The sequence below is a fragment of the Pempheris klunzingeri genome, chromosome 15, assembly GCF_042242105.1.
Source record: "Pempheris klunzingeri isolate RE-2024b chromosome 15, fPemKlu1.hap1, whole genome shotgun sequence".
Taxonomy (NCBI): Eukaryota; Metazoa; Chordata; class Actinopteri; order Acropomatiformes; family Pempheridae; genus Pempheris; species Pempheris klunzingeri.
In genome coordinates, this window is record NC_092026.1 from 24053638 (window position 1) to 24125726 (window position 72089).

Consider the following 72089-nt stretch of genomic DNA (forward strand, 5'->3'; position numbering starts at 1 on the left):
CTCAGTTCAAAAAGCATTATTTATCCCTATGGGACGATTCTGAGGCTGTAAAGTCATCTCTCAGATGAAGGAAGCAGGTTGTGGTTTAAAATAGGAGAAAGGGTTAGCAATATGACAGTGAGTCATGTTTTATCATAAATGTTGGTTAGTTTAATGAACATTGTCTTAGTATAATGTAGTAATAATCAGTATAACACCATCTTTAAGCTCTCTCACCTTGCCTATTAGGCTGTTACCTATAGGCTGACCATAGGCTACAATAGGTTTAACTACAGGCTATAATAGATTTTACCCACAGGCTACAATAGGTTTAACTACAGGCTATAATAGATTTTACCCACAGGCTGACTGTAGGCTATAACATCACCAAAAGGCTGCTGTGCTGGTCGATGTTGTGTCTGTTACAGGGGATTCTGTTCTCCCAGTGAAAACATGGATGCTGACTATGGAGGGCAGAGCCATCATCATCACAACATCAGCTGTGCAGTGTGAGGAAGAGGCCATGCTGGAGTTCACTTAGAGGTTTGAACATCATAAATTCATTCAAAAGCAAAAATAACTCTAAATGACAATATTGGTGTTTTTATGTTGAAGTTGATAACTCCAAATTGTGCACAGTGCCTTAACTAATCTTATCAATCTTATCAATAAGAATGAACACTTATCAGTGTACTTAATATCAGTAAAATCATTAATCAAATTATGTCGGGCACCACTTTAGGATCAGGGACTAATAACATGCATTCAGGCTATAAAATGTTGACATTTAAACACTATCGTCCATTTATAAAAGTGAACAGGAAGGCTTGAATCTGAGCACTGACCATCACAACCAGCTGTTACCACAACACGTGCACAATTACCACAAACAACTACTGTTTAAATGCATAACAGAGTTTATTTAACTCAGCACATTGATCGGTTATCAATAATACTTCATTCAATAAACATCTACTATTCAAGCAATCTAAAAGCAGCTATTGGTACAAATTATCAATAATTCAAATGAAGAGAACATATGCAGCGTGTGTGTGTGTGTGAGAGAGAAGGGGGGGTGAGGAGGAGACGACAGGATGGTGACGTATGCACATAAGTGGATACGTCACTCCAAGATGGCGGACGAGCCCGCGAGAGTTGAACAGAGGGAAGGAGGGTACAGTGGAGGCTGTAGTACTAGTCTAAGCACTAGGGGGTGCAGGACACTGTTGAGTGTGTAATTGAGGTGGAGGTGCGCGTAGATATGTGTGTGCATGTGTAATGTACATGTGTAGGTTGGTACAGAAAAAGAGAAGAGAGGAAAGCACTCACTATATTTTTATTATATCCGTTTAGTTCCACTGGTGTAACGTACATCCGCATTAACCCTTTATAATGTATCAGTTTACATTTATTGATTTGGTTTGAACTAGCTATTTCCCACTGTTCCTCTGAAATTTCAATTTGCAGGTCTTCTTTCCAGGCTTTCAGTCCCTTCTGTGAGTTTTCAGATGAGGAAAGTGTCAGAAAATTATAAAACTCTGAAATTATACCTTTTCTTATACTGTCCTTTATCACATTTTTTTCCAAAGATAAATAAATAGGTCTAGTGAGAGCATTGTTTGGATTTGATCTAATAAAATGTCTAAGCTTAAGGTATTTAAAAAAGTGTGTTCTATTAAGATTAAATTTAATCCTCAGCTCTTCAGAAGACATTATGGTATTTGAATGTGGCAGAAATGAATCTTGGATCTTTTGAATTCCTTTTGAGTTCCATAATTTAAATGCTGCGTCTGCTCTGCCTGGTGTAAAGTGGTCATTTCCCCATATTGGGCTAAATTGTGACTGTGACTGTGGCTCTTTAAAATGTTTTTTAGCATCACACCATATCTTGATCATGTGTTTTACAATTGGATTTTTAACTTGTTTCTGTTTTGTTTTTTTGTTTGTTTGTTCTTCTCTCAATCATTGACATTGGTAGTGACTTCCATCTTTTAAGTGACTCATTGACTCTCATTGAGGATTCATAATTGGCATTGGTGACATGTTCTAGCCTAGACAGAATTTGAATTCCTAAATATTTGAACTGTTCTACAACATTGAATTGGGTTACCTCCGGAGCTGGGTGTTTTCTCTGATTCTCATTTAGCAATAATATTGAAGATATTGTTTTGTTTATTTTATATCATGATACATCACTAACCTTCTTTATTAAAACTAACAAGGTCGGAATTGTTGTTTTGAGATTCGACAAGAATAGAATTATATCGTCAGCATAAAGGGAGATTCTGTGTTATGATTCCAAGTCTAGAACATTATCATCTTCAGTTTAGTTTGCCGCAGGGCGACATCATCTTCAGCATTGATATTCGAAGCTCCGCTCGCGACACTCGTTCTGTACAGTCGCTTATTTCCTTTCTCATACTTTCTATTGCTGTTATAATCCCATCACATTTTGATGAAAACTCCGTTCTCATGGAGTTTTTTGCCATGTCCACTCCAAGAAATTTAAAGTTATATGAGTAGAGCAGTGTGAAACACGTCTTACTATGTGGCTGCCATAACCGCAAACCCTTTTTAACATTTAATCTCTAACTAGTCTAACCTACTGGTAGAGTAGTTGTGAGTTAGTTTTCACAAGTGGAAATGACATGTTGACATGTCAATATATGTAATAATTACATTATAACTGTCAGGACTGATTTATTACAGATGTATTTAATTTAAGGCAAGATGCTAAGACATGTTTTAAGACAAGATTGGTGCTTCTCTGAACGTTCCTGTGTGTGAAGTGCTGCTTGTATTTCAGACTTTCAGTTTATGTAAAATGACACTTATTATTACATTTTGTGATCGTCTGCTGCAGCATCTAAGTCCATGAAAGAAATTGCTCAATAAGCAGAATAGCAAATGCTTGGGAAATGTATTAGATATCATTTAAGAACAGAGAAATCAACATTTTTAAACTAAATGTGTGTGATATGATGATTTGTCAGAAAACTCCAACACCTTTCCACCCCCATGCATTGTCAACACTGCAGTGGTTTTGCTCTGTCCTCTACCTTTCCATTAAAATGAGTGGCTCGCGCTTCATCTACTCCTCAATTAAGTCACCTGGGAAATAGATATTCCATTTTCAGCATGAATCCAAAGACATTAAACATCTCATGTATCAATCTTTTGCCATCCTGGCATGTTCTGAGTGGAACGGTCATACCTCAGCCCTAATTTACCTTCTAAATCAAAATGAGCCCAGGAGTGAATTGACCTCGTCTTGCCAAACTGAATGTTGTCCATTGTTGCAGTTGAAAAAAAAGGTAAAGTGAAGGTCATCCACACTGTCTGAGGCTATCTGTTACGCTGTAGCAATCAACAAAATCTATTTTCCATCACAGCAGCAGCAGAGGAGAAGATGGATTTGATGCACGTAGGCAGGTATTGATTTCGCAATTTCCAAAGGACAAACAAAATGGTCTCCCAACTGTTAAACTGTTTTTATATGCCTTAGAGTAATGCCTAGGCCTCGGAGGACTTCCATCACACTCCTCAAGCACAAATGAAGCCTCCTGACAGAATTTCTCTCAGTTTTGAGATCAATGACAGCATTTCAAGACTGTAGGCTGTAGTATTAGTGCAAGAAAGTAGAAGACATATTTTTCTGGAATTAGAATTCAAATAATTTCAATGAGAGATAATGTCAAGCCAATGGTCTACTAAGAGCTGTCCACATCTGATAACACTTTCATTATTACTGAAGTGCTGTTCATTTCTATTCTTCTTTAAATGTCAGTGTAATGCACCTCTTCATTTTGTTTACCATAATATCACAATGGATATAAAACAGTAGCAACTGTAGCTGACTGTATTTAGATGCGATGTTTAGCATTTAGACCATTTTTCATAAATATTACCTTCACATACATCTAATTCTTGTATGACCAAACACATTGAATGTATCCACAAAATGTTCATCAATCTACTTTTAAAGTTATATTTAGTTACTTCAAATGTTACCAATGAAAAGCATCGGAGGTAAGTGTGTGAGCAGGAACCTAGGAACTGTGAGATATCTACACCTTGCTGGTTGTTAATGTAAAGTGAAGGAGTCCAATGACGGGCTCCCTTCAGCAAGATGTCACACATCAATGTGTACCACAACGTCTCTCCGGCTGGGGAGAGATGTGTCAGCCTCAGTTCTTATGAGAGAAATAGGAAAATCCTCCATCACTCCACATAAAATGTCTTGAGCGGACAGTGCTGAAAGCACTGAAGCATCTCTTCCGCTTACCTTAACCGCCAGGGGGGTGTAAGCTCAGCAGCAGGAAATAGATGGGAGCTGCTGTGGTCACACAGGCACAACTCTCTATCAGAGTGGTGTACAGTCCATGAAGGGGTCCCTCCCACTACGAGCGAGACTGACACTCTGCTGAGTCCCACACTGGGCTGACATTATGTTAACCAGGTTACAGCCGGTACATCCCTACCTTATTATACTTTGGGTTGTAAATCTGCTAATGGACATGGTGTCACAGTGGGTATTGACTACATCCCTTAATTTAATAGTGATACCTCTTAGACGGTGAAGCCTATATAAAATAAAATGATAGTTGCATATTTACTCCAGAATATATAAGTATAGGTGCAGCCCACTCAGACTTAGGGCCTTACCCATTGAAGGTACTAACGTTTGGGAGCAGAGCTCAGGTTGTTATGTTATATATTTGCACTCAAAATGATTCAACCCCCATTGCATATCAGGTGTATTCGACAAATTTACAAACTTTCATCTGTGTTAAATAAACACCTCAAACAAGAACAATATGAATAGCTCAACATAATTAATATTACAAATAGTTTGTCCACATTCAACACAAAATGTCACTTTTAATGACTACTGCTGTCTCACAATTAATCAAGACCCTGAATAGAACCCCTCATAAGAGCACTCATTTGCAAATCAGATGTCTCAAGCACACCTGTAACTAATCAAGGACCTCATTAGTTGCATCAGGTGTTCTTTAGTTAGAACACATCAAACACCTGTGACATTTGGTTTCATGTTAGAAATATGGGTAAGCCAAGACAATTGACTAAAAAGTTAAGAGATAGCAAAAGCACTGAATGTTCCAAGGGATCCAAGGTTGGATGCATAGTTCACCAGTTCAAAGCTACTGGCTTCACTACCGGGACGTGGCAGAAAGAGGAAGCTATCAACGGCTGCCACCACATTTCTGAGGAGGCAGGTGGACAAAAACCCTCAAGAGATCTGCAGCAGGACTTGGTGGCAGCAGGCACTGAGGTTTCAGTTTCTACAGTAAAACGCATACTAAACACTGAAACCCTCCATGCCCAAACTCCAAGAGGTACACCACTACTGACCCAAAAGCACAAGACAAGTTGGCTCCAACACATAAATATATACATAGCTCATAGCCAAGTTTTGGGATTCTGTTCAGAGGAGCGATATAACAAAACTGGAACTTTTCAGGTCTGTGGATCAGCGGGATGTCTGGAGGAGGAAGAATGAGGCAGGCGCTGACAAGAACTCCCTGCCGAGAGTGAAGCGTGGCGGTGGCGGTGTTTCTTCTGGCACTGGAAACCTGCTTTTGGAGGGCAAGATGGATTCAATCAAGTATCAGGAAATCCTAGGAAAAAACATCATGCTGTCTGTGAGTAAGCTGAAGCTTTGGCATCATTAGACCTTCTAATAAGACAATGATCCCAAGTGTACCTCCAAGACCACAAAGGCTTGGCTTCAGAAAAAATCCTGGAAGATACTAAGGTGGCCATCTCAGTTGCTTTACTTGAATCACATAGAAAATCCCCGGTTGGATTTGAAGAAAGTGGTTACAGCACGCAAACCCAAGAATATTAGAAAGCTGGAGGCTATTGTCCATGAGGAATGGACTAAGATTCCTCAGGAACTCAGGTGCCAGGGTTTACATTTCCCATTTACCAAGAGCAAATGCATAGTGTGGTTCTCATATACACATATATACAGTTAATGTTCAGTAGGCTATGAAATCCAAACATGTTCAGACAACACTTTGTGTGGCACCTGTTTCATAAGAATAGAAAGTCAGGTGAAATTCTAAAAACGACCTAATTGATGTCATCCACTGGTATGATTGATTAATTAGATAATAATAATGATAATTAGAGCACTGAGAAAGTAAAGCTTATGGTTAATTTTTCGTTGGATCACTGTTTTGATGAGATGAAAGGATCTGATATTGACTATTAAGACAACAGTTACAGCTCTTTTATTAAGTTGCATGAATTAAAATACATGTAAACATATAGTACCTCAGGCACTTTGAGGAGCTATCAAGTTTACTTTAACCCGCAACTGTAGCCAGATTCTCTGTTCTCTAGCTAACCAGTCCACAACTCTACTTCACATGACCAGCTTTCTAAAAAGTCCTCACATCATTCTAGCCAGTGCCTGTCACAGTAAAAAAAAAAACATTTCTAGGAAAGAATTCTAATTCCAACTTGGTCGCCTACAGTCTTTCTGCTGTGCAACTTCCTCTCAGCTCTCCTCAGTCAGAGTAGGTGGCTGTCGGTTCAGGATACTGGCCAGAGTTTTGAAACGCTGTCCCCAGTCACCAAGGGAGCTAAAATCCCCTGAATCGTCAATTACCCATGACTCCTCTATGGAGCTGAGCGAGCCAGCCACCGAACCGTCGCCCTCATAGGCGTAGGTCGCCAGTGAATCGTAGGGCGTGGCGGCATAACCCTGCTGACTCTCTTCCAGCCGCTGTTCGATGAAGCCCCTGATCATTTCAGCGTCACCCTCTGTCACTCTGCCACGGGACAAGAGTGAGGCCTTGTTGTTTACAGCAGCGATGACACCGGCTGTTTGACAGTGGATGTCAGGTGACCTGACATTGTCAGGGCGACTGCTGAGGTGCAAGAGGACCCCATCTCCGTAGCCATTTTTCTCCTTCTTGGAGGTGCTGCTGTGAGTGCTGGTGCGCTGTGAGTGTGTGTTGCGCAAGGTGCCCATATCGAAGGCATGAGTGTCCTCCTCACCACCCCCCTCATCGTCATAGTGAATGACATTATCACGGATGTCCTCTTTTGATGTCATCAGAGTCTCTTTCTCTTTGTGGCGTCTCTGGCCCATGTACAATGCTGCCATAACTGCAAGACACAAAGAGAATAAAGTGATTGGTTAGGAAAATATATAGATTTATAATGATTTGGCCCAGTCTCTCTCTCTCTTTGGTACTGGATGAAGTGTTATATCCAGGGTTCCAGTGGTGGATTTTCAAGGTCGACAGCTGTCTCAGAAAATATCACCATTTGAGACTATTATTATTATTATTATTATTATTGGAATTACCCTTTAGTCTTTGGATCTTCAACACTTTGTTAATGACCATATGTAAATTGTGGCCCAAATGAGTGAGTCAGACACATTAAGGGAACTCTGAAAAGGCTTTCTTCATATTTGCTGCGTCATTTGTGGTAATTCCACACACTTTCCTTGTGTCTGGGTTTCCAATCCTGGAAATACAGATACCATTCTTAAAATGAATAATCCAACTCCAGTTTGATTGATGTGTGTGTGTCCACAATGCAAAAAAAACTGATGTTGGAAAATAAATAATTGTAATAAATGAAATGTTTTTGCAAATGCACCTTGATTCCACTGGCAGGTGTGAACAGAGCAGCCACACTGCTCCTGTCTGTACCTCTGAGTCACACATTCACTTAGATGTTTGTTTACATGGTCAGAACTGGGTCAGCGTGTGCACGTCTCTAAGTCAGACAGGTTACAGACAAGGAAGTGACAGACAATGCAGATGATGTGGAAGCAGGATGTGGAAAATGATTTTGATGCCGCAACACCTTTATCTGCACAGGGGGATGGTGTTCAAGATAAAGGATGAACATGTTTGAAGTGGCCCCTCCATGGTTGAGGCCAGTGTACAACTGCAACCCTAACTACGTTGGTGCTACGGTGACCCATGCTGGGTCAATTTATAACGCTGTTTAGTGTGCATGCAAAGGTTCATAGGTGTAAAAAAACAAAGTTCAAGTTTTTTTGTTATGCTTCCTTGGCAGTCTGAATACTTGACAACAAGTGAGTGCACTTCAATCAACTTTTAACAATTGTTAGTTAACAACCTCTGCTTTAAAAGGAAATACTCCAAAAATTAGATGTTGGATCAGTGGAAAAGCTGATGGATCACAGTATCCTGATGGCGCGGTTGAAAAAGATGACACTGCACTTCTGGGTCAGATCTTGGGTAATTTGCTCTGCACACAGTTGGAGTCATTGTGTGATGGGTACAAACTAAGCATGAACAGCTTTGAAGATTGTGAGGAGAGGAAGCTCTGCTGTTCACTAGAATCTCACAATTCCTCCTGCAATCACACAACAGTAATCACACTAAAGCTTATGTCCTAGACTGCCCTCCTAAAAATATGGCTTTTTCTTTTTCCAAGATTCCAGATCCTGTAGTAATCCAGTATAACATGGCTTTATGCTCTTAGAATTATCCCACACACATTCTGTAGTTCAGTATTTAAAATAACGTTTGTCACATCAAATTAAATGTGTTCTAGGGTTTAATACAGCCCCTGCAGGTTTGATAAGGTGCAGCTTTCTAATGGAAATTGAGTTTTTCTTTGTTCCTGGCTGATCAATGAAAGCTTGGTCGTATAAGGCTCTTCTAATCATTTCTAATTTGCTACTATGAGGCAGCCCTAAACAGGACTTTTTCAAACCAAGAAGGTTCCAGGTTTGAACCTGCAGGCCTGCTGGGGCCTTTCTCTGGCAGTGTGAATGCTTGCATGGGTTCTCTGGCTTCCTCCCAAAGGTTGTGTAGCCAAACGTGATCAGTCTAGAGTGTTCCCCACCTCCAATGTCAGCTGGGTTTGAGCCCCCCATAGCCCTTAAGGATCAGCACTTTAGGTAATGAATGAATTTTCTTCCTGGTTTATTTCTCTGCCTTTAAGTTGCTTACTCATCCTCTCTTCAACTTTTGACAGCAGGCAAACTTTATTTGTCCACAGTGTGTCCCGTTCTACTGCTGTCAAATCAATAGGTACAGGAAAACAAAGGCAGGTGCTTTAACCAGAAAGTCAATACATTTAAACAACTTCCTCTGGCTAATGTCACCACTGCTGCTGCTGATGAATACACTGCAGCTCTATTAGAAACTGATGTCTTTTTAAAAGACACAGATACTTGATTGTGTTTGAGATTTTTTACAAATGTTTTCATTTTAATGTAATATTTAATGTTTCAGGATTCATCTCTGACTATACTAACACATCTGAAAACACATTTCACGTGACCATTCACATATAGTGGACATGTGCTTCCCACTGGAAACAGGAAGCAGATTATCTGCTCTGCTGTTGCTTGCTTAGTTGCAGAAAATCTTTACTGAGGATGAACAGCAAAGGTGAAAAGTAAGAAAAGCGATTTCTTTGCTTGGATGATGAGATGGAACTGTTCCTGAAAGTATAACACTAGATTAAGGTGGTCAAGACAGTTGAAAACATAAAATGTGAGTTGTGTCAAAGCAATGCTTGGAGTAATTTGTTTTCTCACGGAAAAGGCTTAATGTGATGGGGGCATGACCAATCGGACAGGCACGTGACTGACCCAGTCAGGAAGTGAGTGTGGGTGTCTGCATCATTATTTTTAAAAGTTTCTGTTCTTTTCCAAGAGTCTTCAAATTAAAACAGGGTCATCAACTGTTTCACAGGTCTACATTTTAGGGGTTTGAAAATGCCAGAGTAGTGTGGATGCTAGGCCTAAATGTATGTGTGGTTAGTTAATGACAGCACTGTTGAACCAAGATTTAAAGTAACTGCACCTCCAGCAAATTGCTCTTTGAAATGTACTATTTGTATGTTATCCTACTTTACCACTAGTCTCCAGCATCATTCAGTCACATCATTAAACATTAAACGATCTTTTTCCACAAGCAAGATTATATCATGTGAATCTGAATAGTAATTCTACATTGGTATGAAAGGGTTTCTGGTGTGGACTGACTACTAACACAAAAGTATTTCTTTTTTTATGATGGCTTCCATTTTATGGCCCCATCAAATGTGAGCATAAAGGATTATGTAATCAAAGATCTCATGACCCATATATGATCTTGTTCCCCTGCTTAAGTCCTCAGTAGAAACTCTGCATGCAGATGTGTTGTTATGTCGTCCTTCTGTGGAAACTGCCCTCACTTCCTTCCCTCCATTAGGAAAGCAATCACCTGATCTGTGAAGCAGATCAGTACACAGGGAAGGAAACACAACAACTTTCCCTTGGGGTATGTGCTATAGGAACTAAACAAGGTCATAGTGGAGGCTGGGGTTGGGTTAATGGGGGCTGCCAGTATGTACTGGAGTATATTGATGTTTCAGCATCTTTAGCTCTTTTGGAGACTTAATAGAAAACCCTCCTCCGTCTGCATCAGGGCTTTTTGTGAGCTGCTTGCTGCTGGAGGAAAGAAAATGGCACAACTGAGGCTTGTGAAAAGGAGCCAGAAATAATAACAGAGCTAAGCCAGTAGGTCAGAGGGGAATTCAAATGAGAGGACACACAGTCTGCAATCTGCCTGGAAAAACCATTCACTGACAGCCATGCACTGTTTATTGGTTTTCACTTGTGATGCAGGTTAAATCGGATATTCTGTTTGTTGGAGTGTGTCGCTAAATAGCTTTACAAGCTATTGCAAGTAATATACACAATATGAATGATGGAGATAAATAATCAAATATACTATACAATAAAAAGGGCGGAATAATGTAAAATCATAGGTTAGATTCTGATTTAGCGGGATGAGCAGGAATACTGTATCCTGCTGCAGGTGGTAGAATAACACTGTGTTAGCATCAGAGGATGACATGTATTTAGAGTTGTGTGAAGACGAGTAAGAGGTAGGGTTGTTGTCTTGGTAAATTACTGAAATGTATCCAGACTGTAATGTAGCACAAAGCTACTTTCTGAAAAATATACAGCACCTTCTGAGCTTAACTGTGTGAGAAATAGAGCTGATCTGGCGATCAGCAGCTCACAATGAATAAAACTGGGGCTATGAATAATTCATGATTATTTAAGTAAATACAATAGCAGAATGTAATAAAAATGTCCCGACTGTCTTCAAATATCTTGTTTAGTTCGACCAAACAAACAAAACTGAATTATATTCAAGTAACTATGATATAAAACTTAGAAAACCAACAAACCTTTGTGTTGGTAAAGCTGAAATCATTAAATGATTTAGAAAGTAATCATTTCAGCACCAAATCAATCAATCAATCAATCTTTATTCATATAGCGGCAATTCACAACAGGGTTATCTCAAGACGCGAACAAACAACAACCAAAATAATAGCAGCACCTATAGTACTGACAATAGTTAGTATATGAATAATAATGACACGACTAGTATGCAGGAAATGAAATGTCTCATTACTTGGCATGCACACAGCTGTTTTTCTCTGGTGCCAATCTTCTTGTAATGTAATTAATGGTTCACTGGGTAACTTTTCTAAAAATGGTCTCAAACATGAGACAGATCATATGTGAAAAACTCTGCTTCCTTTGGCTCCTCCTATTGCTTCGTATGTTGTTTGCAGGAATCCACTGCGCCTGAACAAAAACAGGCATCCCTCACCATCACAGCACTACCATTGTGTTTGCCATTGTATACCTGGCCTCTTCAGTTATGAAGTTAATGATTTAACTTAGGTTCGGGAGCAAGGCCATCCCTCAAACCACACCTCTAATTACCTGTCAGGTTTCTTATACCCTTTCAAATCATTCAGTGCTGTTTTTCTCAGATTTCTCAAGGACAGACGGACCAGGCAACACGCACAAGTAAGCATTTTACGAGAAGGAGTCATCTTACCATGGATCCTGAACCGATCTCAGCCTGCACGATTCAGATCTAACCTCGTCACACCTACTGACCAACCAGCGGACCGACTAGCATGGTACCTCAGCACACCTGTAAAGGTATATGCCCTTGCCACCGCTTTACAAAACCATCTTGATAGTTTGTCCATTATGTCATCAATGGCTTCACACACACGGTTTCCATCCGGGCGTAGACACTCCACACACTCCTGGAACAACTTCCAATTCGCTCTTGCAGAACCTCACACTGCCAACACCCTGTTAGCTAAAGAAGTCAAAGAAGGATTGATGATAGGCCCGTTCCACAAGCTTCCTTTTCCAGTGTTCTGCATTTGCCCAATAGGTGGCCACCCAGAAATACCCTGGAAAAAGAGGCCAATCGTAGACCTGTCCTCCTCACATGGCCTGCGCATTCTCCTAGCATCTCATTCCTTGTCCAGATTTCTTCATGTAATATGCAAACATGGACCATGCAATCACCCTCATTTTTCACTCATCACTTTCGGCTGCAGAAGCAGCCCCCTGGATCCTGACAAACAACCACAAACTCCCTTACATACTCCATCTTCTCTACGACTTTCTTGTCGTCATTCTACCATCCTCATCTCTCCACCTCAGGCAGTCTATTCTCATAAAAGCCTTCTCACAACTTGGTGTCCCTCTTTCCAAAGAGAAAACATCAGAGCCTAGCATCTCTATTCAGATTTTAAGCATCACCTTGGACTCGATTTCTTTCCACGCATCCCTGAACTCAAAGAAAATACAGCGCATCACTCTGTTTCTCTCTAACTACCTCCTGGCAGAAAGATGCAAAAACAACATGTTACTATCCCTCCTCGGCCACCTCAATTATACAATCCGCATAATTCAGAGTCAGAATCAGCTTTTATTGGTCAAGTATGTGAACACATACAAGGACTTTGATTACGGTTTTTCCACTGCTCTTGTGTCCTGACACATAATCTGACAAAAAGGGAGAAAAGAGCAACAAAGCTGAACAATGTAAACAAAATAAACACATTAACTTAACTAAAGGAAATCATTTATAATCTATGTACATATGTAAATATGTGAATATAAGTAAGTATAAGTAGATTTAAGTGTGATGGCCTGTGGATAGAAGCTATTTTTGTGTCTGGTTGTCTTGGTGTGGGGCTGGGGTGGGGGAGGGGGGCAGTATTGTGGGGCTCCTCCTGTCATCTCCATGGTTTTTAGCTTGTTCAGCTCCAGGTTGTTCTGGCAACACCAGAGGACCAGCTGCTCCACCTCCCTGGACCAGCTGTTCTACTTCCCAAATCCTTTCTGTCTAATCTTCTGATTAAAGCTCTTCATGATGGAGTAGGTCTGGACGATGCATGCATAAAGGAAATGCACCTGTGGCAACATTTCCTGTCATCTTGGAATGGCATTTCCTTCTTCTATGACAACCTAATCTCTGTACCGGAGGACATTCAACTCTACACAACTCCATAGTTTTTGGTGGCTACTGGATGAGTTTGGTAGATGGTTTGATTCTGCTTGGCCCGCAGAGTTCAAGTTTCTTGATTCAGAGTCCCTCTCTCCTTCATCCGCACTGCATGACCTATACCCTATTATCATATCTGTCTGTGAAGGCATCACCACAACACCCACTGTTTCTCACTGAAACAGGACAAATGGCCACTCGATTTTGGTTCCAGAAGCATCTACATCAAGTCCTCTGCATGTCAGGTGCAGTATCGGTGCAGCAGTGAGACTGGGTATCTATCTAACCATCCAGGTCCTCGGCCACTGGTCATCTCAGGCATATTCCTCCTGCATACACAACAATTTTAATGATCTACATCAAGCCTCACTCTTTTGGGGGCCTGAAACAGGCTCAGGGGGAAAACATGCCCGAGACAGAAACCCCAAACTGTGTCTCCCTCTGCCAGGTCTCCAATACAACCCGGACCACCTACCAGACGACATCTCCCTTCTACATTCACCCTTTCATCCATATCCATACATCTGTCCTCAACATACAATATTTTGAATATTCTGAACTTCACTGGATTCCAATGACACTATGTTGTGTAATGGTCCTTGCTAGGGAAGTTGTGGTTAAACTATGTGGGGAGCTAAATCCATTTTTTCCTCAATTCTACCAACTACAGCTTTGATAGTCAACAAAACAAATACTTTTTTACATCATCTACTTGAACAAGGGTTTCAGTTAGGTGTTTGCTGAGAAGTCACTTTGATCAGATGAATGTAACCCTTTATGTGCTCGTCCCTGCAATGTCACTGCTGTCACTCAGAGCACCAGCATTTCCCTGAAATGTTACTAGGTCTTGTCATTTTGACACAAGTCTTTGATCATGTGTTCTGTGATATTATAACAGGAGAAAATGGTTTTTGAGGGACAAACTGTGAGTTTGGGTGAACTGTGCATTACAGGAAAAACCGAAATGGAAAATGTACATTATTGCTGCTCTTTTCAAATATAAGTCATGAAGCTGACAGGTTCAAGAAGGTAGGTTTGGATTAAATACCTTTACCTTGAAGATCACATATAAAGGCATTCATACATTTTTAACAGTGTTCATTCTACATGGATAAAACACAAGTGTTTCATCTAATTTAAGCAATCAGGCAAGCTGTAAACAAACCCACAGGTTAGTCAAACTCACATATTTGAGAGAGAGAGGGTCTATCAGGTTTTACTAAGTGGATCATATCCTGTGTGGCATAGATGCGTTTGGTGCTCCTCAGCAGTGACGGAAAAGGCAGAAGGCAACAGCAATCAGCAACCCAACAGTGCATCAGAACTCACACATGCAATGTCTCTGCAAACCTGCAATATTTCAAATTAAATGGGTAAATTACAGCTGATAACAAGTGATTTCCTGCCATTTCCACATGTCAACCTCCCAGTCACTGATGGCTGATAGTTATGGTATCCTAAAACCATCCGATACCTACCTACAAATTCAACTTTCAACTTCAGCTGATCTGGTCAGTAAGCTCAGTATAACTCAGTTTTCTACACTTAAACACCAGCAGCTGTTGCCCAAAGAGCTACAGAGAGTTACCTACCATGGTCGCCTGTTACCTTTAGGATTTGGTTTTAATGCCATGCTGCTCGTCCTTGAGGGTCAGCAAAGTTTGGTACCAAAGTTCTAAGAACGTTTGAGCCTTTATAAACCTGATAATAGCCTTAGATTCTAAGAAGAGAACTTTTTAGCTGTCTCAAAATCCTGACAGAAAACCAAAGGTTGATTAATCAGCTTTTACAGTCAGAGCCACTGTGCTTTAATTGCCTGCCTTAGGAGTCATCTGTTTAAATCCCTGCTTAAAACATTTCCTTCCCATTCGTTTCTCTTTTTTGTCAAAGTTTAATCCACTTTGTTCTAACTGTCATGGCTCTTTACTGTATTTCTTCTTTCCTGTTTCATTCTTGACATGAGCATTTTGGCCCCATGGCAACATGGATCAGGTTGGAACTTTAGTGTTAACGTAATTCCCTTCTTAAAAGATGAATGGAACAACTTTTCAAGATTGACAATCTTTTCAGGACATTTATCAAGTAAAAATGTCAGCATTAGCTGATTCCAGCCTTTCAATTGTGAGGATTTGTTGCTTGTCTGTGTTTTAAATCACGACATACGTTTGGCTTTTAGACTGCAGGTCAGACAAAATAAGCAGTTTGAAGATATTTTATATATTTTTTTAAATTTTCTGATATTTTAGTGACTAAATGTTTATTCAGTACCCCAAGGACTAATCCCCAGGCTGATCTATTCTAGTTGCTACAGTACTGGAGTGCCATCTTGATGGCTAATATGATCACAGTTTTGCCAGGATGAATATATGTGTCTTAGGTAACCACCATGATATAAAATGTTGAAGTTGTTGGGAAACTAAGTACAAGTTAACTCATCATAAAGGAGTTTAGCCTGGAGGGGGTTGGAACCTCTTCCTGTATGTGTGAGTTCTGAATATATTTGCACAACAAGAGGACATATGTGTGGAGGAGTTTACACAGGAGGTAGGTGGTGGATGTTAGAGATGTTTGTGACAAAGAACAAATTGTTTTAAGTCAAGAAAATGTCAAAACTATGTTGAAATAACACCTTAGTTTCAGTATCCATGACATCTACACCTGCATCTTTCCTATCTTGCCCTTAACCACTTTACAGGTTTTTGGGTTTTTTTTATCTGTTAATTAAAAGCAATGGCAATTTTCCATTGTATCTTTTCCAGGGGACCTTCTTTGTACAAAATGTACTCCTTTTAGAAATGAAATGTTGTGCAAAAATGTTAAGACAGTAATACTTCAGAAATTAACACCATGCCAGGATTCCCTCACGTATGCCTTCCAGCCCCTTCACCACAGGAATGACCAAAAGGTGGATGTTATGTGTTAGCAGCTATGAACCCATCCTCCCATCTCTTCCTTTATGTCCTCTCTTTCAGTTATCCTCCCTCTCTACAGAGGGCACCAATAAAAGAGGCACAATGCCCTCAGGAGGCTGTGATTATTCTCTGACATGCTATCATTCACACACACACACACACACACACACACACACACACACACTGAAGCAGAGACCCACATGCATTTCTCATGATTGAGGTGAATCAGATAGGATAAAGAACTCCTATTTCATTTCTGCTTTATCTGTAATATATGACACATATGAGCTGTGTATGCACACACTCTCAGCCTCGCACACACACTGGGAGCTGTGTCCTTGTGACCCTGAGTGTTTTTCTCTGGTAGAATAGGTGGTTATGTAACAATGGTTCTCTGTGACAGAAGCAGAAAAAGTGATGAGATGATAGAGCAAAAAAGATGTAGATGAGGATAGATAGTCAGTCTGTCTGTCTGTCTGTCTGTCTGCACCACCTGTGATGATTCCAGGCTTGCCATGGGCTGTTGGTGCCCTCTAGTGTTACATCACATCCATAGATTCACTGGTAAAATGTATTCCCTCATTATCAGCTGTTGGCCAGAAACATTTCAAATTGAAGTTTCTTTTGACTTCATTTGACTATATTAAATGGCTAAAATCCCCACACAGCTCATCTGATGTGGATGTAAACACCTTTAAATTAAAGCAAAGTCCCACAGTTCCAACTGGGGTAAAACTAAACATAAAACTTATCAAATCTCACATATTTGCCTTTAACATTGTTTTGGCTGAAGTGTTAGCAAACAATTGGACAGCTGCTGTATTTTTGGCCCTGAGCAGTATACACTCTCCTTTCAGCTCTGTTTTGGTCTCCACTCCCCTCTTTGGCTGCTCAATCAAGTTCACCAGCTGGTCTTTCGCTGTGTCTTCAGCTATTTTCCTGATCAGGTCGTGCACAGTTGGAGATGTTACATCAGTGGAGTTATGGAGAGCACGTCATGGAAGAAGGACAGTTTCTGCTTTGGCTCTGGATCAAGCCTTTTACTGTGTTGTGAATAGGATCTATTTCTTTGTGTAGGATGCATCATTTTGTGTGTTGAGTGGGACTGGTTGATGTGACCAGCACTTATAAGATATGAGGTATTAGTAGATGAAGAGCTTATAGCAACATATTGTGCATTTTGTCTTCAAGGCCAAGTAAATGCAAGTTACACTTTATCCTGACATCACTCCTGTCACAAGCACACCCACTGCCCTTTTCTCACTGACACAATCATATGTAAAAGTATACTTCATCTCTATTTCAAAGACAAATGCTCTGGACTGACAGATTTAATGCAGTGGTTTAAATCACTCACACTTTTTTCCAATGTTAATGTTTTTGTCTAAAGTTCTTTGGGCTGGTGACCACATGATGTGTCCCTACTGCTGTCACACTGCTCTGCTTCAAGGCTTCATGTTGAAACACATCAGCAGATTTGTCAGCCTGCCCACTGGAAACACATTTACCTAAAAGATGAACACATGAGGTGATTCTTTAGCTGTTTTTGTCCTTTGGAGTGCTGCTTTTTTCTGACCTTGTTTGAGGTCAACACAGATACGTTTAAAAGCAATCCGTGTGAACCTTTTTATACCTAAAATTAAGTTTCACTGTGTAAAACACAAAACGGTTATCTGCGGTACTCGCTCATGTAAATATTCGCCTTCTGCACACACAGTGTTCGGTTAAATGAAATGCAAATTTACCAGTCTGAACATGCGCTGGATAAAAATGGTAAAATACATGTTAGAATTTGCTGCTTCTGTTCCTTGGAATGATGTTTCAAGTGTTTGTTAGTAAGCTGTAGTGGGATGATTGGCTTACCGATGAGCAGAGCTACACACAGCAGAATAGCCATCAGAGCTCCAGTGCTGAGACCCACAGGGAGGAAGATGGCCTCGGCTGAGCAGGTGAACAGTGAACCTCCCGCCTCACAGGAACACACTCGGATGGTGAGGGTGGCTGTGCTGCTCTGGGCGGGGTAACCACTGTCTTCAACCACAACAGGAAGAACATAGATGTCCTGCACCTGCCGCTGGAAGCCAGAGCGCCGAGTCACAATGCCAGCTGTATTGTCTGGAGGGGATGATGGTACATCACTGACAGTTATTACTCTCATTGCCTCACTGCTGCCACATCCACATCTGAGAAATCTGATCAAATCTTGAAGAGTGTGTTACCAGTTTACAGGCTGGAGATGATTACGTGCTGCATGTAATAGCTCATTTACAATAATTTAAAGGATTGCTGTTATTCTATTGTAGAACAGGATTATCAATGTAGTACTGTCTAACTTGCCTCCTCTGTCTGTGGACCTCAGCTCCAAGTCTTCTAAAGATGTATATCTTTAAAAACAGCTCACAAATATATAGTTTACTTTTCTAAAAAAAAGGCTGTAAACTGTAAAATGTATTCTAAAAAAACAGCTGCTCACTTGTCATTACTCAAACAGGAAGAAATAGTGCATTTGTTAATAGTGATATCAACAGCTATGTAAAGGCTAACGTTACTAAGCAACCTCCAGCTGGTACTGGTTCATTGGCAGCATTTAAGTCATTTCCTGTATTTTTGAGTTTACCTGGAAAAAAGACAATTATTGATTCATTTCCGTGTAAAACGTTTGTAATACGATATAAACAGAAGACTGGTATTTCTTTACATTCTTTGGTCAGATTTCTGTGGTGAATATGCACCACTGACACGCTGCTCTCACGTAATGCTGTTAATTACCACATCCGGCAAGTCACAGTAAGGTTGCAGCTAAACAGAAAATGTTCAGTGACATTTCATTTGGTTTTCGGCCAAAATATCTGATCGTGTAATACAATATCCAGGTGAAGAGACTGGTAATAAGACTGAGAGCCAGGCTGAATAACTCCCGTTGCTCATGTCCTCTTTGCTTAAAATGCCCCCTGTATATAACCATTGTAGTGCCTGATGTAACTTTGTATGTCCAAACTTTAAACTCGGATTGATGTGACTATGGTCGGACTATTTAGATTTCCATCTGACAGCAACAATATGAGGACGGTTGTGTTCATCAGCTGCTCTCCAACTATATCTGTCTGCTGTCTGTAGCAACTGTAGTATACAGTCTGTTTTTACAGCTTCCACAGCAGCTGCCTGCTGCTGTGACTCAAAGGGATACTATGAGAGTGGTGAGAGTGAAAAACCAAAAGAGCTGAACCTCATTACAAAGCCCTGAAAAGCTGAGGGGAGCTACAGATTCAGGTCAATATCAATCATACCCACTTTTAAGTACTTTGCTAATTGAATCAAGTAGTCATAATACAATATAACAGTTAATCATCCCTCACTCACTTCCATAATCTCGAACAGTGAAGTTTCTATTGCGAAGCTCTTTGGGGGACTTAAAGAAGAACCTCTGGCTGACAGGAGGAAGGTCCTTGTCCACAGCAGCGATCGTCTGGATCACCTGGTCAGGGAGAAAACAGAGAGGACACTACAGAATTACATTTAGATTGCTGGTTCATATCTCTTGGCTGGCAGGCAGAAGCAGTAACTTTAATCTAGAGGTGCATGTTGTCACATTTTAATATCTCATTCATTTACAAGTCGACTCGTTCCCCCTTTGTCTGAACGGGGTCATGAGGACAGCGTATGACTAGAACATGAGGTAACTATGAGATCTGGAAATAATAAATCTTTGTTACCCATGGTATACACTGTGCACCACACTGGTTTGTTAGTGTCGACTCTATCTGAAATCTGCAGCTCATCTCAAGCAGACACAGTACAGGTCACCTGTCCGACTCTGGAGTTTTCACAGACGAAGGTATCTGAAGGAGCCGCCAGCTCGGGGGGGAATTCGTTCACATCCTGGATGTTGACTATCACTGAGACTTTGGTGGACAGCAAGGGGTTGTCTGTAAGGGTCAACACAAAGTCATATATGATGAACTGCTCAGTGACAGAAGCCTGTATGATGTACACACATGATGCTTGTACATTCTGTAGAATGTATACATCATTCTGTAGAATGTATACATCATTCTGTAGAATGTATACATCCAGGCCTATTGGTGCGACCTCAGCAGAAGTGATGGCTATAGGACACACCCTGTGAGACATCCAGACAGAGGGACACTGGCAACAGACATGCTGACAGAGTTTGTAACTATGCTTTATGTTGCATTACATCCCCTGAAACGTCCCCATGGTAACGGTGCAGTGTTTAGGGTTTAGTGGCATCTAGTGGTGAGAATGCAGACTGTAACCAACCAAATACCCCTCAGCTCACCCCGATTTCCAAGCACACGACGATTTAACCGGTGAGGATTCACACTCTCCTGCTGTTTCTCGTGCTAAATAATAAGTCGCCTTTCTGGCCGAATACCTCATGGAGCTGACTGAGAGAATGCAAAGAGTGTGCAAAACATCACAGCAAGTGGCTAAAACATGAATTCTAGTTCACTTAACGCTTTTTGTTTACTACATAATTCCACGTGTTCCTTTACAGCTTTGATGATATTAATCTACGATTGAGTGAAACATTGAGGTGCCTCATCCATCACGTCTTCTCCTGCAGAGACACTTTCCACGTCCATGAGGAAAAGAATTGTGCTGAGGGGGTTGAGGACATGAGGGTGTGAGGCTGTGGTTGTCTTCTCGATTTCCATTTTTCTAAATTTAAAGATGCAACAAACTGCAGTCTATGTTTGGTTTTGAGCATAAATGTCCAGTTTCTTTCTAAATAGTATGTAAAACGAGTACATTCACACAAGTTCATGGTGTTTGAGTCTGAGAGAGAAAACAATGAAAGCACACCCTGTCGTGATAACTGTCTGTTGGTACCAAGAGATGATGTTGGTAAAAAGAATGAAGAACTTCTGTTAGATAACACACTACGAAGGGCAGGAATCATCTCAGCTGTGGCTGCAACTAGCATTTATTCTCATTATTAATGAATCTGTTCATTATATTCTTAATCAATATGTTGTAGGTGGAAAAGTTTCATTCAGCCTAAAGTCTTAAAACAGTTCATGTTTAACAATATAAAACATAAAAAGTTGCCAATCGTCACACTGGAGCAGCTGGACACAGAGAATACTGTAGGTTTACTTGAAAAAAAACTATTTAAACAATTGATCAACCATCAAAATCCAGCATCAGTCAAAGGTTTGGACGCATCCTTTCATTCAATGGTTTTTCTTTTGACTGGTGAAATTTTAGTATTGAAAAACGTATAAATGTTCATGTATAAAATATTGAAAGGTGAAAGCTGCAGAGGTGTCCTCCTGTTATAGGGCAGTTTTGCTTGCTGTTTTCTCCTAGTTCTTGCTCCTCAGTCCTGAGCTGCTCTGTATGAAAAGTGTCTTGAGATAATGCATGTTGTGAATTGGTGCTGTGTAAATAAAGATGAACTGTTTGCAGTGTGTTCTGTCCTGTTGAGACCATTTGAAGTATCAGTTTTGGCCCCTAGATGGAGTCAGATACTCATCACATGTTTACACGATCCCCAGCTGTGTGTGTGTGTGTGTGTGTGTGTGTGTGATCATTCTCCTATTTCACTTACAAAACCTTGTTTTTCACTCTTTCACTGATTGTGAGTCAGCGTTTATATTGTTGAAGAGAGTCGTGAGGCAGGTTTACAGCCCTTTGCCTCCTCAAGAAGCTTACAGAGGGAAATCATATGGTGCACTCACTCACACTTAAGCTGCACACTCCAATTTTTCTAAATTTAGTTTCCACCACAGTCATTGCAGCTGCACTCCAACCGAACGTACAGAGGAGGGGCAGGTTATGTTTGTCCTAACTGGACAAATGCACATAGAAAGGCACATATTGCTGATAGGTGTTCTCATCAGGCCACTTTCTGCTTTGATACATGGATAAAGACACATTCAGGTAATGGACATGCTTCTTAAGAGTGGTTCAAATGCAAATACAATAGAATGAGGAGGAGCTCAGTTAATATTTCATTCCCGATGTCCCCCCCCCCTCATAATGTTCATTCCATCCAAATGGGCCTTAAACCATACTAAGCTAAGTTTGAGGTAAGTGAGACTGATGAGCAGAACGTGGTGAGGACCGACATCAATGTGACGTCCAAATCTTTGCTTCATCAGAGTAATAATCTGTTTTCAGCCGGACCGTTAATGTAATGACAATTACAACCCCCCACATTAAAATACGTTCCCTCGCTTCAGTGCACAGAGCAGATGTTAATATTATTAATAGTGACTAAGAATGAGAGCTACTCCATAGTGAGGTCATCACAGACTGTCCATTGGACAGTTGCTGTTTACAGTATATCCCAGATGCTTTCTTTTCTTTTTGGGTTACAAACACTATGATGTGTTTGTTCATCACATGTAGGATGTTTCTGGTGTGGAATACTTACTGACTTTGGTTGCTACCACAGTGATATTGTGCTGAACAGCTGTCTCTCTGTCCAAGTATTCATTAGTGGAAATTGTTCCTTCAACCGTGTCGATATCAAAACAGCTGTCAGACTCTGTGTGCCACTCAAGTGAGTACCTGCAGGTAAGAGCAGTTCACATAAAAGGGAAACAAGTTACAGCGGTGGGCTGCGTGCTCTGCAAAAATGTGAAAAAGATATGAAAAACCATTGTTACAACGCCCATGCATGAATGTTTCTGCCAACAAGTTCTCTTATATATTTACATATTTCCCTTGTTGTAACCGGCTATGATGAGACAACGGTCTTCGTTTGGGTTAAGCACTGGAAAACTGTAACATTGAACCAAAATCACAATTGACTGTGTCAAAGTGCTGTACTCATACACTTAGGGCGCTACAACCACTTCTTATTATAAGTAATATATATTTTGGGAATGATATAAGGAACCTAATACATTCAGTGATTCCTTTTGGTTTGGTCTTTTCACATGCTTTCAGCAGAGCAGATTCTAGAACACTTCTGTTCTAACTGACATACTTGCAGAACTGACTCCAGGACTGAAAATAGAATAATACTAAATGCAAATATTAAATCAAAATCATTAATCTTACTGAGACATTTCAGTCCTCGTTGTGAACCTTTGAACGGACTCTATGCAGTACAGGTGCTGATAGTATTAGTAGTTCTCTCTGACCTGACGGCGCTGCTGCTGGCGTCCAGGTCATGAGCCGTCACAGAGCCAATGATGGTTCCTGGAGGAGTGTCCTCGTACACGTCCATGAAGTAGGACGGCTTGGTGAAGACAGGAGGCTCATCCATGTCCAGCACATTCACCTTGACTGTCGCTGAGTCCTTGAAGGGCCCCAGGTGGAGGAAACGGGGGTCCAGCTGTGCATTGGACGCCTCGACCTTGAAGGTGTACGACTTCTTGGTCTCATAGTCGATAGTCTGCACAAACACAAGAATGGAAGAATAGAGAGTAATGGAGGATCTTAAGAATAATTCTATCTTAAATCACTCAAGTGTGGACACAGGAGGCATTTGGTTCATATCACGGGTGTCTAACAGAACAGATACACTTCTGTTTTAATCATTGCAGCTGAATGTCTGGTGCTTTACTAGCTCTATTAGTCTATTCACTTCTATTTACCTCCATTTCAACCCCCTTCACTTCTTCTAGTTCACAATGTCTAGAAAACAGGAAATGCTCATCTGAATTTCCGTCTGAGGACTGACACAAACGAATGCCTTACGGATGATTTTGAAAAACAGAACCTTCACTCTTCAAGAGATGAATCTGTGGCTGAGCTCTCAGCCACCAGCCAAGAATTCATACTGTGCATTCATAACCAAACATTCAATATTTCAAATTCTGCATTTCAAGCAGATTGCCAGGATAACTTGCCTTGTTGTTGCATAGCAACTGTGACTGCATCTTGATGTATTAATCCTTCAGAGTAGAGACTTCAAAGGGCAGCATATTTGGTTGTTGAGGTCCAGTCACTTTGATGAATGCACCACTCACTGATTGATTTGGACACAGAGGTGGGTCCATTTCCATTCTTCCCAATGCTCGTCTGTTTATGAATGCACAGGAGAAAGATGCAGGAGACAGCTACTTTGATATGGAAATGTAGCCGCAAACTGTACCGCGACACATTCATATACATATCAAACTCAGTTTGTCTCATGATGCTGAAGACGATTCACATTCCTGAGCTCGACTGCTGGTCTCTACTGTCTCTCAGGAAGAAAACCACGTGGTCTCTTTCATTCACTGGAGCCTCCACCTTCTTCATGTAGAGGACTTGACTTAATACAATCGCATTGCCATCGTATTGCAAAGAATACTACTGGGAAGGTTGTGAAAGCTGAGAAAGTACCAGTACACAAAGACACGTACACACATGATCTCCAGCCTACCAAACAAACACATGACTTTCATTCACTCACTCAGTGATTCCCCACAACTACCCTCCAGTCAAACAGCTGTAAAGAGGATGTCTAGCATGTATCTCTGTGGGTCCATACGTCTCTGCATCCTGCACGTGGAGATTTTAGGGTGAAAACTCATAAATAATTCAATAAAAAGCGCCACACATAATTATATGATCTCTGTTGTGTTATCTGTGATCATTTTTGAGTTATGAGTTATTACATAAAATGTGATAAGTTGTAAATGCAGTCATACAGGACACTGTATGAAGACTTCTAACTCAACTGATGAATCAGTTGGGCAGACACATGTTCATGCCAGTGGAGGCTAATCACAGATATACTGGTGGTGGTACAGATGCTGACCAATTACTAACAAGTAAATAGTACAACTGATTTTGTTCAGAAGTTTGGTATGTATGAGCCCTTGCTGTAAAACCAGCAACAGCTGTCTCTCATTTATAATCTTTCATTGTTTCCAGAGTTCATCCCTCTGAACTCATTACAGTAAGTAAATCCTCTTAGACTGGAGGACTGCCTGAAGTACAGTAGAACACCTATGGTGGAGAAACCAAGAGGAAAACAGACAGGCCAAAAATATTACACTGCACTACAGAGGAGGTGTTTCCTGACTGGCCTGAACTTGTCTGGTTTAGACCAGTGACAAGATTAAAAAAAAGGAGGGAGTTAAAACCTCTCCTGGATTCTCCTGATTTCACTTGGCTGACACACACACTTGTAGGGTTAAGTGAGGGAAAGGAAAAGGGAAGAGAGCTGACTGGCAGGGAGGGAGCCAGGGAGGATTTAACTGATTGGCATCTTGCCATAAAGTACAGAAAAAAACAGAGCGGGGGGGGGAGAGGAGGGTAGTTCTCTGATAGAGCTGCAGTTACTTTTCTCATCCTGATGGAAAATGGACATTGTATCAGTGTGCATCTGCAATCTGTGTGTTCATGTCCAAATGTTTCCTGCTTGCCCGAAGCTGTGTTTTCAGAAATGTTGGCCTTGCATGTCACAGGCATTTGGTTAATTAGCCATTATCACTACCGGTTGTAGAACAAAGCCCTCTGCAGCAATGACCAAGGACAGTGGAGTCAGAGATGGAAAGAGCGAAGCTAGACATTTGAATAAAGCTAATCCTAGCATTTCTTTGCTGTCTGTTGACTGTCTCTTGACACCAGAGGTGGCTTGAGGGCTACTGGCTACTCTAGAACAGCTCCTGGCTAGATGGCAGAATGCCACCTTCCTCAAAGTCACAAGTTCTGACTTAGTTAATCCTTTAATACTTGGTGCCATGTCAGGGTATATCACACCTGCCTTAATTGATTTTGTGTAGCCACATGCTGTGAATACAACACTGACGTATTGTATTATCCCCTTACCCTGCAAAGGTGATGTATCAGCACACAGATGTTCATTTGGAGTGGTGTTTGTGTTCACATGAAGAATGTGAGTCATGTTCCAAATGTATTGTTGGTTATTTAAGGCACTTTTTGAAAGAAAGTGAGTCTTGAAACCAGTGCTGTGTTTTGTGCTGCAAAGTCTGAAATAATACTTTAGGGACTTCAATTGTGTCGTCCAGAAACAGGATGACTGTGTTCAGGGGAAATATCAGGTAAATAGCCTAATGTTGTCAGCCTAATAAAAAGACACAATCATGATAAATAAACGTGGGAGATGTTTGGTAGTTTTTAAAAGTCCATTGAGTGGAAATACTACCGAGATGAAGAACAATCTGACAAGCCTGCAGAGACATCAGAGAACATCACTGCACAAACAGGTCCAGTGCGCTGCCACATCAGAAAGAGCAAGCACTCACTTTTGGAATATGAGGGATTTGTTAAATAAATACATGCCTAAAAAATGATCCTTCAGTTTAACGTACTACACCTTCTCATGCATTAATGATTTCAGAAGTTAAGTTAGATGACGAACAATTACCTAACCAGAAATCAACATAAAGGAAGCATTTAAAGGTTTGTCCAAATCTGTTTTTTGGGTTTTTTTGTGCTTTCCTCCAACAAATTAACACCAAATGGCATTCAAGAAAGATATGGTAAATGGTCTGTATTTGTAGAGCTCCTTTCTAGTTATTTCAACTTTACATGACATCCTCATTCACCCATTCACACATCATTCATACAGGAGGGATGTAATTTGGAGGAGACTATTCTTTCATACTCATTCACACACTGAAGCTGCTTCAGCAAGTTGGGGATCGAACCCCCGACCTTCTGATTGAGGGACGACCCACTCTACCACTGAGCCACAGCCGCCCCAAGATGCAAGTGGTTTTTGACAATGGGACAACAGTGGGGGCCCAAGCAGTCGCCCCAGATGGGCCAATACAATAAGAGAAGACTTACACAAACATGTAAGACTGACAAAATAGTGAGATTTATTCCCAAGTCACATTTGTAGGCTTTGAATCACAGACTAGATATGTCAACCTAAACAGTCTCACTGCTCTCTGAATCTCTTTCAACTGTTTTTCCTTTTGAACAATGAATCAACTTACAAATGACAAGTTCTTCACAAGTTCAGTGCACACGAAGAAGCTTCATGTCCTCATTCTAGATGCTAAATTGCCATTTTCCTTCTGTATCAGACAGCGTTCTGGGAGTAAGATTGAGCAGGTATCTCCTCAGAGGTCTGTGTCTACCTGTATTCTGTTGCTCAGTCTTTCTCTTTTAGCATTCAGATCTCCTTTAGTTTTCTGACTAAAGCTTTTCTATTCCAGCCGCTTCAAATAGTGAGATCTAAGAGGATACAGTGTCATTAAGATTTCCAGCCACAACAGGCAGAAACACACCAAGGATCTGCTAGATGTATCTGCAGTGTCACTAGACTATAGCACTCTTTACTATTGCAAATTTGTAAAGGATTCTTAGTCAGCTACAAAGTGTATCACATCACACACATCATTTCATCCAGCTGTCATGGTAGCAATATTGATTCAAAATATTCATATTCTTGCCTTTATACTGTGCTGGCGTCAACAGGTATGGCAGGGGCCAAGCCTCTCTCTAAGAGATCATTTTACTGAAACATATGCATTAAGTTTACAGATTCTAGATTTTTCCCACTTTGTACAATATTGGTAACCTACCTTTGCACCCCTGCTCATCCCTGTCTTCAGATAAATACTATGACCCATTCTAAGCATTTCTACTCTTTTGGACATACACATATGGAGTGGCACTGAATGTGGAGATCACTCCAGTTAACAGCTTTTGAGTCACACTCCAATTCTGACTTTTCTAAACTGAGTCTTGGTTTTAATACACACTCCTTTAAGTGTCTAACATGTGATAGCACATAGATTTAGCATTTGATTCTACTCAAACAACATTTAGTTGAGGAAGAGAATCATTGTCAAACACACACACCAAAATTCAAGATGCAATCACACAAATGTATAAAGACAGTGAACATGAATATGAAACTACTGTGGTCTCAGTTTTTTCATGCATGTCGTGCCTACTGTACAATGTGAGTGTAGTACAGATCAAAAGTTAGTACCAGCTAGTCATGTTCAGCTACTAAGAGCCATATCAATATGTGGACTCATATAAAAAGCTCATCTCCAGGATCAAAGGACAATAACATTTGGTTGTTGGGACCAAATTTGCTAAAACAACACTAAATACATATTAAAAAAATATATGTTAACTGACAGCATGTAAAATGAGGTGTAATTCAACACAATACGAGCAAACTGCTGCGGCCCTCAAGTCCAATAATGACTTATTGTATGTCTGTTCTCCTCCAGCTCCTGAGGGAAATACACTCTCTGGCTCTTTAAATGCTTTACTATGTCCACCAGTTCATAGGTAAGGGGAAGGGATGTGAAAAAGTCGTTCTCTGGCAGATGTGCTAAAACAATTAACCACTGTTCTTCTGGTGTGTGATTCTTACCTTCTGGGAGATCTTCTATGGTGCACCATTATTCATCACAGCATCATCACTGTCATTTCATCTATTCTAAGTGGTCACACAAGGGTTCAGTAACAGGACTTTCCCATCACGTTATAAATGCCTACAATTGAACAGAAAAGTCTGCACATAGACAATGAACAAAGATGGTTACAAAGTTTTGAGTCATCGTAGCGAAACCTTTGGGTCAAATGTTTTCATAATGATGAGTCAACTTTTTAATTCTCGACATCTGTCTCTTTCTTTTAAAACAGTAAGCAGGGACACAATGTCAGTGCTGAGAGCCATGGATTCATGGCTTATCTCATCTCTAAAATAAGAGATGTAGCTGGCTAAGTTTCGTGCTCAGAAAGTAGCTGTTGTGTCTGTTCCGATTTAGAGGACAGTCTGAAATGAAAGCCTCTGCAGCCCTCTGATGTTAGACTGCTAGATGTGATGTGACATGTGCGTTGCGTGTTCTGGTGTGTGTTTCTCTGTGAGTGTGTATGTGAATGTGATATGAGGTAGTGTCCCTCTAGACGGAGCAGTTAAAAGTTCTCCGAAGTCCTCAACTGACTCCTTTTGGAAGAGCTCTAATCCGAGATCTGATTTCCTCTTAAAACCTCCATGAGGAGTTGAAACCTGTGAAACCAGATGCTGTGGTCCACCAGGAGCAAGTGTCTTTTCTTTTCTTCAAACAAGAACTTGAAGATAAGTAACACTTTAGCTCTCCATAGGGAGAGACAATGGGTATTGTACAAAAGCCAAACCAAAAGTTGAATAATAAAATAATCTCAGCCTTTGAGATCAATTCCTCTGCACTACATGCCACAAATCTTAAATCGTCAGGGGGAACCAATGGCTGACGCTGCAAAATGCAAACTGTTTTGTGCGTATGAGAGTGTGCGTTTGCAGCATACATGAGTGTGTCAGCCATTATCTAGTCCAATAGCTTGGTTCAGTGGAAGGTTAAGAGGCATAATGATTGGGATCACAGCCAGATCAGCACATTCCTCCCCCTCTTAGATCACTAACAGCACATCACTAGGAAAATGCTGGTGTTTGCAAAATGTGCTTTTGGTTCTAACTTTTTCAAATTTGATCCTGGGATAATAGAGGCAGTGTTGTCTGATTCTGGGGAATTAAAATAGAACTCAGAATCTGCCCTTTACGCTGTGGATCTGCAGATCTTTACTGTATTTAGCTGGGTATAAAGCAGTGAGATAATATCCATGATACTGTCCTGTCTTTACTTATCACAATATCAGTACATCAGTAAATGTATTCATTTAGCTGTTTTCCTCCACCTCCTGTGGTCACACTGCTCATTTATAAATGCATCAAACACTTTCCTACATACACACAAACATATACAAATAGGAAATGTCCAACAAATATATTGTGCCATATCTTCCTTGCACCAATGCAGGGCTCTGTGTCCTGAGTAATACATGTGCTCCTGCCTTTTTCAGTGGCAGTAGTAACTAGACAGTAAGCGCTGGACTTTACTTTACGGTTTTTCCCTTGAATGTCCGTCATCATGTAGTGACAGGGAACACTGTAGTGCAGCATGACTGTTTTATGTACATTTTGCTATAACACTTTTACCTTAGTGAGGTTGTGAATGCAGAACTTTTATTTGAAGTGGAATCATTTCAAAGTAGGGTCTTTGCACTTTTGCATAACTAAAGGACCTGAATGCTTCTTCACCTGTGGTCAGCACACCCACAGGCTGAATCCACCTGTGTGTTACCTTGTGGGTAACCTGTGTGTATGTGACAGAGCCCAGCAGCAGGTGTGTGAGTCTCTGGTGTGTGAGAGAAATACCGGCACATTAGTGCAGCCACACATGCTATTAGCAGTGCTAACAGTTCTTAGATCAGCTCTGGCTGTAGTATAAGAGTCACTGACTATGTGTTTTGTTTGCTACCACTACCGTCTGTATTCATGCAACATTCCTACAGCGTCTTCTTGTCCCAATAACCTTCACAGCAGCACTGGTCTGGACTGTATGAAACTAATGTTGGTTAGCAGTACAAGTAACGTAACTAAAGCTGCAGGGGTGGAAGCCACAGTACTAACAAATATGATCAGATGATTGACTGCACTTGTTTTGATTACAGACATCTATCGATGCCCCCTTCCACCATGGGACCTTATTTCTGAAGAAATATGTACTGAATATTTTGATCCTTTAAGTTTGCGAGTCAATAAAGTTGCAGTTTGTCATGAATACATAATTAGAAAGCCGTCCCAGCATTGCTAAAGGTCAAGGTTATCTGTCAAGGAAGCGTACTGATGGGTCTGCCCGTTCTTTGGCCTCCCTGTAGATGAAACACCAGCAGTCGCAGGATAAAACACATCAGGTAAGATAATGTGACATTTGTACGTGGAGACGTACTGTTGGAGACGAGAGGTTGAGGTTCACTGAGAGGTTTCACATCAAACCAACTTTACTATCTTTAAGACAAACTCCAACTTTCTTGACTTGCATCTTCTAAATTGACAAGCACCACGTATGGAATCCATGAGGATCAAAACATTATTTGTCTTTTGCCATGACATATTTTGTTCATGAATAAGGTCTTCAGTCTAAGGGACTTCGCCTCTCCATACTGTGACTGGCATATTGCAGCTTGTGGAAAGTGGGACGATGTGAGTGAAATACATACACTGTGGATCACTGATCACTGTCACATTGTACTATAAAATTAGTAATTAAATATTAAAAAAGTTTTCTGAATTTTGATACAATTTTTATTTGCTTATTTTTTTCCTTAACCCTTTATCAGGCAAGGGACCATATTTGGTAACTTAAGTGGGAGTTCAAAATGCCGCCCCTCGCCTCACCATGAGGCAGTAGAACTACGAGTTTTCTCCAAGCCAATCAGTGACAATCAGGCTACATGACAGACCAGCAAGAAACCATAAATGGTAACTTCACTGACCTTGATTTTCACCAGAACATCATGCTTATCAAGCTGGTGCGGTACAGTATCTATCAGTATCTGTGTATCTTGATACTGAGTGAATGTACCTTTTTCAAGACTACGATTCCCTCCTGACTTTGGCTGTTAGAGAAGATGTCAAACATGTCCCCCTCATCTCCAGGAACAATGGCATAATCCACCACTGCATGGCTGCCAGCATCCAGGTCGTGGGCTCGAATCCGACCCACTGCTGAGCCAACTGATGCCGACTCTGGCACTCGCAGATGGAAAATACCTGACAGAATGATAGAGCAGAATGGAAAAAAGCAATTAAGTGCAATTTAAGAAAAAAAACCACCGAGACCAATTTTATTTATCCATCCAAACAATCAACCGATCAGACATCATTATTGACACTTTCTCACTCTTGGCAAAGCGCGGTGGGTTGTCATTGACGTCGCTGAGGGTGATGTTGATGGTGGTGGTGGAGGCCAGCCCCCCCAGCTGACCTCCCATGTCCTTGGCCTGGAGAAGAACCTGGTACTCCCCTTTCACCTCGCGGTCCATGTTGGCTAGTGCTGTCCTGATCACTCCTGGAGGAGGAAGGTTTGAAAAGGGTGCTCATTATGATATTTACAGTGGGATATGTGCACCTCTAAACTTCATTAGGCCAACACATTACACTTCTTTGCCTGGTGAAGTCCTCTATGCCTATAATCCCTGTCTCTGCCTTTGATCAGGACTGAGCCGACACAGAGTTAAAAAATCAGGAGAAATCAAAGGAAAAGAAAAAGAAAGAGCAGCACTGGTTCAGGCAAGGACAGTCAAAGATATCAGACCAGCAGAGAGCAGTGAAAAGTGTCCTAAAGGCTCCTCAGACTAGATGAAGGTGTTGTTGCCAATTAGAGGAAGGATTTCTTGGTTTGATGAAGTGGTTAGAGAGGTGCACACATTGCTCTGAGCAGCATTTTTTGCCTCTGCAACTGTCTGAAATTAAATGTTATTATCTGAGAATGACACTACTATCAAGTCAATAATCCAGTTGAAGATGAAATACCTGTTTGACCCATTTTAGCACAAGACTTGTGCTTAACATAGGAAACAGAAGTTTTGACAAAAATAGTCAAGGACTTTCACCAACTAATCGACTAGTTGAATAGTCGTCTGTCTAAAACGTTTTTATTAGAGATGGGGGTCATAATAAAAGCAGACCACTACTGCCATACTGATCACCTAACAGTATAGGATATAATGTCATTACTGCCAAACATACAGTGTCAAACATCTGATCCTGGCTAAGCTGAAGAAGCAGACCCTGGAAACAGACCCAGCACCGTGAGGCATTCACTGTGACATCACAGTCTCTAATCTGACTGGCTTTACACAGTGTTAAATAACTTCTTAGATGTAGTTGTTCAAAATGTGATAGTTCATAAAGTGACTTTTGGTTTGGCATGAACAAACGTTTCATACAACAGAAAAACCTAGAAGGTGAACTTTGAGTTGAGATAATACTGCCATAAACGGTAGTGTGACCTGGCTTCTAATATTAAATTATAGTTTCATCGTCTGCTCAGAGGTCAGACATCTGGATTGAGCTGGAGTGGAGGTGCTGCTGCTTTGTGTTGACAGGAGCAGTTGAGGTGGTTCATTTCCATCTCCGTCAATTCAAAAACATCATAAAAATCTAAAACAAATAGAACTGAAATGTGTAGCAAAAGAAAACCAGCCAAAACTAATACAAACAAACAAACTCCAGATTCAGAAATAATGGTGAACCATAAATACACAAACCCTGAAAACAAAAGCAACTCCACCTGATCAAAGTTTGTCCAAATCAAAGTGCTTGTTTTTGCCACTGACAGGCTCAGAGTGTTATTCTAAGTGTGTGACAGCATTATGGAAAGGATCCCTACAGAGAGAGACCTGGAAGATCCTTTTCGTTTTATTGCAGCCATCGTAGCCTGTTGCCAGCTGAGGCAATCTACCTGACCAACTGTACCTACTCATCATTTCGAACCCAGAATATGTAAAATTGGACCAAGGTATAAAAATATCCTTTTAATATTTGATGAATTCTATTAAGAGGCTGGATGGTGAGACACGCTGCTCTGCGGGGTGAGAATGAAACATGGCACTTTATGTTCAGAGTAATTATCGGTCGGTTGACATGTCTATTGAAGGACTGAAAATCTTTATGTTTGCTTCAGTGCTTGTTTGGCATTCTAGTGCGAGCCTGAGGAGAAAGTCTCAGAACTGCTTGCCAAGTCATGACCAGTTGAATTTCATGCTCTCTAAGAGGGAGTGAAGACAGCTGAGAGTGTGAGCTGTGGGTTCACTCAGAGGTCAAAGGCCTGTTACAAAACTGTATGAATAACTCCTGGTTTGTTATGAAGGTTATAATGGACAAGTGCTAACATAAGTATTGTTGTCCTCTCACCAATAAGTTTTAAAATATGGCGACATTCAGCATTGGATGATGTAATTTGGTCGGATGGCTCAAACACCACACTCTGACCCAGAGGACCAGGGCTCGTGCCCCTTTTGAAACCAAAAGTGAAAGTGAAGGTACTCGAGTAAGGTTCTTATTGTAACCCAGACCATCATCTTTTCCTAAACCCTACCAAGTAGTTTTAGTGCATAAACCGAATCCTCTTTCAGCCCATGTTCCTTCTTCCTGACGTTGCTGTCACTCTTGATCACTACATCCATCACCAAAGCCTCCTTCTGTTGTTTGTCAATCAGCATGATGTCAGGTTAGTTAGCCATCACCACTATGTCAGTCTGGATCTGGAAGTCCCACAGGATCTTAGCTCGGCCATTTTCAACCACTTTGGGAGGTGTCTTCCATTCTCAGTGCAGATGTTCCAGTACACTGTGCCTGTCACTTGGTTATGGCGTCCCATGTACGATGATCCTGCCTGCATCTCACACACTGCTATTGTGTGCGGAAATGTTTCAGGAGCATCGTTGCACAGCCTCCACCTGGAGTCCTGTCTGGTGTGGTAGATCTCTGCCTCTATTGATCTCGTACTAAGTGCCTGCTCTTGTGCCTTTTCCAGCCACTGGTAGGATATTTTTTTATATCAGCCACTTCTGTATTTGTTTTAGTGTTACATGCCATGTAGGTGCTTGTCCCTCCAGGAGAGTACATATATATACATATATATACATATATATATATATATATATATATATATATATATATATATACATATACATATATATACATATATATATATATATATATATATATATATATATATATATATATATATATATATATATATATATATATAGAATCAAAATTCTAAAATGTGCCTATCTAAACTGAGTTATTACATCCCATATCGCTACTACCATAAAAATAGACTGATAAATGATGACGGCCTCATGTAGAGAAATACGAGTGTAAAAATGTAACTGTAATTTGGGACAGATAATTAATGAAACTTTATTCGATTTCTATCTATATACAGTATTTGGTTTCATTTGAATCACGCAATGGTTGCTTATGACTGGAAAGGTCCAGCATGTTAGAGGCCATAGGCTCAGACACTCTAGACAATGTTCTATGACTGTCAAACCTGGCTTAAGGCCTCTACACACCAACAGTAATGTGGTGTGGTGTGTTTTGCAACATGACATTGCAAAGAGGCAATGCCCCTGACTATTGATATCAAGTGTGGCACAATTTCCTGAATTAAATTATTATTATAATTCTAAAAAATGCCTCACAAAAAAGACAGAGATGAAGACCCATGCCTAAATCATTTAGTAAATCATCTTCCTATGACCCTGCAGCACTTAAAATCAGGAAAAGACTGAGCAGCTGTTCTCACAGAAATAACAGCATCACTAGAACAGCTATAAAGCAACAAACAAAAACTAAGGTTGTAGCCAGAGACTCAGGTGGACACATGACTGTAGTATGAGTTTCGTTATATACGCACTTTTCATCCAAAGTGAAATGATGTATGTTGCTTACAGTCTACAGCTAAAACAACCACTGCACTGCCACTGCAACATAACATAACAGGAAGTAAAAACATCTTATACAGACTGTTCATTGTCATATTTGCTATTTCATCTCCAGGTGTTATCTTGGAAAACAAGATCTTTGGAGCCTTTTTGATTGTTCTGATGTGTTAAATTCAACCTTGGTCCAAAAAGAGGTTCAAACAATATCATAAACCTGAGAAATGATTGCACTGTTGTATGAAGGCCTTTAGACATTACCACCATATTACCACCATAATGCCTGGAAGTGGAGGAACAAAAAATGTTGTTGTCCCCAATATTCCAGTGCCAGTGCGTCTCACCTGTCTTGGGGTCCACAGAGAAGTATGGCTGGCCATGAAGAATGCTGTAGACGATACGTGCACTGTTGCCATACGTGGGGTCGTCTGCATCTGTGGCAGTCACTTGTGTCACATAAGTTCCTGAACAAACACATACACACATAACCAGAACAATACATGAGGCAGGTTAACCAAAGAAATGAAATCTGTGAAGCAGAGGCTGAAACATCCTGACTCTTAGTCTTTAGAATGGGTCAAGCTCCAGAGACAACAGGTCCTACATTTTCCAAAGTTTCCACCAGAGCCACAGAAAACTATTTTGTTATGCAACTAATAGAAACTTGTGTGTGTTTTCAACCTGTCTCACAGGTGAGATATAGACCCACATGACAAGTAAACTGAACTTCATGTTTAAAATTGATGGAGTGCCCCTTTAAGCTCTGAGCTGTACAGCTACAATTAATTAAAATTCATAAGTTTTGGAAAGTAAGTAAAAAAAAAAATGCTTTACACAAAATAAGTGCAGTATGAGGCATGAATGCTTGTGCTGTTTGCTACCATAGCTAATCCGCTATACAGTTTTTTGTGTATTTCACTGCAACAGAGACATGCTGGGGTCAAGCTTGTGTTCTCTCTCAGCACTCTGGGCCACAGCTGAAGCATTAACAGCTTAAGGCCTAAAGACCTTGACTGTTAAATTACCTTTCAGTAATGGTATTTAGCGGGCAGATGGGCCACTAAGTCTGGCTCAGTATGCTGTGTGTCTGCGTGTGCCATAGCAACAACTTAATGTCCAAGCAGACCGCTAAGTGAAACTCAAGAACTGAGCTGCACCAAAAAGCTTAGAAAATAAAATGGTGCATGAAAATGGAATTTCCCTGTGTGACAAAATCAAACGACTGCAAAAAGTGTCCTATGGAAGCTTAATGGATTCCAGTGTCGTTCATTTCAGTTGAAAATATCTACCGTAATACCCACAGTATAATTCTAAATCAAAGAAATGTTTTCCCTGTGCATGTTGCAGCATCTTATTCATTCTCCTTGATACTTCATGTCTTATCACTAGTTTTCTCTGGACTTCAGTGTTGTTCTATTTCGAAATTCACTTAAGTCATTAAATATTTATTTTCTTCAGAAGATAAAGGTACATATATAAAGAAAGGCTTCATGTAAGCTTAGTGAGAGCCTTTCTTCCTCCTGTGTCAGCCTGTAGCAGTCTACCTGTTGGAGACATCTCAGGGACACTGGCGCTGTAGGGACCATCAGGAAATTGGGGCTCATTGTCATTGATGTCCTGCACCTTGATGATGAACTCAGACTCTGGCTCTAGTGGGAGCCCTGTGTGGAGGTCAACAGCCTGGGCCCTCAGTGTGTAGTAGGACTTTTCCTCCCTGTAAAACATTAGATATTGCGTACACATAAAAGGCACTAATGTTAATATGTCTTATCATCAGAGTCTACGTGTTGATTATGTCAGGCCTTATGATGTCAGCTTGTGTTAATGCAACACTGGGAGTTTTACCAGTTATTTTCCATTTGTGTTGCAATAATACTAGGATGAACCAATGAATGAATGTGCGAGGATCCTATTGAAGCTGAAGGAATTGTTAGGGCCTGAGCACTGAATGTGCAACACTCAGCAAGGACCTATTGTAATTGAAGGAATTATTATTATTCTGCCATGTCATTGCATTTTAGACGGGCTTGTGGTGGTCGAAAAAGTGTCTCTGATTCATTAAAGGCTCCCAGATTCTATGGTGTTGGGTATAGGCGTGGGGAAATACCCCCTATTTTGGAACAACCTAAACTGCACTTGACTGACATAAACCAAATTATTGAAGCAAATATATATATCTCCAAGACCTGCAAAAAAGTCAATGGGTGCAAAGTCGTAAACCTAACAGGAAGTAAGCCATATGGATTTGATATGGAGGCCTGAAATGTGTAATTTGATTTGGTTTATTGGTGTGGGTGTGGCAAGAGAGTTTGACGGTGCTCCCTACAATATTTCAAAAATTAGATTATGTTTCACCTAGATGTATAAAAAGCGCTAGGCATACAGACCATGCCAAGAGCTAAAAAAAAACTTATCAGACAACTTGTCTGAAGGGGTTAATCATTTTGTCACCATCTAGAAAAGACCTTGACAATGAAAAGTTGTTGAAGGTCTGTACAAAACTCCAATCTGCCCCAATCTGCCCCAAGAGTCCCAGCCTGAAGACATCTGCATGCCAGTTAGTGGCACAGAAGCTGTACTGTCATTTCTCATTTTAGATTCATATTTTAACTATCAATGCTATATTAGTAGACATTTAATTGCAAGACTTTATCCTTGTTTTAATTTATCCGCCCACATCAGATAAAATCTGGTAAAAAATCTGCGTTTGATAATTCGATAATATGATGATGTGATGATGTGATGATGTGATGATGCTATGACCATCCATTTCTCTTAATCACATTCTTTATCACTGAAATGGTTTTTAATCGTTTTGTGTGACTTCCTATAGTCGGTAACAGCTGTTAGCACTGCATGCTACGGTTCCTTTACTGCTCTATTTGTTAGGCCAGTAAAATAAAATTGTTCCAATGTCGACATAGTTAGAGCTATTAGTAAATCTTGAATTGAGAATACATAAAATTATTTTGATATCTCACTGTCAAGTCACTGTGAGCAGAATAACTCACAGCGACCAATGAAATTGGTAAAAACCTATTAGACAAAGAGGATCATGTGCTGTTATGCATATTATTCTCCCAATTTAATAAATAGGGAAACATTATCAATACTAATTCTTTTATCAGTAGCTTTAGTAAGCATGAAGATACAACATATCAAGCTCTACATTGGACTTTACACAGTACGATCTTGCTCTTGTAATTATTGATGAGTACTGACCTGTCAAGCCCCACCAGTGCGTGTATATCTCCTGTGATTTGATCAATGGTGAAGATGGACCCAGCTCCTTGTCCTGACAGAGTGTACTTGACTGCATTGTCTCCGTGGTCCATGTCTGTGTGGAGCTGCAGCAGAAGGGAATTTACTCAGAGAGGTACAAAATATTAAATCATACACGGCAGCTCCTGAATGTGTTGATCTATTTATCTGGCTCCTACTGCAGCAGCAATAGATGCTGTATTTATTGCAGAGGTCAGTGTCATTAGTAATAATGTGTGAGCTCATGTAAAAACCAGGACAGGTGTTGTTCATAAAAAACCTTCCTTCACCTTAAAAAAAAACCAGTTAGATATGCACACACACATAAATGTTCACACATGGTGGTGCTGGTGGGCACACAGAGGTCAGATCCAGTGATGCTCCTTAAGATTGATTACTATCAGACAGAAAAGAAACATCTCCACAAGTATGATTAGATCGCCTTAATCACATTATTATCAGTCAACTCTCTCCACCTGTGACACTTCTACCAAATTTGTAGCACTATAGCATCTCTTTAGAGCTCATCACGGTCACAGCTACCACCTCAAATCAAAGTCACATTACCAATCGATCACCCATGGCTGAAGCATTTCCTCTCCTCTGGTCTTTATGCCTGTAGATTCAGCTGTAAATAAACTCCATACCTGTCCAGCAGAGAGAATCCCAATTGCCTCTGCTACAAGTGCAAATTTTCATTCTGTCCAGTAACCAGTGCAAATGTCTGCAAAGCTGTGTGTAGAGTAAAAGCCTGGAGAAACACTGGTACAGATAGCCTTGACCCATATCTCCTTTATCTATGCCAGGGGGGCCACACTTTATCGGCTCGTGAGCTACTTTTAAAATGACCAGGTCAAAATGATGTACCTACATTAAAAATGCTAAACATATATTAACTTCTATATATACTGAGTATACTTTATATTTACAATATATGTTGGCATACACTGTATAACTGCAGCTAATGTAACCTTGTTATTACACTTAAAAACTGACAGCAGTAAAGCACATAGGTGACAAACAGTGATGGAACCATCAATACTGCACACAGGTGACCAGAGGAACTGGAACATTCAACACATTTATGGTCTTTACCTTCCTCTGATGACCTGCACTGAATGGAGTAGAATATCCCTTCCTGTCCTGTTCCCCATCCCAGAGTATCTCTTCTTTAGTAGATATATATTTTGGAGGGCTAGCTAGTAGCTAGCGCGTTTGACCGCGCATGTCCCTTCCCGGGACCCGTAGGCCGCCCTGTACGGCAAACGCGATTTTTTTTAACTTATTTTTTTTACCGTCAGGTGATCTACCGGTACTACCTCCGGGATCTACCGGTACTACCTCCGTATCGATGTATTGGGCACCTCTGATCTAGTGTCTACATAACATTGCAGATCCCTCACACCCGCACTAACGGTGGCAGAATGGTTTCAGGTATTATGCACCTTCTTAATGGAATGAGCTGCAATCTGCCCTCAAACTGCAGTCATTCATAACCTTTAGAGAATCTAACTCCTTATTAATTGTATTAATTGTGTGTTTTAGTGAAAGGTGCTTGTTCTCAGGTATCTCTTGCCTGACTAAATAAAGATTAAATAAAATGTAATCCCAGTGTGTGGATTAAACAAAATAATATAATGTAAAATAAATAACAATTTCTGATGTAAACAATACCAAAACTAACCAGTTCAATTTCTAACTAAAAAATACAACTTCCAAAGTAATAAACTATACACATGTATAAATCGACAGAAAAGTCCAACAGTGTGAACGCTAACTTACTGACCACAACCCAGTAGGTAGTAATCATCAAGAACCATTAGAACCAAAATGTTGGTGTGAAAGTTAATAAGGACCAGAGGAAGACTAAGTGTGGGTAGAACACACAGGGTATAAGGAGCTGAACATTACACAGTCCTCTGTATGAGGTCAGCGCACAGAGGAGCTGCTGTTAAATTACAGCCACAGCGTCTGACAGGAGATAATAGCTCCTGAAATATTAATTGCGTAATGTATCTGAAATGAGAAAGCATATGTCTTGTACATGCAGCAGAGGGGTTTGAGGACACCGTGTTGAGTTTGCTGTGTATAAAAAGGTTGTAGCTGCAGTCAGGTCAGCGTGACATTTGTCCTGTGTAAGGAATTATCAGCCTGCTGGGGGGTCTGGGTGGATCAAATATGTTGTGGGTGGGTGGCTGTTTATGACCTGTACGAAACCAAAAGTCAATGTTGACTTATTTTATTTATTTTAACCCAAACTATAATCTTTTCTTGAACCAAACAACATAGTTTTGGTGTCTAAAAACAAAAATGCGACCATTTCACAATATTAACCACGTGTTTATTAATGTTACCATGACGACACAAGTCCAGTACATCTGTCACTGGTACTCTCCAACAGTCATATCTGACTTTCCACAGCAGGAACTTTTCTCATTTACCCGGGATTTTGAAAAACCAGAATTACCCAGAGAAAAAACTTTCCCTCAACCCCAAACTTTCCCCGGAAAAGTTCCTAGTAGCCAGGAGGTACTATTCAGATTACCCAGCATTCTTGAGGGGTGGGGCTGTGTGTTGAAGAACACTGATTGGTGGAACACACCCCTGTGTTGAAGCCGGTGTGGCTGCAAACTTGTTTATTTCATTTCTACAAACTTCACTTTGTTTGTGTTTTGATCATTTGGAAAATGGAGCAAAAGAAGAGAAGCTACGAGACGTGGACAGACAATGACGTCCAGCCGCATTTCAGCGTATTTGCCGAGGAAGAAATTCAGCAGGACTTCGAGTCGGCGACTCGAAAAGACAGAGTCTATGGAAGAATATCCGACAAGCTGGCGGAGATAAATGTAAGATTCACCCCGAAACAAATTTGTGAAAAGTTGAAGAAACTTAAGCAAGATTATAAGAAGCTGAAGGACCACAACAGTTGCAGTGGGTCCGACTGCCGTACTATACGCCCCCCGTACGTCATCAGCCTGATTTGAATAAATGTTCTGGAACTTTGAGGTGCGGTGGAAACGCAAACCACACAGATTACCAGGAATTCTTTTACCAGGTAAATAAATTCCTGGAAATAAAAGTTCCTGGAAATGTTGGTGGAAAGGGGGCTATTCATGGTATCTGTAATGCCAGCATCATCATGTAGTTAGGTGAAGGAAAATATTATGATTTGGGGTTTGGGATGTAAGTTACATCAAGAAGTCGAAGTCGACTCATGGTTTCAAGTGGGAAATGAACCCCAGTCTGGTGTTTATTACCATATTCGTATTGTTTTCTCTGACATTGTCCTGTAAAATGACATGCTGCCTCCACACAGTGTAAGTTTGTAGTGACTAAATGGCGTGAAATGTCTCAGATTTTTTGCTTTTGCTTACAAAGCACACTTCCATTTTGTGAAGCTGGGCTGTGTACTCTCTGGAGTGGTCACTGTACACTATGTGCCCAGCCTGAGGTGAGTCCAGGACGACTCCATGACTCCAAAGGAATGCTAATGTTGCTCTGTGTCTCCTGGTGGTGGAAATAAGTGACTGTTTGGTAATGTGATTGCCGTATGAATTTGTCTACAGCATGTTAGACTGAAACCAAAAAGTTAACGGAGCTTGAAAATGAATTCATTATACAGTAAATTTGCAATAGCTGGGACCAGAAGGAAATGATGTGTCTATGACAAATGGTTCATGAGTATGGGGGTGTGGGGGTGGATCAAACCGTCATCAATGAAAGTGTGTGTGTGTGTGTGTGTGTGTTTCTACCACACCATGGCCATGTCACTTGTTGTAGGCCACAACTGACCAACTGTCACCACTTTTTTTTTTGGAAATTAGCATGAACACAAACTCAAAACAGCCTCAAAGGGTCCAAACTGTGGCTGCCAAAGGGTGGGGACATTTTTGTGGACTGACTGCATTGATAGATTGAGCACAACCAGCAGCTCTGATGCACATCACAACGTCTATCTAACAAGCATCATCAGCCTTACATCACTTCATCTCAGTCTTTTATCACCCTGCTAGATTTGTCTATTCGTCATTATTGTCTTTGTATCGTCATTGTAGTAGTGGACACCACTGACTTTGTGGCTTGTGTGGAATGATTTCAGAAATTAGGTCTAGCATTCTGACCAAGTGTTTAATTCTGTCCCTAAATTCATGACCTAGATTGATGCATCGCTTTGCTTTTTGATTGCTGATCAGATGTGATGCGGCAGGATGAGAAGCGAGGCTGGAATACTGTTGTGTTGGAAGAGTTCAGAGTAAGAATCATCCTCAGTTCTGATGAATGCTGATAACCTCACAATATGCTCTGGTGTAGCCGTTTTGTACAGCCGTCGTGACAGATGGAAGTGCCACTGCAAAGGTTAGGCAGACATATGTAATGAGGGCAATGAAGTGATAAGTCTTTGTCCCAAAAGGCCACAAGAGCTGCAAACACGTCCTGCTGGGAGACAAACAAACACAAGAGTCCTGCAAAATGAGTGCAGCCACACAGCCAGTCTGCAGCGTAATGAAGGAAATGTTTCATGTGAAAATGCTGAAGTGAAATCACAGTTACCTGTGTGTATTGTGACATGATGTGCAAGCTGTTGTGATTTTCCACTGCGTATCTGTTTCATGCTACATGTTTAGACATAATGTCCATTACACATTCTTTTAAATACATGGTGAAGGTCCTAACATCAGAGTCAGCGTATATTCAATTGATTCCATCATAGGTCAAGTTACAGCTCAATTTTACAGTTTAAAACACACAACATGTTGCCTATTCTACACATGGAACCCCTGATGTTGTGTTGTTGTTGTAGTCACTTTCACTCCTGTAGTTTCATTCATCTGGTGTGAGCCCAGACCTCTAGACTGATTCATGTTCACTGCATGTTTTGATAAGCTTTTATGAAGCTGATGGTGGAAGATATGTTCCACGCTAAGGTTCAGTTTTATTTCACAGCTCAGCCTTAGTCAAGACAGCAGCTGTAGGAACACATAAAATACTCCAATAATATCACTACAGTTTATAGAAGGAACCTTAGGAAGCAGCCATAATACAGACAACAAATGACCTTTTCTGACATGGCAGAAATTAAGGATAAAGGTTATTAATTGAATTCAAGTTGACAACCACACAGCAGGCATCTAAAACAACACATGCAAGGCCAACTAACATGTAACAGAAGAGAATGAATCATAGACAACAAGACTCTAGTTTAGGATTAACTCCCATATCAGCGATCTGAAAACAGTCCACTCTTATTGACTGGTGATGCAAACTAACATGGCAGCACCGATACGCACACACATGCTTTAAACCTTTGCCAGAGGAGCAGAACTAATGCCTAATCTTGTCACCAACAATGACATGAAGGTGAGGAATCTACTCACAGGCAGGAAAGTTTTTACACACACACAAACACACACACGCGCTCATATCCAGTCCTGCTGGGCTTGCATTCTGGAAAATACAACCTTATTTGTCACAGATGACCAGTGAGGAGAGAAATCCAGGGGCTTCCAACTCAACCCGTACCCAGGATATGTAGTCAGCTGTGACAGTGTGTGTGTGTGTGTGTGTGTGTGTGTGTGTGTGTGTGTGTGTGTGTGTGTGTGTGTTTTGCATGGTGTGTACTCTGTCACATGCAGTACAGCCTGGAGTAAAGTAAACCCTCCTGTAGAGGTGTTGATGCAGTGGAAGAACAGCTCTGTGAGTTTCATGTTTTATTCCTCTCAGCCTTCTTCCCTCATTCACCACGCTCTATTCCCGACTTCTATCAAGACTCTCCTGCTAGATTTGACCTGAGAAAACATGCAACTCAATAAATAACATTCTTATATTGGTACTATTAAGATTTCAAAGGAATAATATTAGTTCTGGGGGTACCATCAAATCCAACAAGTACTCCAAATTAAACTACGTATGTAGTTTGCAGTTGCCTTTTCGAATGACACATGGAAGTGTTTCTAATCTGACAATCACTTCTCTTGATAAACTGCTAAAAATCACTTTTTCACAAATAAAACCATTTTCTGCTCTGGTTAAGGGCCGGTTACATTCAGGCAGCCGGTTAATGTTAGGGGTTAAAATTAGTACTTTGTTAAGGGCAAAGGACCTTCATCACTCTGGTTACTGTCTATGGGTTAGGAAACAGGAAACTAACAGTGGCCTCTCATGTTTAAGTGTCATGTTACGTTGTCCCACCCATACACTCCGTCCTCCTCTCTCAGTGGACTCGACAACATCACACATCATCCTCCTTTGGTCCCGACAGACAGAAGTTAGAATTCCTTTAGCTGCTACAGGTTCTTTTCGCTGGAATTTAAACATACGATGCTTTGGGCACAAAAAACTGATGCTGTGTGAAATCACCTGCTCGTAGATAATTATAGAGCAAAAACACAGGACCGAGGTTTAGCTCTGTAACTATGTGATTACAATAAAACTACATCATGTATATTGATCTTTTTTGGGTGCTAAATGTATTTTTGCTACCACTCCAGGCAGTAATTGGTTCACATTCATTTGTGTTTAGTATGAAAGTGGAGAAAAAAGTGTGGGAGTGATTGGAATATCAGTTCTCATATTATTTAAGCCACAGCACAGCAAATTCACATCAAGCAGTCAAGATTATAATTTAGCATCTGCATTGAATATCTCCTCATTACTAATGAGGTGTCTGAGCTGCTACACTTATACTTGATAACAATACTAGTTACCGCTGCCAGCACAGGCAACAAGTAGCACAGACAACTACAAGCACAGGCAAAGTAGATAATCCTTTTAGGTATATTCTTAAAGTCTGTCACATTTCTGTCCAATGCACATCAATTAACAACTGGTGCGACAACAGGTACATTGTGTCTCAAATGCAGGACTTTCATTCTTCTCTGGCAGTTCTCCCCTGTTATCTTCAGTCTGCACAACACCACAGATTCTGCTCATCTCTCATCGGCCTCGCTAGCAACCAAGCCAACCGCAGACATGCAGCCCTCATCAGTTTAACAGCCTCTCCTTGCTTTCAGCAAAACAGACCACGCTGCCATCTTTCTTTTGCCTAAACTATAACAATGATGTCACGCGCTGGTTGGACCAATCAGAGGTTCGCTCCTCGGGATGCTGAGTGCCACACAGACTGGGACATGTTCAGGCACAGCTCTGACAGTGGGGTCAATGTGGGATTTATTGGGAAGTTAGTGGATGATGTTGTCCCTAAGGTCACCATCAAGACCTTTCTCAGTGGGTGGATCACACCGTCCATGATGCTCTTAAAACCTGCACAGCTGCATACACTACACGACTTGCATCTGGGAACATGGATGGACAAAGCTGGACAAAGCTTGGTAATATTATCTCTACAAAATACAATCCATGTACTTGCAAAAAATCTTTTTGTCTATGAGAATGAATGGGTCTTGTCTTGGTTGATATGACATCAGAAATTCAGCCACATCAACCTCTGACCAACTTTGAATGTGCAAGACTTTATGTTACTTCATTATTGACTGTCACAACAAGGTATGTGGCTTGTGGACACTCCGTACTTGATGCAGTTCAATGGAAAGGGTACATTGACTGAGGTGCAGATATCCCGAGAAAATTATTATTTATATGTCAGCAGCATTGGTCATTAATAAGACATCCATGTGTTTAGTTGTAACTCCTTCGGTCCAAGCAGGACTCGGTTCTAATCTTTTAAACCTGCCTGACACAGATGCAACCAAAGGTTTTAGCACTAAAAGCTCTGACTCAAACTCCAAGTGCCATGAGGTCATCCGATTTCCTCTGCCCCCCTCATTCCACACAGCCCTGCCTCCTCCAGTGATAATCAAGCTGTGACACTCCTGTTGGCACCATCAGGAGATTAATTAAGAGCCCCTGGGTGCATAAGTCCTCTCTGGCTGGGCACGAGTAGAGTCTGGCTTACTCAGTCTGACTACCTCTTAAGGCCAAGCACGTGTTCCCCTGCCTTCCTGTGGTTGGGCCAATGGAGACCTACAGTAAATGGCTTAGAGAAGTTTTCCTATAGAATAACTCTTCATCCCTAATATCCTTGAGCCAAATAGTCAGAAGTGTAAACAAAACACTGTAACATGTAAGGATGTGTTTTGTAGTGTTTCAGTGTTGCAGATTGAAGACGTGTGGTGTCACAGTTCAGGGCACTGCCAAACCTGTGTCACTTTCTCTTTTCTTCATCATTTCTATACATTATAGTAACACTGTGCTCACCAGTAATTCCTGAATGCAACAATATTGCTTATAAAAAGTGAGTCCAATATGGCAAGAAACAGGAGCAGTCAGATGACTGTGATGATTCTGTGCTTTTCTCATCTCTCAGGTTCCTGTGGATCCTGGTCCTGGTTCTCCTGCTGTGGTTCTCAGGTTCCTGTGGATCCTGGTCCTGGTTCTCCTGCTGTGGTTCTCTGGTTCCTGTGGATCCTGGTCCTGGTTCTCCTGCTGTGGTTCTCTGGCTTCATGAATCACTGCTGTGGATCGTCGGCCACTCGTCATGTTTTTCAATATTACCATATTGCTAATTTATTAGTCACACTCCTATTGTCAGTGCTATAGTCGCGAACTGGCGCTCTATAAATAAAGATTGATTGATTGATTGAGATGATCAGAATGGTTGGAACCAAGTAACAATTTATCCAGATTTTCTAAACCACTTTGTTTTTGGATGTACATGTCTTTATTTACAGATCTGAAATGTTAATACAATACAAACACCTGTATGCACACAACCACAGTACGTACAGCAGGTCAAAGTTAAAGTGCTCATGTTAGTGGATATTGAAAGCACTGTGCCTAACCTCTGACCTTATGTAAAAATTCTGATTCTAGGATATTCATGAATGTTGTCACTTAGTCTGTTATGGGATGTGCAGAATCTAGCTTGACACCTCCTGGGTTGTAAAGGTCAGAATATTTCGAGCCTCGATTTTGACTTTTTTCCTTGGTTTTGACTATTTTCTCAAATATTCCCCCAAATTTATGTTCAAACATTTCTACCCCAAACTGCTTTTTATAGCTGTTCTGTGATACATTCACATAGCACTTTGCCCCCTCACATGGAATGGTACAACTTTTGGTAATAGCTACATCATGTGACAAAACAGAGGTAGGTAGTTGAAGAGGGTGAATTCATTATTGATTCTCAGCGATGATGTAAGTGTGAGCCATTCACGTAAGAGTTGCAAAAGCATGGTAAATTAATCAGAGATGACAAAGGAACCAACACATAGTGATTTTACAAAGTATTACATCACAATCACAAGACTGTAAATCAAGCCTGCACCGCTCTACATACAGTACGGTTGGTACACGTTGGTTGCAGATTGAGTTTTCCATGTATTGGAATGAGTTATGTTCACAGGACAGCTGATGAATAAAAACATGAAGTAGAAATCCCGTACGTAACACATCGGCCTTTTTCACTTACAAATGTCATTCTCTGTTAGTTGGAGCTCCAGATCCTTCCAGCTGAGGATCCACTTTCAAGTTTCAGCACCAAGGACATGTCCTGACTAACCTGAGCGTGGCTGGTACCAACACTTTTCTATCCATTTTTTGGCACTAGTATGTTCTCAAAGCCCTTTTTCAACTTACTCATGGTTACATCATCATCATTTTAACTGCTGGTCTAATGTCTGAATAAGCATCCGAGTGGGTCATTTTTAGATAATAGTCACAACATCAATCTCATCAAGTTGGACCAAGTAATACTTCTGTAACTCTCTCAACAAGTCTGAGCGGACTGTCATTGCATTGACATAAAGGCTGCTCTGTGTTGAATGTATAATCCCCACCACAAAAATGAATATATTCACAAAAATATCTGCCGCCACAAAACACATCATTGTAAATGAACCAATGTTAAGTTGAAATAATAATCAGAGCAGTCCGACTCTTCAGTTGATCAATCAAATTAGAAACAGCATGTCAGCAAGTCCCAGCTTTATATCTTGCCGTTCACTGCATGGTCACTATCTGACTTTATAAGAGGCAGCAGAATAAGAAATTATATTAAAGTATTCTCTGTGAGAATGGGAAAGTGACCCTCATAATCACTTCTTAAGGCTTTGACCACAAAATTAGTTCTAATATTTAATAGTGATGCAGCCTGTGAGAGAGCAGTTTTCATCAAGCTGGATTAATGTTTGACACAGTCCAAAAGGTTATAGGAATTGAAAGCTTTATGATGGGGCAGCTGTGGCTCAGAGGTAGAGTGGGTCTTCCATCAGTCTGAAGAATGGCTGTTTGATACCTGGGCAAGACACTGAAACATAACTTCAGTGTGTGAAATGACCAGAGAGGTGCTGTAGAAATCCTTTCATTTACTCAACAATGTGTGAATGTTTAGAGAGTTGGAGCTAATTAAAAAAACAAATGACTTGACACGATGTTTTTCCCAGATGCAGTGCTATTTCTGCACATTCAATTTTAATATAAATATATGATGTAAGTTGTTTGTTGCAGAAAATGCTCTACTGGAGACTTGCTATTTTGGGATGTGAGAATTGTTCATCAAAAGGACACATCAGCACTGAGGGTAATGATACCACAGTATTGATCTGCTGATCTGTAGTGGGAGCTGGCAGAGCTGCCGTGGGCAGCAAGCAAATACAGAGTCCATGTCACAGGGTGAGGTGACTGCTTGATTTGAAAGTGTTATTATGCTGTGCTTGACCTGCTGGTGATTGTGAGGGCACAGCAGAAGCCGGCCTGTTGCCAAGTGGTTGCCTTGGATCACACACAGATACAGATTTGTCAGCCAACCAATTTGCTCTAATTACTCTATCTCTCAATTACTCCCGGCCCTCTGCTGCATCTCCACTAAATGAGACCTCCTGCACTGAAAATGTCCTCTCTAAATGGCCTTTCTCTGTCACCTGAATTGATGAAAGTATTTACATGATTAGTAAATATCTCGTGGTAAATTTCACGGTTAATTATTAGCCAATGGAAATTTATCTTGGTGAATAAACTTTTTACCAAAAGAAGATCATCAGACTCACAGCACTGACACAACACTGAGCTACTTGAGGGACAAAGACAACAAATCCTGGTAAACAAACGTTATGAACAAGTGGATCCAATCCAATGACAAACTTTCAGGCTTTAGACCTTCATTGGTGCAAATGTTTGACAGAAAGGGATCTTAGAGCTTATAATAGCATCAAATAAGTACGCTTGTGCTCAGTCACACTTGTGATTGGCAGATGCAGCTCCATTAATCAGAAAATCGTTGGTTTGATCGTCGGCTCCTTTAAGTCAACAGGTTGCAGTGTCCTTTGACACTGAAGCCCAACTTGCTCCTGAAGATTCCTCCTGAATGAATGATGTGTAAGGATGTGATGTAGAAGTGCTTTGAGTCGTGGAAATGACTAGAAAGGAGCAACACAACCTTGTACCATAAATAATAATTATATGGACATTTCCGTGTTGTTGCCACTAGAAAGACGTATGAATATGAGTTCAAGAGGGGCCATAATTCTCTCGAAGCACAGACAGACACAACTGGCTTTCTTGCTACTGGTTTAATTGACTTCTTTCCAAATCACGTATACTGACAAAAACAATAGGCCATGTTAGCTTAACATTTTTTTTCTCTGAACCATATATGATGAATGTTCTGACACAAACCCAGGTTGTTTAACAAAAGAAATCCTGGTCCATCTTTGAGCCTGTCTTTACTTCTTTCCCTCACATGCACACATGCTTTCTCTCTCTCTGTCTGCCAGCTGGAGGCGTTGGGCATCCTGCAGAGACAAAGCTGCTGCCAATCCATCGTGGAAGGCAGGCGGGTGGAGAGCTGCTGGCAACTTAGTCTGCCAAACTGATGACTCCCACAGCCACATCTTGAGCCCCTCTTAATACTATTAGGAATGCCATTTGGAGTTGGTGTGAAAAAGTGGTTGTCACAACTAACTCCTCTGTGGTTAGATGATCACAAACAGCAGAGCCGAAAAAAATATCCAACACTGTACTGATCATATAAATGTTTTTTTTTAGAAATTTGCCATTAGAGGCATTAAGAAGTAACAATAAACATTAGATGCTATATTTATGCCACACCTCCTCCCCCAGAAGTCTATTTTCCTACAGTAGATTATGTCTGTCTTAAAATGTTTGACCCTGCTCTCACCCAAAATGTGCAAGTGTGACACTGTATACAGAGCAAGGCCATCATTTGCATTATTTGACATGAACCAGCCTGAGTAGCAGCATGAACCACAGCTGTGCTGCACTCCCCTGATTTCAGCCAGGTTTTGTGGCCAGAGGGTAACTGGACTGACCCTTCATGTCCAATGACAAATTAGAACAACACCAGTTTCACTGTAATAATCATGAAGAGAAGCTGAGTCTATCATTAATGTGCACTTATACCAACATTAAGCTTCTTGTGTTTTGCTCTTGAGGCCACTAATGTACAGCTGACGTCTCACAGGACTTCCTAAAAAGACTGTCAGGCACTCATTCAAAATTCAGGAGCAAAAGCTCTGACCAGATTCAAAAGTACAGCCCACATCACTCTAGTACACTCTACAGTGGTTGCCAGTAAGCCACACACTTGATTTTTAAATTTTACTCATTTCTAAATAAGTTAAACCATTAATACATGTCTGATATGCTTGAGCAATGCAGCAACTAGAAGACCTTTCAAATCACTGGGGAGTGGACTGCTGCTAGTGCCTAGAGCAAAAACACCAGGAGAAGCAAGATTTTTAAAGCAGAAGATCACCTACCTAGTTGTGATCAACACTGCTCAGCCTGTGAAAACCACTGTGGAATGTCTTCTTTGGCTCTGGAAGAGCTCTGAGAAGATAACTGTCATAATAGTAACAGTTTATAGACTTCACATCTATTAACAAAAGCTAGATTTATAAACTGGGGGCATGGGCTTTGAAAGACAGAAATATGTAGGTTGCAGTGTTTTGGGAGCCTTTACTTTTATTGGCCACTGCTTTTATTTTTTTTGTACCTTTTTTCCCATAAAAATGTGAGACCCCCATTTTACCCTATGAGGGAAAGTGGGGGTTAATGTGAGAAGCTGAAACAGTCCAGGTTTAAGCCATTCCCCAACTGAGCTGTGGAACCAATTAAATGTTGTCTTTTCTTCTTGTGCAATATAATCAAAACAATTGCTTTCCTACTTCACTTCACAACTGCTGTTGACCAGAGTAGGCCAGAGCTATGCTGGAATTAACCAAGAAGAATATCGATGAGTGTATTTTCTATAATTCAAAACTAATGGGTTGGAACAATCCGTTCACCTTGGTCATATTTTAGGCCATGTGTCTACTCATCTTAGCCGTTATAATGCCTGACAGAAGCTTCCATTTTGTACAGAGACAGGTAATTGGCCGATAGTTGGAGGAATCTTTTTTTTTGCCTCCAGCCTCTTTTTCCATGGGGGGTAATGCTCTTTGCGGCTTATGCTCTTCATCTTGTGGTGAAGCATATCTAGCATCACTGTTGCTGGGGTGTACATTGGCAGCTGGGTATCCAGTTTACTGATGATCTTCAATCTCAGGTTGGTCGCCTTTGAGTTAATGGAAACTCTCTTGTAAGAGCTTGTTGGGGCGTGGTACCAAATCTTGGAGTGTGGAGGTGATGCTGATATCCTCCCTGTGACGTGTCGTCCTGGCTCCTCAGTAATCTCTAGCTGTGATAGCAATCCTGCAAATGTTGGAACACTTCAGTTGTGTTTCTTGGTCCAAGCAATTCTCTTCTTCTTGTTCTTCCTGAGTAGTGGCTTCTTTGCAGCAATTCGATCATGAAGGCCATGCCGCCTCCTCTGAACAGTTGATGTTGAGATGTGTCATTTATTGTTCAAGATTGTTTAAGATTGTTATAATTCTTTTGTTATTGATATATTTATTTATTTTTCATATGTATGTATGTATATATATATGTGTGTGTATGTGTGTATGCATGTATGTATATATATATATATATACATACACATCTATATTTCTATATCTTTAGACTTGTCCGGGCGTACCAACGCAATTTCGTTGTATGCTGTTAACAGTTGTACAATGACAATAAAACCTCTTATGTCTTATGTCTTATGTTTTATATAGGCTCTAATCCCAGGAGCTGTTAGTTTGCTAGATTGAGATTATAGGGGCTGGTTACTCTAACGAATTTATCTTCTGCAACCGAGGTAATACTTGGTTTTCCAGTCAGTTGCATCAAAGCGTTTGATGGTTTTCTCAACATTTTTCCAAATTGACGAACCTTCATGTCTTATATTAATGATAGACTGTCATTTGCCTTCACTTAGTTGAGTGGTTCTTGCCATAATACCACAATATGGATTAGAACAGTTGTCAAATCAAACTATTCACTGTATAGAACTGTGTACCAAACCTAACAATGTCCAGAGTCTTCAGCTTGTCAGGTTGAATCTCATCCACCCCTTGGTTTTCCTTCGGTGAGCATTTAAATGAGCCTGAGTTTAAAAGTTGCACTGAAATTGATGCTGGTAGAAAAACTGACAAATGTCAAAATTTCAAAGGGCAAATGTGAAGAGTATTTACTACGTACCTTTCCAACATACTGAGGTTCAGATCCCATGTACTCCTCCAGGACAAAGAACTGGTTCCACACCCATCCTCTTTTAATACGCTGCACCCTTGACCTCCCATGTCTCCTCAGCCATTTTCTGCCCTCTAATGGTGTCACTTCCCCCACAGGTGACCTCAAAGTCTTTCCTCCAGACCCTTCCCTGGTTGGCATCACTCCAGCCTTAGTTCTGGTCTGGAGCTGACCCTGCAGAGGGATTTGGAAGCTGTAGTCCAACAAAAAACATGAACCCACCAGAAACAGAGTGACAGATTCCCTTATGATCATTAGGGAGTATTGCTAGTTAAAAAAAAAAAAAAAGAAAGAAAAAGAAAAAAAAAACCTAATGAAAAGTTCAAAAACGTTGCACTTTCCAGAATGGTAATGGAAACGCATTCGGAGATGGACGGGCCCTGCTGGCAAGCATTGGATAGAGTGTTTAAATTCCACTATAATCCAAGGTGATGAGAAAGATCTGTTTGTGCACTGTCCTCATTGGAGAGTTACTGAAGATCATTATGTTCCATTGAAGAGTCACTGAACACTTTGGGTTTGACTGTCTAAGGTCGAAAAAGTCTTTGGTGTGCTTTTGTGATATCCAGGAGATATTGGGAGTTTGACTGCAATGGAACCAAGCTGACAGCCTTGGTGTCTCTTCAGTTCTTCTGTCAAGCGTCAGGTTAGACACCTGAAGGAAAAAAATAAGATAAAAATTATGAGCATGAAAGTTCATTCTTTATTCATTGACCTTGAAAACAGAAATATGAAAAAAAGAACTCTTCTCAATCTCAGTCTGATGGATTTTGGTCAGTTACACACTTCCACACTTAAATCCCATGATGACATCTGTGCTTTCTCCACAACAAGTGGGCAATGTTTTTATCACAAGAAACAACTGTTATTTGGGAACTGTGCTCACCATTGCTTGCTATTTTTGTATTTGGAGAGCAGAATTAGGCCACCTTCCTGTTTGTGACGTTCTGTTTTTTGTTTTTTTTTAATGCTCTTGTATGGTTCTGACCTTTCTGTACTGACTTGCAGACATAATCAGTAGCGGACTTTCAGAGAAAAAACATTTAATAGTCATATCAATGAATATTGTTTGGTTACACCGTCAATTTGCTCTACATCAAAAATGACATAATTTGCTGGTCTTTCGTGATGTTTTGTATAGTGTGAGGTGGGGGTTACATGTAAAATGTCACTGAAACAGATGAACAGCAACTGAAGCAGATTTGCTCACATCTCTCAAGAATTCTCATGATCATATCACTACATGTAGCTGCTGTCTTCTGTCACTGATACATGAGTGTGCTATCTGCTTCAGTGGAGTGCAGTCAGGGCTCTAAAGCAGCTGTCATTTCCAAACAACCTCCAGGCTTTATAACTACTTTATGAATACTGGAACCCCAGTGCGAAAACAGAAATATGATCCCCTGTTCCCTGCATGTACCAAAAGCTTTAATTTGGCATCATTGTCATACATAGATAGCTTACAGTCGGCATATGTAGATCAGAACTTTGCCCCCTTAATCATTATGAGTAGTCAAGTGAACACTACACACAACGCCTACTCTTTAACATATTGTAATTTATGCAAGACATCTGAAGTGTTTACTGCTTAGTGTGAATGACTGCTGTCATCTCTACAATCATTGTCACCAGGCCAAGGACCAAGGATCTCAGATCAGATCAGAGGGCTCTAATTAGAAATAGGCTTTAGCGTGCAGGGTAGGCAGGCTTGGTGGATTAGTCTGATGCATGGTGGTTGTGTGTGCAGTTGATAACAAGAATGTTTGTTTAGGCAGGACACCTTTGTCTGATTATATTACTAATTTCTGACAAAAAATTGTACATATAGAAATTACAAACTGCAATTTTAACACTGCATTCGATTCTTGTCCAAAGGCTTTCAACAGAGCAAATATATGAATATGAAGAAGAGAAGAAGAGTATCAGTGTTCCAAGAAGACAGGATCTTGCCACTTCTATTATTCTTCTTTGTCTTACTCCCTACAATGCATTGAGGGATATAAAAAGGAAATATAACCTTGCCATGGAATCACTTAGCTAGCTGTGGTGTACAACTTGAGCCCTGCTTTTTAGCATATATTTGTTAACATTTTAAGAAAGCTATGATTAAATGTTCTTTATTGGCCCTGTATGAAACTGTTTCTTGGGCTCAAGATCACTGGCTTGCTTAATCTTCATTTCCAGACATGCTTAGCAGCATCCTCACAATCATTTATACATAAAAATACATTTTTAAAAAAGCCAACATACTGACATTCAACAATAAAACCAATAAAATCTGTTTAAAAATCTGTTCTGCTCAACATTAAACCGAGTGAGTCCGAGTATCACCAGATAATCTGTAAATTAAAAACAAAGCAAGCAAACAAACAAAAAATGTAAATCTGTTATTTCTTTAATAAAACATGAGAAAACATTTTTAGTGTATGAATCAAAATGAGAAAACCAAATTCAAATTCCTTTTTTCATTTCTTATTTGGGACAGTAGAATGGTGGACGGGCACAAAAACAAAAACATTGCGGCAGCTTGTGAGCCCAGTTCACAAGCAGAGCAGTGCAATGCTGCACGTGTGTTATCAAATTGATGAAGATTTCTTACTTTGCTTGTGTTTTGTCTATTTGCATGTTGAGCTCTCAGGGCCACTGTAATATAGGACACATTTGCAAAACCGCACATGATGTTCGGTGCCATTGTTTTTCACGTCCAATTAAGACTCTTGTTTCTATAATGTCTGAACAAGGCACAGCTCATGGGTACGGTAAATTAAAATGTCAACATAAACTTTCACCCTCCACTGGACCTCTGCATTTCATTTTCTGCCTCTCTTCTGTCCACAGGCGAATAAAATACAAATAGAAATGTTGACTAGAAAACTGCATCGTAATTTAATAGTTTACACATCAGGGCTTTGAATCATAAAATGTAAAGGGCAGCAGGCCCTGACCACTGAGGGCAGCTCTGCCTCTGTTTAGCCTTGACTAACTGCTGCTGCAGGCTGGAGCTGTGCTTGACTTCATTTGTAATTTTGGTCAAAGCTTTACTTGTTTCTGGAGACAATGAATCTGAACTGCTGTGAAGCTGGTCCACTTCTATTATTCATCTATCCTAAACCAGTATCAGAACATTGTGAGGTGATGCACTTGATGTGAACACTGAAAATATATATAACACAAATACAGAGATCCAGCAACATCCTTAAGTTGCCTTGAAGAATAATACTACATTTTCCAAAAGTCCACATTCTTCTTTCGGTCACGAGGACCATTTCTGTGTCCTCCTGCCCCTTACACCATCACATGACCATGGATCAGTCATGGATCAGTGCTCCCTGAAACAAGAGATGGCAAAAATGCCTCTCGGGGCAGGCAAGTGTGTGTGTGTGTGTGTGTGTGTGTGTGTGTTCTCCAGAGAGCCTTTAGCCTAGTCAGGCACATAACCTCACACAGTATTAAAGTAAAGTTTAAAGGAAAATGTATTTGATGTGGTCATTCAGACTGGATAACCTACTCTTGAGCATGCTGCTGTTTTGGCTACACTCAAAAGGTCTAGTTTCTCAAGTGTGTTCTCACAAATGATCTTTCTGTTTTTAAATGGCAAGTTGTGTTGAAAAAAACGTTTCCACTGATGCAGAGTACAAACAAGATCTGCATCAGTGTTGCCAGGTGCTGAAAACCAAATAATGATGCTAAGGGTCATAAACACTGTCCTACTAATTACAGTATTCTGGGACAAACTTGCACATTTTTTACATTCAGATCCAGAATGTGCTGCAGCCAGAACTACCGATGAGACGTCCCTGATTATACCTGTTAACATGCCTTAACTTCCATCCACTAGGAACTAGACTTGACCAATATCTAACAGAGGTCAACCAAAGGCTGATTGAGGTACAACATGCTTCAAAGTTTAAATTCGTATGGTGTGTTTGGACAGAACTCCAGGAGAATATCAGATTAAGCACAATTGCATATTTGATGTAAAAATAAATTGTATAAGGAACAGAGTCAACCCAATTACATACAGGCGACGATGCAAACAGATGATGTTAAAAATGATGGCTGATTTTGTCTAATTTATAAACATACAGAAAGGAAAGAATCGATGGGGAAAATGGAAAAAAAAGCACTGAGGCAATATTGTGTTTTTATTACATGCAACTGAAATAAATAAATATTGAAAATAACCGTGATGCATCGCACTAACTTGAACCACCTGAACAGTCAGAAGATAATGCAGACCAGCTCATATGTATCGTTTCTGTACTGAAGTGTGCTCATGGAGCAATGAACGTGAGAAATGCCAGTTAGAATGAGCAGCGTGGACTTTTTCTGGTGAACCCTCTCAGCCAAACGGACAGGTGTCTCCTTTAATATTCCACGCTCCACTTAACACTAACAAGCTAATTAATAATCCTGTCAGTCACACATCGAAGGCAACACCCAGAGATGAGTGGACCACTTTTCCTTCTTTGGAAACTTTCCTTTCTACTGAGTTTTTGAACCAAGAAATAATTAACAAAATATTGCAGCGACCATATAAACAGGTTCTGAGGACATTCTCAGTGTTGGTGACACAATTAAAATCTATTTAGACACAAATTCATGCATTTTTGTGAATGATCTTTTTTTTTTTCTTGTACAGCTGTATACATAAAATGAGTTGATGAGAAAACATTATAAAAAATGTTTATTAGTCATAGCTTTCTTTTCATTTTCCATTTTTGCTTGTACACAATTACACTTTTATTGTGATCCAAATTCCTAAATTTGAGTTGACTTAAATGTTTATGTTGTAATGATTTATTTATGTGACTGTGCTTTTTTTCCCCTGAGATGATACATATTGTAAATTACAGTGATGCTGTGCGTTGGATGCGTCTGTGTATGATGAATGACAATGAGCGGAGGCTGATTGGAGGACAGATCCACCTGCTCTCCCATCACTCATTCCATTTTGCTCCTATTCGCCCCCATTGCTCATTTTTTCCCTCCTACTAACATACACATATTACTGTTGATTTACAGCTGCATCAAACTCATGTACATTTCTGACTCACATGGTAACATGTAGTCTGCCTTCTTAATTCAATTCAATTCAAAGCGTGTATTGTCATGTGTACAGTACAGAAACAGGTTTGCCTGTACAATGAAAATCTTACTTTTCCGTCCACACTGAATGCCATAAGAGTTTAAAGTAAGAGTAAAAGAGTAAAATGGCATGCAGGAGAAGAAGAGCAGAAATATAAAATATAAACTACTATTACTAAGAGGATATATAAAATCCAATATATATATACACACACACACACACACACACACACACACACATATATATATATTTACATAATAAATAATAAAGTTATATTCTTCAACACTTTGAGATAAATAAGGGTTTGTTCAGTCCTGTCCATCACTGAGTGAGTTAACACAGTGGTAACTGAACGTGTGGTCCATGGGGAAAAATCACAAGCTGCGTTCCTCACCCAGCAGTGGGTCTGCCTGGGGGGGAGCGCCAAAGAAAACAATGACAAGAAAACAACGAAAAGCTCACTTTCATCGTATGTAAATCATTACATGCGATGAAAAATGGGTTGTCAGTGAGCACGATTTCACATCTGCTGTATTTGACGCTGACACATGGGCAGTGATTTAGAGGAAACAGTCAACACAAACAGGATAATAGTGTTCTTATATGTGCCCAGAAATGATGATGCTAGGGATGTCTCCTGTTTTCTTATTAATGCCAGCAAATATATAATATGATATATAATATCATGGAAACACCCAAACCAACAATGTATTAGTCTGTCTCACAATACTCCACTGCCACTCAGTGTGACACTGTGGCTCATGGCTCATGACAACAATGGATCTCTAAGGCACAGAGGGAGAAGGTACATCAGACTTCGATGCAGAAACAATACACGCTAATAGATACATTCATTGTTGGTTTGGCTCTGCACTTGAGATTGGTTGATAATATGAAAATACTGGCCTTGTCCGTCAAGGACTCTTTAATCAGTGAATTTACAATCAATATTTTGGACCAAAGTGAAATTGAATCTCAAGTGTTTCTCCCTTCTTTTAAGACACCTGCAAAAAAAAACCTCTGTGTAACATCCTAATCAGGAGTTCTTCATCATAACTGACTGACTTGATGTGCGATAAGCCCCCCCACTGGATGATGACTGCGTTTCGTTTCGATCCACTCTGCTCTCTGGTCTCCATATTTTACTCTCTGACCAGCTACGAGCGCTCAAACCGATGATAGAAAATGTTGATGAAGGGTTGAGTTGTGTACTAAAGCATCTAGTAGACTCTAGAGATTATTTTGGAAAGTTATTAAAGATTTGTCCAGAACATTTGCTTTAAACTTTTAGTCTTAAAGGTTTATTGAACAACTGTGGTAAGAGTTTAATCAGCCATGTGCCAAGTAATCCATAATAATGTACCCACCACAGGCATCGAATCCACGTACCCTCTTCTAAGGGGATTGGAGAATGAAAAAGTGGGCTTTTAAAAAATGATTGATTTGATTTGATGATGATGATTTATAGAAAAAGGCTACATTTAAGCAGCACAACTAAACTTATGGTTTTGTTTCACTTTTTGTGCTTTGAATTTCGTTGTATTTATTTACAATGACAGTAAAAGGAATCTATCTAATCTATCTATCTATCTAAACTGTAGTTCAGTTCACTCTTCAGGTGAAACAGATTTACTGCTAACTTTTAGCTTTAATTTGATACTTTGTGAATAGTGTATTGGGATCATGTCCCAGCGTCTGTGCCTTTTGATGTGCTGCAAAAATCTTATGGATCAATAGCTTTTGGTTTGTGGCCTCTTAATCCATTTCTGAATTTATAACATATGGCATGTGCCTTATGTTATAAATACCCAGAGTAGGTGCACTTGCTCCAACCTGCTGTGGCTAAACATTATTGTTAAAAATACCTACAATGAGTGATTCGTACCTTTTCTTAAACAAATATACAGGCCGTGTTTGCCCTCATTGCTTGTGTTGGAGGACATGTGGAGTTTGGCCTAACAGCGCTTAACAAAAGCCTCCGGAGAGTTCATTACACACAAGACACTACCAGTCTGGCACACACAGTGTGGGTGATGTGTGTGTGACACCTGCTGCAGGGGACAGAGTGTACTTCAGGGAGAACTGGTCTGCTGTGCTGGCTCTCTGTACATACATTTATCTTGCGTGCTCTAACTAATAAAAAAACATGGCCACAAAATGTATTTCGATATATATCTTGGCTTTGATTGATCTTTTTCTCTCAGCATTGAGAGCCAAGGTGTGTCAATAAGCAAGCAGAATGGAAATGATAATGTGTTGATTTCACACATGGTAGTAACAAGTGGAGGGTCTCAACTTATAAGTATAAAAAGTAAAAAAAAATATAAAAAATAATAAAATTAAATTAAAATGGCATGTGAGTTATTTGAATATACACTCTGAGGATTATTTGATAGTGATTACAATAATGTAGAAAATAATAGAAAAGTATTGTGTGTTTGTCAGAAAGGCTTTGTTTGGCAAATGTTAGTGTGCTGCTTTGGGCTGTACCGCTCTATTCTGAAAACAGGTAACATTTCGTAGTATCGTACAGTTGTGTGTTAGGCCATGCTACTTTTCCCCTGAGGCTGTAATGTTTACTAAAAGAGTGGAATAGAAGGAACACGATACTGAAAATGGTGTTATTGGTAGAGCCTTACTAAGTACAGGGCTAACAATGTCATAAGGGATGCATTGACAGAAAGCTCCCTGGTTTAATTCAAATGGAAAGGGGCTTCTCTGTTGCACCCCCCCCATCTCTCTCTCTCTCTCTTTTAACCTTTTATAGGGCACTCATTGAAATACTTCAACCCTAGACCATTACTGGTGGTCATTACAAGACTTGTTTACTTTTGTGAGTTTTTTAAAAGAAAAATCAATGTTATGGTGAAAATCAAGGTCAATGAAGTTACCATATATGGTTTCTTGCTGGTCTGTCATGTAGCCTGATTGTCGCTGATTGGCTTGGAGAAATCTGGTAGTTCTACTGCCTCATGGTGAGGCAAGGGGCGGCATTTTGAACTCCCACTTAAGTTACCAAATATGGTCCCAAATATGTTTGACCCATCTATCCACACACAACCTCAGCGTTAACTCCAAATGCAGACTTTGTCACTCTTGATACTATGTCACCTGACTTCCTCCATTGCTCCGAACATCATTACTATGGCCACTAGAGGTGTCTTACTTAAAAATTAGTCGTTTCAACCCCTTAGATAAAACAATGTTGTCATTTTTGGCATAAGAACAGGCTGCATTATGAGGTATCTTGCAGGCCAAACCGACATTTTGGACTGTGGTTGACACCTCAGTTAAGCTCCTGGAATGGCAAACAGAGAAAGGGCTCGTCCTATGTTGAGCATGAACGTGTTCAGTAAATGAAAGTAGTTTAAAGTGACATAATTCTGAAAGCAATTATATTGCCTGTGTATTGAGTGAGTGTGTGTGAGAGAGAGCGACTGTGTGTGTGTGTGTGTATGTGTGTCTGTGTGTGTGTGTGAGAGAGAGAGAGAGATGTTGTAGTAGCAGGGGTGTCCAGTCTAGTTCCACTGCACTGATCTTTAAAGACCCAGACAGCGTCACAGTGATTCAGGCTCAGCAGCCACCTACCAGACCACAGCAGCAATTTAAAACATTTTAGCTAAGACACAGACATACTGTGGATTCTTCACAGAATTGGTAGATGCACTATGATTTTTGTTGAATATTTCATAACACTCTATATTTAGTTTCCCGCAGTTCTGTGAAAGCTTCAGCGCATCATTTCATACTGTATGTTCACATATCCGTAAAACAATTTAAAACAAAAAATCCCAGCAATTTAGTAAACCATTCAATCAAAATAGTATGGACAGATGCATCATGTTACCACATTATAGATGCACAACAACGTGATATCAAAATTCAAATGTATGCAAGCTCCTGTAACTGTGTTTCAGAAAATCATAATGATGAACCCTCACCTGCCCAAAGCCCAAGAGGGGGCTGTATCAGAAAAAGCCTGTAATTTCAGAAGTCAGCCTCCTCCAAAAATGAAGCAGAAGTTGCCTCTGAACAGTCCATTTGAGGACTAAATTGAGGTTAATTCAGAGGGAGCTGTTTGTATTGTGATACCCTGTTCTGCCAGAACTTTTTCTAAAGCCAAGCCATGGTGGACTTGGAGGTATACTTAGGATCATCGTCCTGTTGAAAGGTATGATGATGCCCAAGCTTCAGCTTCCTCGCGGATGGCGTAACGTTTTCTCCTAAGATTTCCTGATACTTGATTTAATCCAGCTTGTCCTCCAAACGCTGCAGGTTTCCAGTGTTAGAAGGAACAAAGCAGCCAGGGAACATCACCAAGCCACCGTCATGCTTCACTGTAGGCAGGGTGTTCTTTTCAGTGTCTGCCTCATTCTTCCTCCTCCATATATACTGCTGATCTATTGACCTGGAAAGTCTCAGTTGTGTTTCATGGCTGCACAGAACAGAATTCCAAAACTTTTGTGGCCTGTTTATATGGTTTTGAGCAAATTGGAGCCGACTTGTCTTGTGCTTTTAGGTCACTCGTATACATCTTGGAGTTCAGTCATGGAGGCCTTCAGCGTTTAGTATGTGCCTTACAGTAGAAACTGAAACTGGTGCCTGCTGCCACCAAGTCTTGCTCTCAGGTCTTTTGCAGTCACTCAAGAGTTTTTGGTCCGATGCCTCTTCAAAAATCTGGTGGCAGCCATTGATAGCTTCCTCTTTCTCTCGTGTCCAGGTAGTGTAGCCACTGTTCCTTGTTTGTTCAAGCCAACGATCTCTTCTCTTAACTTTTTGGACAATTCTCTTGACCCATATTTCTAACATGCAACCAAATGTCACTGTGAACACACCCCCAGGCAGTGCAGGTATTTGATGTGTTCCATCTCAAACACACCTGATGCAACTAATGAGGCCCTTGATTAGTCATTAAAAGTAGCATTTTGTGTTGAATTTGGAGAAACCACCAGTAATATTAGTTGTGTTGAGCTGTTTCAATTGTTGTTGTTTGAGTTGTTCATCGAACACAGCTGAAAGCTTGTACATTTTTGACCCAACCACTGTTGCTGTGGTTTAGATCAACTAATTGGTCTCAGTTATGGTCCAAGTAGGGATAGTCTGTAGCCTTGGTAATTGCTACGGGGATGCCGGATGCCCAATTAATAATGATTTTCAATCTCAGATCAGTCATCTTTGTGGTAATGGAATCTGTTGGGGCTTTGTACCCAATCTGGGGTGAGTGCAGGGATAATGTTGATATCCCCCCTCTGACATCATCTCTGTTCCCCCTTGCCGTTTCTTGTACTTCACCATTCGCTTGCTGTGATAGCAACTCACATTTGTTGTTTGTTTGATGTTTGACTGTTGTTCAAACAACTGTTTGCAAATGTTTGAGCTTCTAGTTGTTACTTGGTTAGCTTAGATGTTGGGTTTCGAAGCATCCATATATCCCACATCCTCTGCTTTTCTATAGTAGCATTCCATCAGATTCATAGGTGGACGAGGGCCACCTATGAATCTGTTCGTTCTAGTTGCCCATTTCTCACACGGACCTTGTTGACCTGGGTGCCGTCCAAGCTGGCATGACTCTTACATTTGCGGTTTCAGTCATCCTAAGGTAAGCAGCTTTACACCTTTTTTACTCTCGACTTTTGCTCTGAACTGCATGTTTCAGAGAAAACATAAGCGAGATGTCAAATTGCTACATGAGCTGCTCTTGAGCTGCTAATGTGGGGTGTGTGGACGCTCTAACCTGTTAACAAGGGCACAAAAATAAAAGACAGCAGGTTGCGCAATACACGTACACGCTGCTCAGGTAGGCAGTGTGGTGTCAGAGGAGAAGCTGAAGGACGTTATCCAACTCAACTTCTAGAAGGCCACGTTGAAGCCAAACTCCCCCACATCAGCATGCTCTGCTGTCTGCAGGGGTAGGTCATGCAACTATGACAACGTACAAAGCTTGAAAACTTGAATTATCATCATTACTTGGCTCAGAGGTAGAGTGGGTCGTCCCTCAATCGGAAGGTAGGTGGTTCGATCCCCCAGCTATGAGTCAGCATGTCGAAGTGAGCAAGACACTGAACCACAACTAGCTCCTGAAGCAGCTTCAGTGTGTGAATGTGTGTGAAAGAATAGTTTCCTCCAACTTAGATTCCTCCTGAATGAGGATGTGATGTAAAAGCGCTTTGAGTAGTCAAAATGACTAGAAAGGTGATATACAAATACAGACCATTTACCATTTCATTTTCAAGGCACATCAATGCTGTCCTACAGAAAGTCATAACCACAGAAAAGGTGAAGTTGTGTCTCAGTAATTAAAGAGTTTGGTCTTGACGAATATGATATATGCGATTTATATATCTGCAGTCTTTTTGGAGGAACCGGCTCCACTGACAATGTGCCTTGGAACCTGAATCAAGAGGGGGCAACACACACCTCACACACTGCAACATACCAACCACTTTAAGGGAAGATAGAGAAGGGACTGCCCCCACCCTCTCACCTGCTAACATTCCTGGACCAAAGAACAGAAGGACACAATGTAAAGACGCCATCATTACAAATTCCCACAAAACAAAAATTGCCTTGCAGTTTATGCCCGACCAAAACAGCACTTCATTCCTCTCTGTGTCCTCTCTTTTTTGGCACTTTGGTAACTTGTTACAGTGGCCTACAAAGGTAAGCATGCTACAATGGCCAAGACCATTTCCATTAGGAGATGTGCTGCAGCTTTAGAAACAATGCTAATTCAGAAGCGTACATGAATACCAAATACTAATACATCGTGTTGCAAATGAAAAAACATGCCCGCAAAAACCCAAAACAATTACAATGACAGCAAACACGCTATAAATATAGAAATGATGCAGAGTCAATTTATTGTGTTTGTTTTTGAAGTGGGAAGAAAAATTGAATGAATAGGTGACATAAACAGAATACATAGCTTTTTATGATGCCTCTTTTTTCACACATAAACAAATCCACTCTCTGCAATGTGTGTCTAGCCTTGCCAGCCACCATATGAATGTTCTGTAGAGTAAAAGTCAAGTAACTTTTACTTATAAAATACATTGAAAAACAACAATTGACCCAAGGTGGTGGAATTATCATTATCAGAATAATCAGAATAATCATTAATTATCTTTGATATTTATAATTTCCAAAATCCCAAATTGCCCCAGAAATGGTGCAAACCCCAACATTTATTGGTGCCTCAGATTACTGAGCACAACACTGCCAATGGAAAGGGACGCTACGTAAGCATCGTCATGGCTTGTGGCTATAGATGTGTAGATGTGATGGAAGTTACTGTAGCTTCCAAGTGAAGTTTTATTAGTTGTGGTGTAGAAGAGCAGTGGCTGTTCTGTTTAGCCATGACAATTTGACTCACCACTCACTATTTATCACACCACTCGTGTTTAAGTAACAATAAGATAACAGAGTGAGTGAGTGGTCAAGCGGCAGTGGGGGTGTGGTGGTGAGGCTGCTGTCTGGAGGGCCAGAGATGTGCTGACCAGAGCAGAGCTGGGTGAGCTGTTCAAACTGTGAATGTAGCTGTACATATGTCTTATGAGCCAAGACACCCAAGCTTGTGAGAGTCCTTCATTGAGCCAATAATTCTATGACATCATACAAATGATCTAAGCATTTAGGGGCCGCACAACATAGCACTGTAAAGCATGCATATGAGTGATATCACACTCACTTGGCATGGCCACACAGGAAAACACATTCAGAGGCCAGTTTTGATCATTTTGTCAAGGCTAGCAAACACAGTAGGTTATCATGACTTGCCAACAGTAATCAAGCCTGGACTGCTGCATCTTTGTAGGAATGGAAATTTTGCTCGTTGTTAGCGTCTCCTATTCTGATTTCAAGATTGATCATGTAAAAAGAGATCTGTTTTGTGGATTTGGAAATATGTGAGAGGTTATGTTTCATGTAAGAAACATGACTTGCTCATGCAAGTGTGTAAGTGCACAGATCATGAGAAAATATACCATGATATAACCTGATCCTAACTCAAAGCTGAGCATACGTCATTATTTCAGAATAATTAAATAAACCTCTACCCTGATGCCTGTTAAACTGTTGAGTTTAACACAGTGTGCTGTCATTAACTAATACATAAACAGAAAATTAAAATAATGGATTGCATCTGTTAACCCTTTAACTCCGAGTGTGTCGTCAGCGACACGTTTGTGCAAGCACACTTTGGATTACCGTAATGACGGAACACATCCAACGGTTTCTGAAAGACGTTGCGCTAAGGTTTTAAAGGGTTAAAATAATTGAGTGCAATAGAAGTTCACTGATTGCATTTGACAGTGCTTGTGTCCAAGGACAGGTTAGTCATGGTCATAAAGCCTAAAATGACCTCACCCAGAGGGAAAGCTGACAACATGAGAGTGTAAGATTTCATGTTAAAAGCATGAAATGAATACTGAGCTCCTTACTGGAGATGTAACTGATGTTATCACTTAAAGCACAGGTCATGTTAGGAAATCTTTCCATTTGCATTCTGCTGATGCTTCACATGGTTTTTCTTTAAAAGTTTCTGACACTGATAATATAGGATATCACTGTAGAATATCAGACAGAAGCAGAAACTGTCTGCATTTTTTTCACATTCATCATGTTGCAGCCTTGATGTAAAATTGATTCTTTTGGGCCTTTAAAATGCACCGTAGCCCTGGACGTTACTCACATTTGAAAGACAAAAACACTTCTTGTATATACAGTATGTATTCAGACCCTTTAATACTGTATGACCCTTCATCTGGATTGAATGTATCCTGCTTAATCTAACTCTATTCCAGATGTCCTCACAACTTTGTTGAGGTTCATCTGAGGCAAATTAATTTCACTTTTAAAAGAGAAGGGCAGTATGGGACAAAGAGTGAGAGGAGGTAAGAGTGGATAATGTTAAAAGAAAGAAAAAGTATAGTACTTAATATATTATGTATAATAATGAATTATTATGAAGACTATTTTTGACACAGCATAAAAGATATCCTGATATCTGCTTACCACAGAGTTACAGTGTGGAGTAAAACTTTATCAAGTGATAATACCTTAAGGGTTTCACCAATGAGAAGTCATTCACTGAAATTAATTATACGAATTTTAGCCACATCATCATAGTTACAATAAAGAATTGATGCTTATATATTCATCCAGTTGTGGTGCCACAGCAGTCCTGCAAATGAATATGACCTAATTCTTTCTTCTTCTTCTTTCTTCTTATTCATTTGTTGCAGTAAGCTTAAGATAAAGCTCCTGTTGATACTTTTTTAGTTTGTTTCATACAGCCTGTCTTCATATCGAAACCTCTATTGGTTGTTGTCAAGATAACGTGACCAAAGAAAGATGCTCTTTATACTTTATTCACCTGATGTTTTGCACACAGGGGGGGGAGGCTGAGGGGGATGAACTGGTAAAAATCCTGTGGGGAACTAATCCATTTAATTGGTGTTAGTTATGTCACATATATAACGTAACTTCACTTTCCTAAGTAACAAACTTGTATTAAACCAAACCAGGATCTTTTCCTCACCCTAACCAAACAGTTTTGATCTCCATCCTTAACTAAGTAGTTTTGATGCTTAAACCTAATCAAACTGCTTCCATTTCGTATGTTAACTCGCTACTCACGTACACAAATTAATTTTAATTATTGGCTTGCTCTCAGTATGAGGATGTGTTAGTTTGTAATATGTGTTAGTTTGTAGGTGAAGTCAGTGGTTGGCATGGTGAAATACTCACAGGAAATGTTGAAAATGCTAGAAAGAATGACGATTCTTTTCTCCCCAATTACTTACACTTGAAGTGACCAAAGGCAGGAGGATGACTGCAACAAGCAAAACCTCTTTCAATGTTCATATGGGCAGTGAAAAGTGAACTTAGCCTTTAACATGCCCGTACATAACACTGTCATACTAGCACAACCACTACGGTCCATGCTCAGTCGATGGAGTCGATGGTGCGATGGAGATGTCGGTGAAACGGATAACATAGTTTCTTTTTAATTTGACAATAAAGTAAGTAAACAGAGGGAGGGAGAGCGGAGCATGCAGAGAAGAGGACAGGAGGGGAGAGAGACACAGCAGGAGAGACAGAGGAGTGGAAACAGGTGCAAATCCCAGAACCCAGAAGTCATCAATCTTCCACTGAGGTGGAAAAGGATGAGCTGCCCCAGTTGGAGCTACACAGAAACTCTCCTCGTTGCCAATTTGCTTCTCTCATTTTCATCTATCAACAGCACTTCCTTCACCATAGCAGGAGAAATGTGACAGCAAATATAAATGATGGAATTGTTTTTTATCTATTTATCATTCGTGTCTGCATTTTCACATTCATCATGTTGCAGCCTTGATTTAAAATTGATTTTTTTGGGGCCTTCAAAATGCACGGTAGCCTTGGACGGTACTCACATTTGAAAGACAAAAACACTTCTTGCACATACAGTAAGTATTCAGACCCTTTAATATGACCCTCCATTGGGAATAAATGTATCCGTTTAATTTAATTCTATACATGGTTGAATTTCATCTGAGGCAAATTAATGTCACGTGTGGTGAACTGTGGCCCTGGACCCAGGCACACAAAGCTGCCCAAGTGACATCACTACCTTTAAAACTGGATTATTTTGTGAAAAACAGAGAAGATAAAAGCAAGTCGTCTTGACTTATTTCAAATATGTTTATTTGGAATGAAAGTAAACTGTCTGGAATATTAATTTACTCAACTATAATTACATGCTAAAGAACCACTTTTAGTGCTTTTTACCATTTTTGTTTGGTGTGTGGAAGCCTAAAGATGACTATTAAAATGATGATGGAAAGCTGAAAATTAAATGTCATTCTGTAATAGCATTGTGATTTTCCACTTACTGTATGTATGTATGTTGCTTATTTGAGTACAAATGAAAATTCAATAAGCTAATTTGCATTTTCATTTTCACAGACTCATATTGGTGTTATATAACCATATGAAAATGGAAAAGTTGTTTGACCTTTCACCTTTGACTTTCAGTCATAGTCCACTGTGCATTCAAACAGTAATTCAAATTTGAAACTTAAAATGCTAAAAGTCACAATTAAATTAAAATGCAATTTTCTAACAATTTGGAATGAAAAACGCAAACTGCATTTGACTTTGTTTAACCTGCTTTACAGAGGACAGTATTAAAATGCAAAAAATAAAACACGGCCCCAATTTGTTGCATTTGCATTCAGATGCCCGTATTCTTGTGTATAAGGGGGTTAGCAGTTGATCTGTCACATAAAGTTATTTGTAGTGCCAAAGGAAAGGACTGTCTGACACCAAGGTAAAGTGGTGCACAGCAGAATAACTCTTTGAAAATGAAATGTCAAATGCAGCTTTCATCTTAATTTTTTAATGGTTAGAAAATTGCATTGTCATTTGAATTGTGACTTAAATATTTACCATAAATACAAAAACGCATGAAGCACACATATTGTCTTCTTTAGACCAATATGCAACTGTGAGCACCAGCAACCTCATAACAGGTTGATCTAATGCAGGAGGTTAGTTTGAGGTAAATCCTCAAAACTAAAGTCTGCTATCAAGACCCATGTGCTATTAAAAATCAGAGCAGACACACCTAATGTATTCTAACTCGATACAGGGAAGGAATTTCGATCTCTCTTGGAGAAAAATGAGTTGTGCATCTTTGTCATGTCCAACACTGCACTCCACTTCTGATATTTTATTCAGAACAAGTAGACATTTCAGGCAAGGTGCCTTTCTTCGGTGTTCAACAGTCAACCCTGTTTGTCATATAGGTGTACCTGCATTTACAGTATCATCAGGCTGAGGCAGCGGCATCTCAAGTAACACGTCTACTAAACCACACTAAAAGTCAGACAGAAACGTACTGGAAAAGGATACGGTCGCATTAGCAGGGAGGAAAGGATCCCAGCAAGAACCTAGGCAATGGATTTATGGGCACAAGCCTAATCTTTGTGTCATTTCTTTACTGGTCACTGACTTTTATGCTATTAATTAATATAAGCAAATATGGTTCGAACACAAGAGGTGTGTGACTTTTCTCCCTATTGTGAAAGCATAGAGGATTTTTTGCAGTGTCCATGCTCAGTCTTTTGCTGTCATGGTGCTAAAGGTTAAATCTGCTTTCCTAAGAGTTCCTCATGCCTGAAACCCCAGTTCAGCACAGTAATCGTATTCACTAAACCAATGCAAACAACTATACCTCACAATTATCTAATAAAGAAGTGCATTATAGTAGTGACATATGTGAATCAAATGGATCATCTTGATCATACATCCAAGGTAATGTCCTCAGAGCGTTTGTGTGAGTAACAGTCAGAGTACTCACATAGAATTAAAGCAGCTAAACATATTTCAGAAGCAGTAACCAGGGTATGTTTGCCATCATTGCTTCAGAAATGATTTAAACAATTAATCAGTTGTTAGACTTGATGACAATGTATTTTCTGTTGAGAAACTAATCACATCAGCTCTAATCAAGCAAGTGACGGTCCCTATTTTAATGGTGCTGGCATCAATGTATTCAAAACCATGTTCCCAATAGTGAAGCTTCCATCGATTCACTGCCAACTTTTAGATTACTCTTCATCATAATTGCTAACTGAACTGGTCTCAACTCCTAAATGGCTTAAATGACGTTAGCATGTCAAGTAATAAGCTACAAGTATGTTACAGGTTTCTTTTCCCTGATCCAAACAGTTCCCTTTCATCAATGATTGACACTGAATAAGGTTAGTTAATTACACAATCCAGACTTAACTAAGTAGGTTTTCATTTATGCACTCTGAGAGGAATATTCAGTGTATTTTTATGCACTCTGAGAGGAATATTCAGTGTATTTTTATGCACTCTGAGAGGAATATTCAGTGTATTTTTATGCACTCTGAGAGGAATATTCAGTGTATTGTAACGGAACGGTTTTGCTCATTCAAAGACAGAAGCTGAAATTGAGATAAAGTTTCCATTTTATTTCTTTTAGACCATTTCAACAATGAATATGTATTTACCTGAAATGTCAGAGCTATCTGTAAAGTGACACAAGTGGAGAGCAGTTTGGGGCGTTTCATTATTTACTGTCTGACTTTCGAGGATATGAGAGAGATCTATACATGCTGCGTTGAGCATGGATAGTATCTGGTTTACACATTTTATGTCCTTAATTTAAAGCTGCACCAATTAATATTTTCAACATGGTGGCTCTTTTAGGAGCTACAGATATTCAGTGGAGGTCAAACCAGACACAAAGACAACTCCAAAAGATTCCTAATGTTGCTCTCTGCTGGATAAATAAGAAACTGTTTGCCAGCACACATCAACTCCTTAACGTGGTAATATGTTGTGTGTGACTCTGCTTGAGCTGCACACAGGTGGCCAAAATGTCAATTAATGCAGATTAAAACAACATATTGAATTAAGGTGTCAAAAGTAAAGTAAAAATGTCAAAACTTCCAGCAGTATTTACTTATAATCAGTCGTTGATCCCACATGACTACACAATAGAACCAAATCAGCCTCCAAACGTGTCCCATGTTGAATCAGAAAGTTTACACTTCTCTTATCAGTGAATTACATCCCAAAACCAGACTCAACTTCACTGCATCACATCTAAAACAAAGCACAGGAATACCCCTTTCTGCTCAGAAACAATGGACATGTTCAGACTCTAATCATTTCTGTGAAGAGAATAATATTTCTCATTTGGAGGGT

The 72089-nt window shown here is 40.2% G+C and overlaps 1 protein-coding gene across 1 annotated transcript; it reads right to left on the reverse strand.

The window, feature by feature from the left end:
* Positions 1-6310: 6310 nt before the first annotated feature.
* Positions 6311-53533, reverse strand: cdh12a (cadherin 12a). Its single transcript, XM_070844320.1, has 12 exons — positions 53228-53533; positions 38648-38772; positions 36970-37139; positions 35770-35889; positions 31873-32040; positions 31555-31742; positions 23362-23615; positions 22647-22783; positions 20048-20169; positions 19604-19718; positions 18107-18358; positions 6311-7122 (listed from the first exon to the last, which is right to left on the reverse strand). Exons 1-12 carry the CDS (start codon positions 53531-53533, stop codon positions 6509-6511), a joined length of 2571 nt encoding a protein of 856 aa, XP_070700421.1. The 3' UTR covers positions 6311-6508.
* Between the last annotated feature and the right edge of the window lie 18556 nt (positions 53534-72089).

What these genes read in the sequence shown, in the direction of transcription:
- cdh12a (XM_070844320.1), bottom strand. Translation starts at nt 53,533, where the DNA reads ATGATCATAAGGGAATCTGTCACTCTGTTTCTGGTGGGTTCATGTTTT. An exon ending in GCACTGGTGGGGCTTGACAG is followed by an intron (nt 37,140 to 38,647) that starts GTCAGTACTCAT and finishes AATGTTTTACAG; the next exon opens with GGAGGAAAAGTCCTACTACA. An exon ending in CACTGTTCGAGATTATGGAA is followed by an intron (nt 18,359 to 19,603) that starts GTGAGTGAGGGA and finishes CATCCCCTCCAG; the next exon opens with ACAATACAGCTGGCATTGTG.